Raw genomic sequence first — 72,089 nt, 5'->3', positions numbered from 1 at the left:
ATGTAATGAAAATTATAAAATTGGATCTGGACCACCCTATACATATTGTGACTGGGTGAGTTGCTGTAGACTTCAGCCATCCCTACATGGCCCAAACAACAACTGATCAAGAGCAGAGTCAACAGGAAGGTAAAGCATAAGCATATAACACAATGGGAAACCAGAATACTTTGGGTCTGACTATACAAATACAAGTGCATTTTCTGACACTATTGATAGGAACTTCTGTGTCTAAACTCATTTTTCCAAACTCGCTTCTTGATACCAGGTCTCCCGTTCAGGTGAACCATTCCTCTTCCTTTAATGCCCGAGCCTGGTTTGTTCTTCTTGACATTCCATTCTGGGTGCCATAATGCCTGCAGTTTAAAGTGCAAATACTTAATATATCTGCATAAAAACAGATTCTTCTATAACAGGATGGGTACATTGCAAAATACATTAAAACTAATTATGGATCATTTCAAATGTTTTACTCTGATTTAATACATAATAATACTAATAATATGATGAGGATTATTAACGATAATGAAGGTTTTTAGGCAGACATGCTGCTGACAGAATTAAGGGTGGTGCTAGTGAATTTGTTTGATTCTTGGGAGGTACACTGATGTTGCTATTCATCACGCCTAACAATACCATGCAGTCATCAAACCGTGACACAGACCTCAAAGCATTATCTCGAAATGCAGTTTGTCTTTTAACACTGTAAACTCTCTATACCATGCTTTAAAGTGGCAATTACCATTAACACACACACACAACAAGTTAAGGCATCGGAGCCCAGGTATTATATGCATTTCTTAATTCTCGTACCCTAAATAAATGAAAGAAAGCAATAATGTGTTTTACATGGAACTAACTGAATGGTAACATGACAATTTATTAAAAGTCATAATTAGCACTTAAAATGGAATCCATCCACCCGACTATTTTCTAATTTTTCATAGACATGGGTAGCCTATCCAAGCAACATCAAGTGAAAGACAAGAATGAAACCTAGAATGGATAGTAGGGACCCCCTTGGAAATGACATCAGGTCACCTGTTTGTTATCTTTCTGATATTCCTGTCACACGGAATGCCTGTCCATCTCGATCCTGTTGTCTCTCTCTGATGTTGCTCATTCCTTCTGCTTCCTAGGTCGTTAAAATGGAACAAGCTTGTATTCAATAGAGAGTTGAAGGGGCTTCCATAAATTCAGTCATATGTTAAGTTACCCAGTTCTTCACAATGGGAAGAGAATAAAATCCAAGTCAGTGTCCAAATGCATTTTTGTCATTTGTAACACCTCCTCCTGTGTTGTAAATAGGGGATAAAAAGCATACTTGTGAGCCATCAGGATGAGAACTTACAAAGTGTAATAATAATGCTTCCACTTCATATAGACATTTGCTTCTGTGAATTAATTTTCAGTTCTAAAACAATACAAAACAGTTTTTGGTAAGTGCAACACTCCTAGTGATGGAGTCTAAGCTGGTAAAAATAATGTTCAAGAATAACAATCTGGGGGGCATAGTGTAATATAATGAAACAGGACACAGATCTTGAGTCAGTTTTGTGAGGAAACGTCTGCTCCTTTTTGGCTCTGTCTTTAACCCCCAAAATCGTAAATCATTAAAAGTATTTTCCATCCATTTTCTACTGTAAACCCAATTCATAAAATTTGAATCCCCCCCCAGGAGAATCAGGTGGAAACTGACACCAAATTGGGAAGCAGGAGGCACGTGCACATACATACATACTGTACACACACACACACACACACACACACACACAAACCCCAACTCATTCATTCTATGGCAACAATTTAAGCTATATCCACATTACTAAGGCATTTTTAAAAGAAAATGATCTCCTTACACACTACTGTGTTCTCATCATTCTCTCTGTCCACATTAAAAATGAATACAATGTAGACTTTTGCTTACTCTGGACATATGTGCATAATTGGAAAAATCTTTGAATGGATGTTAATGCACTCGGCCATGTGATTTACCGCAAAACCTTAGCAAATGTCAAAGTATTTGGCTTTTGCACATGTACGCAGCATTCATACTGTACAAAACACAATTTAGATGCATACAGGTAAGCAACACAGCAACAAGCATGGAAACAATCTCTTCTATGCTCGCCATCTACTGAGTTGGAATATGTTTTTTTTTCTCTTTGGTGAAGGTAACCACTCAGAAAATGAGATGCTGTAATGAAGGATCCAATCAGGGCAGTGTTACATAATAAACACAAACCAATCAGAGCATGATTAGACTCTGTGTTTTCAAACATTTGTGTTTTTACTTGTCCACAATGTAGCACTGAGCTGGTATTTTCAGAAGCATACGCTCAGGATGGTGATCTCAAAAGTCTCAGTTTTCAAAGATTAGTAGCACAAAGTTAGTTTGTATGCAAGGTGAAAGCAGAGACTGGTGTCTGTGTTTTTAAATGAAAACGAAGTAGTGTGGACATAGCCTTAGATTCATCAATTAACTTATTGTATTGTAAGGTTAATTTGAGAAGTGGTACACTTATTGACCAGTAGAGGGTGTTACCCTCACAGCAAGAGGTCTTACATGACCCTGGAGGTCATAATATTAACCCTATCACAGGGATTGAGTTTCCCCAGACCTCTGTGGTGGGGTTAACATGCAGGAATTTCTGGTACTGCTGTGGGGTTGGGGAAGGTGAGGGGGGGCATCCTACCCGTACAACACCAGAGATCGATGTCAGTCAGGACCCTAGGGTACACGGAAGGTGGTTGAGGCCCAGTATAAAAGGGCCTTGCTTCCTTTGCTCATTAGCTTAGAGGGAGGCAGCTGGTGATAAGAGCTCAGCAGGATAGAGAGAGGGAGGAGATCCAAGTAATGAAGGTGAGCAGGGGAAACGTGGTAACATAGGAGCCACGGGCTACTATTGTTTAGTTAGGCCCTAGTAGAATAAGTGTTTATTATTTTTTATAGTTTCCCAGTATCTCTTATTGAGGCTTCGTTATTAACCCGATTGTTTTATTTTGTCATTTTGAACTCCTGGATTGGTATTTGAGCACCCTGAGAGAAACGCATTGAGACATGAGAAAAAGGTATACACTTACTAGATGGTGACTGGGCTGGGGTTTAAACTTAGGACTCTGCAGCCATAAGGCAACAGCATGAACCTCTCCCATGCCACATATCAAATATTAACAAATATCATACAAAGGAATAATCAAGCATATCTGTAATACATAAATAAGAGATTCACAAAAATCCAATTTCAGTATTAATATCCTCAGCTACCAGCACTCTTTCAGTTTCCAGACTTTATTTGAGTTTTCTAGCAACACATTTGTCCAGACACTGTGTAAAGTTTTCATACTAAGTTTTATAAAGCAAGGCAGTACAGTGGCACAGAGGTGAGTACCAATGCATCTCTGCTCCAAGGATCTGGGTTCAATGTCCAGCCTGATCAATACGAATATGAAGTTTTCACATTCTCTGTATGTGTATGGAGGGTTTCTCTGGGTACTCCGGTTTCCTCCCACCTCCCAAAGATGTGCAACTTGGACTAACTGGTGAAATAAACTGACTCTGTATACACAAGGGTGCATGTATGTCCCATATTGGAAGGCTCCTGGTCTTGCAGCTGTTGATTAGGGGACAGAAGATGGAAAAACAGAATCAGAACATGAATGGATAGAAGAATGATCTCCAATGAATTTTGCCCAGTGCGTCATTTTTTAAAATTACTTTAACATTAATGCATGCCCGGACCTAAATAACTAATTTCAATTTAATGCTTATTTTAAACCATACAGAATGGCATTGTTGTTACAGTTCTTCATCAAGTTGTACAGAAAGTGAAAATTCACCAATTAAATTAATCAAAAAAGTGGTTAAAATGCGAAGCACCGAAACTGTGATTTTGTTTAAAATGTCAGTGATTTTACAGCTTAATTCAGTTTTCAGAAGGATGTCTAAAGGCTACGTGGATACCTGGTTCAGATCCGCTATGGGTTTAACCTGCTCTTACTACCAACTTTAAAACTGTTAATACATAGCGAAGGCGGTATGAGACAGTGGTGACTCTGAAAGGCACCATATGTAAAAAAGATCATAACACTTCCAGCTGAAGCTCCAGCCCTCTGCAACCCTGAAGTGGATTAAGCAGGTTTAAGAATGTCAAGTTATGTTTCAATTGATAGTGTAAAATTTAAACTTCTTGCAGCTGGAAAGCTTTTTGTTATTGGAGCTAAAACAACCTGTAAGGGATATTACATCCTAGAATGAAATGAAAAAAGAGATAAAGATTTCAGGGCCCTTGAAAAGAAAATCCTCTCATCTTTCACACTACCATATGTGGAACGCAGAAAGCAGTTTAGCACTTGCATGACAATTTTCAAAGATCAGAGTCGGCGCTAGAAAATGAAGAAGAGCTTGGTTTGGAAACCTATTTTCTGCAGCGGCCAGGATTTGGAACTTAGAATAATTCTGCTATTCAAAGACAGTCTAATGTGGCTCAGTTAGGGATGCAGCCTGTATGTAAATATTTAATTTCATTTGGTTACAGGGGGCAGGCAGTTAAGAAAATAAGGGCACTCAATTAACAGTGACATGTTTTAAAGCTGCCTGTATCTAGGGTATAATTTACTTAAATATAATCTCAAATAGTTAAAAAGAAGTAGGCTTTTGACAGTCCTTATAGCCCTTAGGGCATTTAAATTTATGGCTACACTTTACTCATTACACTAGGGACTAATCAGCCTTAAACAAACCTATAATTCCAGAGCTTCTCAAGTCGGCGAGAAGCCCATTCTTATTATTTAGCTTCATCCCTTGACAGTCAGAGCCACCCACACATATTCCACTAAGTGACCTCGCGGCGTAATAATACAGTACTTATCTCTTAGAAACAGATTTATAACGACAAGACACTTGCTCAGTGCTGCTGGCAGAGTGACAGCATAAACAGATCACCTGCCCAGGAGCCTCCGTGAAAGCCGGGAGCCCAGCTGTCCTGCGAACATGTCATCCTCAGCTGACCCCTAGGAATGCCTCTGATCTCCCAGCTGACACCAGCAGGGTCTGACTGTCAGCGCCCCACAGATGCCCAATCTCAGCGGAGGTGTCGCTTGTGCCTCACACCTGTGCTTGTACAGGTGTCCGCTGCTGTTGCCTTCCCAAGTGTCTCAAAGACGCCGTTTGCGATCTTCTTTACATAGCTGAAACAGTCTTTTGAACAGCTGTACCTGCTCACATGCCAGTCTTAATAGGTTTTACAAGATGTGCGAGACCCTCATCGGTCCATATAAGCCAAGTGGCCAACCGAAAATGATTTACTTCCTTGCTGTGCCATGTAAAGCAACTGGGATGTCAAAAACGTCTGCTTCAGGATGTCATTAACAATCGGTCTTTCTTTCTTTCTTTCTTTCTTTCTTTCTTTCTTTCTTTCTTTCTTTCTTTCTTTCTTTCACCCAGCGTCAGTGGAATGAAATACTTTCAAATGTTCTATTGTACAAGCAAGAATTTGGAAAAGTAGTTTATATATACAGTATTCTGTTCTATTGTATTTTACAGTAACTGTCCCTGTGATGGAATTGTTGCTTCTCTGTCCAAGCCTGTTTCCTGAATTGTCCCCATTGCTGCCACAATAAGCTCTGGCCACCGATGACTCTCAATAGGAATAAATAGGTTTTCAAATATATTATATTATATTATATTATATTATATTATATTATATTATATTATATTATATTATATTATGTCTGTTTTTCTTGTGTAATACATAGCATAGCATAGTTAATATGATAGCAGATATAGGAACAGAGAAATTTAGAGAATACTAATTACATACTTATGAAGTAGAGTAATAATTTTAAACTCTCAACTAACTAATTGCGCAGGAACAAGTCAGACATGTGAACTAATAAAAAAGCAATATGTGATAGACAGAGCCTATTCTCATTTCTTAAAAACATTGGGAATGTATTTAGATTAAATAACCAAATACAGAAGTCAGTAATTAAAAATTCAAACGAAAGATGTTGTTAAGCTTTTGAGTAGGTAAATAATATAAAGCAAATGTACAGTATGCTTTGGTACATAAAGAATTATTAAAACATGTGAATATATTACAATTTTTAGAACAATTTAGGAAGATGTTTTTTTCTGTGATAAAATTTGATAGTAATAGTCAATTAATAGAATTTTTAGTCAGTGAGTCAGACAGTGAATCAATCAGGGACATGTAGCTTTATATTATATTATATTATATTATATTATATTATATTATATTATGGTCCTACGAAAGATTGTTCTTGTCTTGAGCGTGATGTTGCCATGAATAAGCAGAATAGAGAATATTCTGTTATATTAACTTAGATGTTATTGGCTTTCTTAAAGAGTTTTTCTACATTGCTTATTACATTTAAAATTTGCAGAAACAATCATCAGCAAACATTAACATGTGCATATGTTTGTTTTTCTTCCTGGATTAAAGCATTATTTATAATTCAGATACCATATGATGTGCTGATGTAAGTTCTTTGTCATTTTCTACCTTCAGAACTGCTTACATTTTCCAACCACTCCAATCTATCATCATCGTCTTTCATGGCTTTTCACTTTTGCTTCCATTTTTTCTCAAAAATCAATGTCAGTTATTCAAATCAAATTATTTGTTTTTATTGTGCTACTGAGTCTCTTAAAGTAATTGTTAAGTGTTGCTGAGTAAAGGGATGAATGGAGATACTTCACTAAAAAAACGTCCCTGTAGTGTGAGCAGAATCCAGAAGCAAGCAGTTCATCTGAGGAGATGTGCTGAAGAGAGAGGAGTCCGACATAAGTAGACCCCTATTGTACGGCTGTACTGAGCAGTGAGCAGTGAGCAGACCAAGGGACCTGAATGCTCAGTTTAGCCACTGTTGTGGCCTTAAAGCACCCTGCTTAACCTGTCCGTTCTTTGTTGCCCATGCCATGACACAAGCTTTGGCCATTGTGATAACCATAATAAGCCATCAATGCCCGACGACTGCAATAAATAAACAATTTTCATCCAGGCAGAAGCTGTAGGTCCAGTCCTTGCATTGCCTTTCTACTTTCGAACAAGTGAAGAAACAGCCCTCTGGGTGTCCTGATTAACAAGAAGTGTATGTCATCAATGCCACTTGAGTGTAATAAATATTTCATAGTGTTCCTGCAGCATTGCTTGAGCAACCTCCTGTTTTTGTAAACTCGTTTGGATCAGTTTGCAGCAAAGTCTTGGGCCCAGAGCTATCTGTTACACACGCAGAGATCAAAGCCACTGGTGTTGGCAGGCGTTTCATAAACAGGGGGCTGTGTTATTCAACCAGCTGTAGGACAGGAAGTACCGAGGTTTCTATTGACCAGGTTCTGAAAGATTTATAGGTTGTGCATGTCATTAGCTTGTGAATGATTGATGTCTGGGTTTGGATTTCAAGAAAGGAGAGGAAGATGAGCTTTTTTTTACCACTTTTATATAGGGGGTTCCTGCAGCTAGGGAGCCAGGGCTGGCTTTTCTTTAGAATGCATATATGGGCCCATGTTTCATTTCTCACAACATACTGGCTTTAGGATGGAAGCAATAATATTTTTCAAGACTCATATCCTTTTTGATTTGCTTTCCCCTACTCCTGTCTGTAAAAGGAGCTCTCTGCTGCTCCTGCTGCTGCATAGTCTTTGTTCATTCACAGGCCGCAGGTAACAGCAATATGGGTGGCCTTCCTTGTCCTGTGCTGCCACTGCCGTCTGACTCCCACAGAAAAGGGACCACCCTGTGCTCAGATTAGATGATAATTCACTTACTCTTACTCTGCCATTGATTCCTGCTTCAAAAGCAGTACTGTATGGCTAATAAACAGGCAATGCAAGTGCACAAAGACCACAATGAAAGCTTCTGAGTATCCACAATTAAAAGCCTGCCAAATACACACTCACTCAGTTGTGCGCACACACACGCACACACACACACACACACACACACACACACACACACACACACACACACACACACTATTTGTGGTACATTCCCCTGGCTCTTTTGATTCAATGCTGATTCCACACAACATTATTAAGTGTATAGTGTGTGTTTACTTCTGAGGCACCTGTAAAACAGCGCTAATTAATTTCATTCTATAATTCAGGGACCACTAACAACAAACAAAAGTGTTTTTTGACCATTATGTTTTTAAATCCATTCAGTCATCCAATTGCATATGCCATTTTTGTCCATATTGGCCTTTAGGGTAGCCACAGTCTGTCCCAGTAACAGTGGGAATAAGATGGTGTACACACAAACATACACAAGGACTGTAGACATTGCAATTATTATAAAGTACCTATCTATCTATCTATCTATCTATCTATCTATCTATCTATCTATCTATCTATCTATCTATCTATCTATCTATCTATCTATCTATTATATAGTGCATTTCCTTTCTTCATATTGTATATAGTATCTATCTATCTATCTATCTATCTATCTATCTATCTATCTATCTATCTATCTATCTATCTATCTATCTATCTATCTATTATATAGTGCCTTTCATATTTACCTATCTATCTATCTATCTATCTATCTATCTATCTATCTATCTATCTATCTATCTATCTATCTATCCAAAAAGTTGCTAACATTTTGATTTATAAGCAACTATTATCATTCTGCATGTTATAAAATGTATTATAAACGTTTTAATAGCATACTAAACTAAGAAAAATGTCATTAGCATATTTCAAGACTCAATTATTTAATGATAATGTATTATTGTTAATAGCATATATAGCGTAAGTGTTTATACACATTTAATATTTGGTTTATAATGTATGCCTAAACTATAATATGACCAAGCAGTTTTATTTAAGATTAGGTGTTATATAGCCTAATTTATGCATTGTAATGTAATTTTTAAAGCCCATAAAATACATTTAAAATACAAGTGCAAAAATCCCCACAATACAGAATGTCCAAACATTGCCTTGTTTGCACTGACATTATAACATTAGCAGGTCTAACTGCTCTTTTTTATTTAAATGGCATACCCCCAACCATACAATATACACATACAGCGTTCCCCAACAAGATGTTTTGGAAACAGACTGTAAACCTTTATTTCAAGCTGGAATTATTCATTGCAACTTGTAACTTACGAATCTCACACCGGTCCTGATGCTGGATGGCAGCAGCGATCCCAAAGTTTACTGTGAAGTGTTAAATGTATTTATACATATATATATGGTGTATCTCTTCATCCATTCACCTTGAAAGCCTGATTATTCCAATAAAGACTGGCTGGAAGTCCGAGCCTATCCTGGCATCATAATGCACAGGGCAAAAACCAACTCTCAGTCATACGCTTGGCCACACTCATGTACACCAGGCCAGCTCAGAGTCAGCAGTTAACCAAGCTGGTATGCTGGAACATCAAATATAAAAACCAGGAGGACATGAAAACTACACAAAGACAATGAACAACTTTAAACACATTATCTCACAGTTTCACTATACTATATATAGTGTCTTATGTACTTTCCCACAAAAATACAAAAGAGCCTTCCTTAATCCCACCTTCTTCTCTTGCTCATACAATATCTTTGATCCTTCCTCCTGCAAATTGAAAACATATCCACTGTTATATTGCCAAAATAGACAGCACAATGATTAGCAAACAGTCATCACTCTTTTACTCAACTCAGTAGCTACAAATTAAAAAAAAAGCATTGTCATCACAAGGTAAGCAAGAATGGCAATAAAACATAGCTGACCAATGAGCACAAAGAGGTTTGCAGCCCAAACTGAGAACCACTTCTGAAGAAACCCCAAGAAGTAAATTCTGGAGCTAATACTTGGGTTATTTTCACCTAGGACTCCCCCCAATGGCTTCAGATGTCCCTGCAATGCTGGACCTCTACCTTAAAGGGGTAGGCAATGTTCCCTTACAGGGTGCCATGTATAAAATAATGCCCCCCCTCTCCTCCCATTTATCTGTTGTACTGGGAAATAACTACTAAAATCATCAATGGTCCTTCCATTTTTATAAAAATCATATATAAATCATATGAATAATCAGTACCACTATATTCTTTTAGTGGGCAATTTATAGCTGGACGTAAAGGCATCTGCAACTATGACCCTTACCAGTTCTTCATTCCTATCAGTTTGATCCAATTCAAAGTTGTGCGCATCTGTAATCCATTTCAACATCACTGGACGTATGGAAGGAAAAAATAATGAACACAGTACCAGACTGTTACAGGGCCCAGTCACACATACCTCCACATTCTTAGCCAGTTTGGAATCACCAGTTAACCATATCTGTTCATTTCTGAATCCCAGTTACCTACCTTGACTCGGTTCCTATACAATTGATATGGAAATGTGATAATCTGGTTCATTGTTCCAGGTGCAGGAATAAACACAAATGGGATCAGCAAAAAGAGTTAGGGTAGCAGGCTAGTAAGCTTGTTTAATTCAGGCATTATTTGAAAAGGCAGAAAATACATAGGTCCAAAACCCTGGCTTTTGCAATGATCAAAATAAAGATTTCTCAGACGAGAAGTTTGCTCTGAGACAGAGCTCCATATCTCTCAGACCCGGGTCCAATAATAAGCACTTACTTCCAATGGCTAGCAAGGTTTTATAGAAGGCTCACAGAAGTGGGTGAATTTTCCTGGGCGCTCAAGGGAGTGAGGTCAGTGATCGATAGAAAAGGAGAAGATGCTAGCAAAAGCAGACCCTCTCTTTTTGGCTAGAACTGCTTATCTGCTTAGAGCCTTGAAAATTTCCCCTTAGCATTCTCTAAGCATGCCTTGAGGACAAAAAAAAGTAATGAAAAGGACTGGGGAACAATGGGCTACATATATATGAATACAATTGAGATAATGTAGTTCATTATTTCAGGCAGATGATATATATAGAGGTGGGTGTGGAGGCGGGGTTTTGGTGAAGTCATGTGATTTCTGTTAGTCTGAGGTCTTCCTGGCTAAGAGTAAAAGTGAAAGTTTATTTGAGCTGTGGTTCACCCTTCACTGCGTCCCTTTTAGCCTGGATCTTGGAAGAGACAGATTTTGCTTGTGTTTTTGACAATATGTGTGTATTAATACATATACAGGGTGTCCATAAAGTCCGTGTGCAATTTAAAATAGTTGTAACTTTGTAAGTATATGTGATAGAAAGAATTTGTAAAAAGGATTAGAAAGCCTGCGGTGGGTTGGCACCCTGCCTGGGGTTTGTTTCCTACCTTGCGCCCGGTGTTGGCTGGGATTGGCTCCTGCAGACCCCTGTGACCCTGTAGTTAGGATATAGCAGGTTGGATAATGGATGGATGGATGAGAAGGTTTGATGTATGTTTTTTTTGTCTTTAGAAGTTTTATTTTTGCCATATTTGGGGAACTGAAAATCCACATGAGCCTATTGAACAGAATTGAGATTCTCCCAAAGTTAATGTGTGGTGTGTTTTCGGAAAAAAATCTAGTCATAGGGCCATTCTTTTTTGAAGGGCATGTTGTTAATGGTGATATCTGTTTAGAAATACTGCAAATGTACTTTATTCCTCAACTTGAACAATTAGGACTGATGGAGAATACAGTGTTTCAACAAGATGGTGCTCCTTGTCATTTTGCTTTGCATGTTAGACTGTTTCGACATGAGAAATTCCCTAACAGATGGATTGGAAGAGGTGGACCATATTCTTGGCCTCCACATTCGCCAGATTTGACTCCACTGGATTTCTTTTTATGGGAACATGTGAAAACTAATGTTTATTCAACCAAACCTTGATCTTTAGAAGACTTGCAAGCTAGGATAACTGATGTGATTGCTGGTATTACTGAAAATCAGCTTGAAAATGTTTTCTGAGAACTACAGAATCGTATAACCCTTTGTATTAGTAATGATGGTGGACATGTGGAAAATTTAACAAGAACAATAAAAAATGTAAGTGACTCTTCTTTCTATTCCTTTTCACAGATTCTTTCTGTCACATACTGTATATTTACAAAGTTACAACTATTTTAAATTGCACATGGACTTTAAGGACACCTATATATATATATATATATATATATATATATATATATATATATATATATATAGTGTGACAGATAGGGAGCGCTATCATCCCCTTGAACCCTCAGACTATACGCCAGACACCAGATAAAAGTCCAGAAGTTATTAATACTATAATGTGCACAAAGCACCCTCCTCTCCACAATACTCATGCAATTAAACAAATCCACAATAACAATAATCCTCCAACTCTCCCAGACGTGTTGCCACCCTTCCACCCTGAACAGCTCAACTCTGGGATCTCCCACAGTCCTTTATAGAGTCCGTGACCCGGAAGTGTTTCTGAACCTGCAGTCCATGTGACTTCGGGTCAGATGAAAACTCCTCTTCTTCAACCAGGAAGCATGTCATTTCCTTTGTTCATGTGACTCGGACGCACTTCCGGGTTGTAGGGAAAACCTTCGTTGTTCCTCCCTGCAGCGCCTTCTAGCGGCCCCCGTGGTATCCAGCAGGGCTGTGGATAAAAACTCCATGGTCCATAATTCCCTGCTGGCATTTGTGGCACCTCCATTTTTCCCATAAGAAATAATGGGAAAATGATTAATCTGTTCCCATGAAAAAAATTCCTATTGGTTTTGGCATATTATACATTGATGGAGTTGTATAAAATAATTTAAACACTGCTTAATACTAAAATACATAAATACAAAAGCAATTAGATAAAATAAATGAAAATTTAGCCTCACTTTACTTTTTAATAACGTCTTTGTTTTTCACAATCGTAGATACCGTCGTTCTCGGCAAACGGTATGCAACAGCCATGTCCCGGATACACATGTCACCTTCAAACTTTTCAACAATCAATTCAAATTTACGTGAAAAAACACAAAATCACGTTGTGACGATGCCGGTTTGCTGTATGCTCCCATCTGCTGCCGGGGAGCCCTTGAACCCTACACCGTCGGTAATGTGCCTCACTGCTAAGCTCATAACAACAAAGCAAGGGGATGGTGAAAAAGTGCAAAGTGCTTTTATTAAAACAATCAACAAAACAAGGCGTTCAAATTAAAGTGCGGTCTCCAAAGTCCCAATAAATAATTCATAAAATCAGAAGTGAAACGTGGAGTTTAAAAACAATAGAAAAAAGTCTTCTTAAAAACAACAAGGTTAAAATACAGCAGGAAGTGTTCTTTAAAATAAAAAAAAAGAAGAAGAAGCCCGGTGCCTTTTTACCTGGCGGCCCCCCTGCTTTCCAACAGGAGAGTCGCCCTACTTGCAGCTGACCTTCACTCTGCCTACTTCAGTTACTTCATGTGCTCTCTCTCTCTCAACCTCCCGTCCATTCTTTCTTTTTCCTCCCCTTCTAGCCGACTCGGCCTCTATTTATCAAGATAAGCAGCCCCAGAAACAATCACGAATGCAGATGGTCTCTCACCTGTGCTCTTAGGTGAGAAACGCCCACATCGCGCATCACCCTGAGAACCGCTTCAGCCACAAAACCACCACACCCCCCACCAGGCCACAAGCGCGGTGATTATTTATTTTAAAACTGGGCTTTGACAGGAGCTGTGGACCCACTATACCACACACGTGAAAATTCACAGAGAGTTATAGCACGGGTTGTTCACTGAATGCTAGCAACTGGCGAGCTGACGCTCGTGGGCAGTCGTGACTTTGTCTCGAGAGAGAGGTAAACAAGAATAGCGCGCGGTGTTCTAGCACGCGAGTCGTATTCCAAACAAAGGTCGTATACCAAGCAAAATTTTTCATGTCTAAACAGGATGTATACCAAGTTGGACTTATTCCAAAGCAGACATATACCGAGGTACCACTGTATATATATGCAAACATACATACATACATATTACATTATTATATACAGTCCCAGCACCCCCAAACTCCAAACAGAACCTCTCAGACACAGACATGGGATCGACACATGAAGATTTATTGAACAGAATACCTCTAACAGATTTCTATTAACACAACACAGTACAGCAATATAATTTTTCCTCTTTTCTCTCCTCCTCTCCTCCCTGGTGAGTGTTATCCTGCTCTTCTCCCAACTCTGATTTCCTCAGATTTTACCCAGGAGTACTTGCAGTGCCACAACAGTATCCACTGGAAGCACTTCTCGGTCAGGCGGAACCCCCATTAAGTTGGGACTGTTAAACCCTGAAGCACCCCGTGGTAGCACCCTTGAGGCCCAACATGGCTGACCAATAAAACTACAGTTCCCAACCTGCATTGCAGGTATCCTTACAGGTACCATAATCCAGTTACGCTGCCGTCTAGTGGAGTAAATAACCCAGGTAGATTGCCTTCGACTGTACCTCCATTGTACTGGGCTCCTGGCCAGTAAAAGATCATTAATCAAGTCACTCCAACATATCCACTTCTGTCCATCTCCTGGCTACGGCACCCTGCCTATTTGTTGGGCCAGCCTCCCAGCCTGGTATGGAACCTTGAACCAACTCAGCTGGGTTGGCAACCCACGTAAGCCATCCATTACAATACATTTACATATACATATACAGTAGATACAGTATATAAGATGTGTGGGTGTGTGTATGTTTATAGTAAAATGCAAAAGTCTTAGACACCCTAGATTTTTTGTTCACATTTTGTTTTAGATGTTTATTTTTTTTGCAAATTACTATATCAGTAGAGAGAATCATATTCCAGTTTAACAAATATTCATTTTCCAAAATATCAAATGTAAAAGAGAGTTTTATTTGTGTTTTGTTAAACATAATAGTATATTACGTATTATTCCAGTTTTCAGATTCTTTTGTAGGTCTCAAGCCTAGTGCCTGATAAACCAATAACATACTTTAATGAGTTGATTGAACCAAACTGATGAACCGAAACAGAAATGCGTGGGAATTAAATCACACTGGGCAAAGGACAACCAAACTAAAAGGTGAGGGTATTTCAGATGGGAAAGTTTAACTATCAGTTTAAGAGTGCACATAGGAACAAGGCACAAGGTTGTCATCCTACATCTACAAGGTCTCTCGCAGGCAGGAGATGCTGCCCAAGCTCTTCTAAAGAAAAACAATAAAACAGATAAGGCTGAGGACTGGAAACACACATAAGTGGAGCAGGTGAAAGACACATTAAACTGAGGTTTCTTCAAAATCAAACTCAGAGAAACCATTGAAACCAAAGTACACCCCTCTATGGTTCACAGAAGTCTTGTTGGAAGTAATCTTCATGGAAGAGCTGCTTTCAAAATTCCATTCCTCTCCAAAGTAGAAACAAAAGCAAGAGATTCAGCTACTCACAAAAATTCAAGGATTAGGGGGCTGTATCATGGCAGAAAAACTGTAATTTTTGGCAGAAACAGGAGGTGGGTTGTCTCTAGAACTGAAAAGCACTATATATGGATCAATGCTTATCTTGACAGCAGGGGCCACAGGTTTATCAATCAATCAATCAATCAATCAACCAACTAACTGGTCACTCAGTCTGCCTGTCTGTAGTAGTTCAGTGAATCAATCCATTTTTGCTTTATATATAACCTTTCCTAGTGATCTGCATTACAAATCACATTACTCTGCCAAAAACATATTTCCACTACTGTGCAAGATAAAAAAAAAAAGCCTTGTATAAAATGTAAACAGCAGATTACAATACAGCAATGTCAGTCTGTGCTCATTCTTGCTTCTTTTGTTTACTTTGAGTTTCCCAAATTTGCAAGTCATTTTTGACTTGGAGCACATTCTTACAACAAAATAAAAGATGGAGCTGTTTTGATTCACTCTGTCTGGTTTTTGTCTTTCTGACTCTGCCAGTTGTCTGGTACAGAGGTGAAGACGTCTTATTAAACTTACAAGAGGACGTCAATATGGTAAATATGGTAACCATTCTCAATAGTGTAAAAATAAAAAGCTCACACATATATCTCCCCTACTGTAGATATGCATTTGAAGCATATTGCATAAAGCATCACACATAATTTCATGTTTCTGGATATTCTAGGCAAGTATTGTGTTAAAACCCTGAAATAACCCCTTTAAGACTAAAATAAAAGTCATTCTAGTGTTAAAGATTCTTCTTGTGCTTTGTACTCTTAGGAAAAAAAAAAAAACTGGCAGGGTTTGAAATAGACTACATAGCAGTCGTACAGCAGGCCCTGTCTGAGTCCTACAGGGAATTCTCAGGACTCAAATATCTATTCAGACAGACAAGCTTGGATTGGAAGTCTTTTGTGTGCCTACATAGTAATTAGGCAAGGGAATTTCACTAGCACTTTTGAGGATGTGCAAACATAACAGATGGACGTTAAGAAACAAAAAAAGATGGAAAATTTACATTTACCACAATCTTCTGTTATTTTAAAAAAACATAATCCAGTTCACTACATCTATCAAACAATATTTGTGGCTTTTTGGAGTTGTGTATAGTCTGCTGAGGCAAGCCTGAGCCCCAGTGTTGCATTTATGGGCCACCTAGATGTGTTAGTGTTACTGCAGTTGTGTAAGACACCCTCACAGAGCCTGTAACAATATGGCCAGGATTGAAAGAGCTGAAAAAGGACATTTAGCCTCCATTATCTATCTATCTATCTATCTATCTATCTATCTATCTATCTATCTATCTATCTATCTATCTATCTATCTATCTATTGTATATTGCCTTTCATATTTATCTATCTAGTATATAGTGCCTTTCATATCTATCTATCTATCTATCTATCTATCTATCTATCTATCTATTATATAGTGCCTTTCATATCTATCTATTTAGTACTGTATGGCTGGAAATAAAAGGTTAATCTTTTTGTCATTACGTTTCCCTTGTGTTTGTTTGAATGGTTCTCAAGGAACAGAATTAAGAATTTGATGGGTGTGGCAGTGTTGAAATTAACTTGTGAGGGTCTCCTTGATTGCCTGATATTTTGGATTTGGGATGCCTGATTTCCTCTAACATTTTGGCATGAATGCTGAGTAGGCCTCTCTGTAATTAACAGTGGCCATGTGCAATCCCTTTATTTCCAGTCCCTTTCAGTTAAGCAACTAAAATAATTAAAAATAATAAAAATAAAAATATTTAAATGAGGGCGGCATGGTGGCACAGTGGGTAGTAATGCTGCCTCACAGTTAGGAGACCTGGGTTCGATTCCCGGGTCCTCCCTGCGTGGAGTTTGCATGTTCTCCCCGTATCTGCGTAGGTTTCCTCCGGGTACTCCGGTTTCTCCTCCCACAGTCCAAAGACATGCAGGTTAGGTGGACTGGCGATTCTACATTGTCCCTAGTGTGTGCTTAGTGTGTGGGAGTGTGTGTGTGTTTGTCCTGTGGTGGGCTGGCGCCCTGCCCGGGGTTTGTTTCCTGCCTTGCGCTCTGTGTTGGCTGCGATTGGCTCCAGCAGACCCCCGTGACCCTGCAATAGTATATAGTGGGTTGGAAAATGACTGACTGACTGACTAATTGAATGAATTAATAATATAAACAACAGTCCCAGTCAACAAGCACCCTGCCCTTAGAGACTCCTAAGGTTGAATATGTGGGGTACAATACGGGTGGTGAGATAGGAAAGAGGTTACGATAAAATACAAGTTAATTAATTACTTATTATTTTCTACTGCATTTTGCTGTACTGGTTATGGTAGTACAGTGGTTGGCAAAGTTGTACATGTTTCCCATGTCTGCTGAGGTTTTTTTTTTTTACTTCCACATCTCAAAGACCTAAGACCCTTAAATACCCCTGAATAAATGAGTTTGGGTGAGTGCATTAATGAGCCCTGCGATGGACTGATGCCTCATACAGGGATGGTTCATGTCTCGATTGTGATTTTAGCTGTTAGGCTAAGACTCCCATTGTCATGAACCACCCCTGAGCCCAAAAGACATGACAACAAAACAGAAACAACGAAAAGACTTTTTTATTAATTAAAATAATGAGTTCAATGAAAGGAAATCATGAAGGGTAAAAGTACAAAATAAACAGAAAGAAAAATCCTGGCTGCCCCAATGGGCCTAATTATACAGGACATGAAGCCCTGTTGTCTAGCGGGGTGTCTGATACAGTTTCTCCTCTACAAGTAACACGTAAAACCCTCCTCTTCCTCATCTTCTCTAGTAAGACCCTGGCTTTTCTTCTTTCCTCCCACCAGTTGGATTCTTGTCATGTCTTGGCACACTATTCACTCGTTTACTAAAGAAGTGTTTATTCCCCAGCCAAGGACAACTTCTTGGTTCAGGAATGACCTTTAAAAATAAATAATAATAATAATAATAATACATTTTATTTTTATAGTGCCTTTCCTATGCACAAAGTGCTTCACAGGAATTCAAAACATCAGATTAACAAGACTGGATGCCAAATTATATCAGCATAAAATACTAAATAAGAAAAAATACAAAAAACACAAAGCTATGAATTAGAATAAATATAAACCAGAATAAAATACAAAAATACAAATACTACAAGAAAGTCCTCAAAAAACGCAAATCATCCTGAGCATTTGTACTGAGAGAAAGCCTCAGAATGTCAGGATAAGAGAAGTACTTTCCTGAACAAATGAGTTTTAAGGTGACTTTGAAAAGCTATTTGAGTGCGATAGAACTGAAGTCTCTGTCGCCCGTACAGAACAAGTTAGTTTGGGGCACAACGTGATGGCCAGAATTGGTGGGCCTTAGTTGACAAACAGGAGCATAGTGATTGAGAAGGTCACTGATGAATTATGGTGGAAGGTCATTTAAAGCTTTATATGTTAGTAGTAGAATTTTATATTCAGTCCTGTCCAGTCAAGTAGCCAGCGAAGGTGGAGCAGGATGGAAGTTATGTGCTCGTTGTTCTGGGTCTGTGTAAGGACTCTTGCAGCAGATTTTTGAACCAAATGGAGCTATGACAAATGATTGGAGCTTTAGTGCCAATTAGTCTGGCTTGAGTTTTGTTGCAGTGTAATTTTAAAGAATTATGTTCCATCCAGGTGGCAAGTTGTGAGCTGAGAAAACTCTGAAGCGCTTCCACTTTTAACACTGAGATAGACCTGAGTTTCATCATAAAAATGATAACCCAGTCTAAAATTATGAATAATAAGGCCAAGGAGAAACATGTACATACAGAACAGCAGACTGCTGAGTACAGAGCATTGAAGAACCTCTTGTGTGACTGACACTGAGTTGGACCTGCTGTTGCCATGACTAACAGAGTTGGTCAGATAGGACTTAAACCACTGGAGATAAATGCCAGAGATACCCCAATTGTTCTCCATTTTAGACAATAGAATGTCTTTTTTGACAATATCAAATACTGCACTAAGAATTAATAATGCTAACTTGCCCAGAGTCTGCTGCCATTAGCACATCTTTATTTAACTGAACCAAAGCAGTTTCATAGCTGTGCTGGCTCCGCCAGCTTATTACAACTGAAATAAGTAGTGAATTGGGAAACCACAACACGCTCAAGAACTTCTGGAGCCATCCTCCAAGAACTCCTCTACCTGCCCACAGTGCTCATGCAGTTTTTAGTTCCAGTACACATTTAAAAGTAGTTTAAAAATGTCTGGACAAGGTGGACATCTTTTCAATTAGTTATAGATGCCCTGATTCTGCTGCTCTGGACTTCTCATTTTACCATAAACTTTAGTGGCAATATTTTAGCCACTGTTCTGACTTTCTGTTGCTGGGAATGTGGTTTCTAACATGACATCTATATAAATTATCTATGTATGATATAATTATTAGATAAAAACACCTATTTATAGACTTATTTAAAGAGCCCAGACTGGCAACACTGGATATAATGCACCACAGATAAGCAATTAATTAATGGGCCGATATTGATGGGCTCCATTTATACTAATTAGATCTGAACCACTTGGTTTACTATCTGTTGAAAGTAATCTGTGTACTTATTATGTATTTAGTAACTTGTATTGTATTATACCTGTGAACTCAATGGAGAGTGCTATACAAAAAGATACAAAAACCATCCTAAGAGGGGATATCAGTCCACACTGAGACACCCACACTGGCACACAATTTGCAATCAGATTATTCTAAGGCACATGCTTCTAATCATATTTATATCGTGGAATGCTTTCATCTAGTGGACCCTTCTCCAAAAGCCCTTCACAAGTACGGACCTGTAGTTTACTTGTTACCTTCTTTTTCTTTGTGACCACTAAAGGTTATCTGACTGATTGACAGTCACACAGCCATTCACTAGTGACGACTGTACCAGCAGCCTTCTGGTTTATATTCTAGTGCCTTAGCCATTAGGTCAAACTGAAGTATTTTATTTGAAACTAGCAACTTTCCGCGCGCTATGCTGCGCGTTGAATGACCACAGTTGAAGGACTCCCTGTTTAAATGCGGCTGACAGTCGTGAACTGGGTCCTTCATCGCACCACATTTATGTCTGTGAGTGGTGAGTGTCAGTTTGAGAGCGTTCACTCGGAGTTTCTTGCGAGACCGTACGTTTCTGTATATTACGGTTGTTTTGCAATCGTAAGGACCTGTCGTCGGGTGTCTCATTGGCACGTTTTTGCCTCTTTCATTGGCGATCACGGCGTAATGTGTCCTCTCTCTCTGTAGGAGTTTGTCTATTACGGTTGTTTTGCAATCGTAAGGACCTCTCGTCGGGTGTCTCATTGGCACGCTGTTGCCTATTTCTTTCGCGATCACGGCGTAATCTGTCTTCTCTATCTGTAGGGGTTTCAGTTGCCTTTCGTTGTGCGGCAGAGACGCGTCATTGAGCTAATCTGTGTGAATGCTGAGTGTCCGTTTCTTGCGAGCGACTGTCACGCCTTTGCCTCTTTGCTTCGTGATCACTCTGTAATGTGTCCTCTCTCGCAGCAGCAGGTTTAGTTGCGTTTCGTTTCGGCATTGTTCCGTAAGGTCTCCTCCATACAAGTGCACATGGGTAGCTGAAGACGCAAAGGCATAGTGGGCATAGTGAAACACACGAATTGGTGACCAGGGGAACCATCCGACTCACACTCGGGGCTCGAAATACTCAAGTGCCCATGTTATTTATAATTAATTTTTTTTTTGTTATGAACTTCCCCAAAAGAGTTGATCACTGTAAATAGTTAATAAATAGTATATCAACAATATAATCTGTTGTAGTACGGGCGTTAATTAGCATCACAACTCATAACCTGCATACACCACGTGTTTGGCTGTAACGCCAGAAGCGCGGTGGACGCTGTAAGAGTAGGTTGTGGTTTCTGTTTCTTTCGTGATTTTTTTATTTAATTTTATTGATTATTTAATAGGCAGAGAGGAGAAGACGTTAATGTGACGCTCTGTCTATTTCTTTACTTTTGTTTTGAAAAGATTTTCGGGAATAGGAAAAATAAAAGCAAAGGGGAAACAACGGAGGGGGGTAAGCAGGAATTCTGCGAAAGGACGGACTGGGGCTTTTCTACGGGCGGCTATACAGCCAAAAGGAACGCGGACACGGACACCGCGCTGGGCTTTTATTATATGGATTAAACTAATTAACTATCTAATGTGGTGCGATTGATACTGAAAATCAAACACAAAAAAGGAATAACTAAAAATGAAACAAATGCTGGTCTAAATATACTTATGATTACTGCAGGCTTTTTATTTGACATTTTATTAGTAATGTATAAATATTATGTTCACTTCTTTTACGGGATAATACAGTTTTATAATTGATGTGCTTCTGAAACCTGATATGTTTATTCAAGCACTGATTCTGAAAATGTTTAGATATCCACAACACACATTTAAAAACTGAATCTATGTCAACAAAAAAGCTGAAGTAGCTGAAGACAATCCTGGCAATCCTAGGTAAAAGGCAAGGAACCAACTCTCAGTAGTTATGCCAGTCCATCACAGGGCAACTTCACACATGCTGTGCCAGTTTAGAGTCGCCAAGTAAGTCAACTCTGTGTCATCAGTGACTGGATTAGACACTGATCCTTGGTGTCTGAAGCTGGTGAAGAGCAGCAACAACCAATGGACCTCAATCCAAAAGCATCCAGGTCTCCATTCTGCGAGGCAGCAGCACTTCCACTGCACAACCGTGCAGCCCTTTAACATACATTTTACATGACAATTCCAGAAATGAACACATTTCTACAAAACAATATAATCAGTATATACACATTACAAAGTGAAAATTAGAAAATGGAATGGTGGTATTATTCACAGATATTTTGTATCTTTGAAATGCACCTGCACCATTCTGATTCTCAATTTTTAACTTGAAATTTTTAACTTTTATAATGGAAAAATCTCTTACAATTTATTAAGGTAGTATATAACTGGGGACAAACAAAAGTTTCTATTTTCAGTTTTTGTCCACATTATCCCACCATTTTAACTCACAAAAATGAAGACTTTTGAAAACACTCTCCACTCTGAAAACACCATCTGAACATTGCAATGTGGATGGATGAAAACTCAGAGTTTTAAATAAACAGACTCTAATTACACTCTCATTTGTTTATGCATATTATGTAGCCCTCCCCTGATTGGATCCTGCTCTTTTCAATGCTTCAATGCTTCATTCCTTGATTGGTCATCTTTGTGGTAGAAAAGCATATTCCAACATAGCAGACATAGAACAGTTGCTTTTGTGGCACTTGCTGTGTTGCTTATCTGTATGCATCTAAATTGCATTTTGTACACTTTGATTGTTGCAGACATACGTAAAAGGCAAATGATTTACCAATCAAAACCGTTTTGGGATAAATTCTGTCCCTTCAATGATTTTCCCACCGATGTGCACATGTTCAGTGTTGCTAAAGTCTATGTCATGTGTATTTTTGGTTGTTTTGGTTGTTTGTGGACGTAGACACTTTTGTAAATGACATGTGAAAACACTAGTATGGGTGGAGATTGATTTAATTTATAAAAGCAGTGTGGATGTGGCTTAAATATTAGATGAGGTCTCATGTCCCATGTTAGACTGATTGTCAACACTAAATTGACTTGGTATAAGTGAGTATAAGTAGGTAAGAACACTCTGTGCAATGCGGTGCCCACGTCCAAGTGTGAAATTATGCCTCATGCTCAAAGATACCAGAATAGACTTAGGCTTAGTTCTGACCAAAACTGATCTTCACTTCCTTTTCTTCACTCACTTTATAAGCTGGGCCCTTCATGAGCATGGCCAACTTGGCTGTGCTTGAGATGTGGTTGGCAACATTATTATCCAAAACATTCCTAATAATATGATTCATATCAAGAGATGACTGTGGTGGGCTGATGCCCTGCCCAGGGTTTGTTTCCTGCCTTGTGCCCTGTGTTGGCTGGGATTGGCTCCAGCAGACCCCCGTGACCCTTTAGTTAAGATATAGTGGGTTGGATAATGGATGGATGGATGGATATTAAGAGATGAAGAGACATTGTTTAGAAAAAAGAACTCAATTTTCCTCATCCATGTCACCTGTCTGGTGTGGCCTGGAGCTCTGGATGGTGTATAGACTGATGGGTAAATGATGCTTAGTTGCAGAATGGAGCACCTGCAGCAGAGGAAAATCTCAATGTGTTTTGGAGATGCTGCATCACATTTATCGTTTTTGGATTAACACGTATCTTGTGGACCCTTTTGGGATGTCAGTTTATTGCGTGGAATATCGTTGTTTGTTGACTATGTGGATCAAGTGTCATTGTGGTTGAGTTGGCAGACTAGAAGCAAGATCACTATTTCATGCTAGGCATTCTATAATAATTTGATTGGGGAAGTCTGTCCTTCTTAGGAACTGTTCAGTCTTGTCCCGTCCATTAAAATCTCTTCTGTTAGGACTTGACGTCTTGGACTGTTTATCAGAGTTTAGAGAGTGTTATATTTGTACACTTTTATTGATGTTGATTTGCACAGTTGGAAACAGTGTTAATAGTATTCCATTACTCAATACATATGTTAGTCTTTTACCCTGTTTGTTCATTGTTTCTGAAGGGTGGCTGTATAGACTGGACTGGGCTGGATGTTGGCCTGGCATGATTTATAAAATAAATCAATAATGGTGAACTGTTGAGATAATCTGAGCAGACTTAGTACCAGGAGTGCAGCACTGTATCCTTCTAAGAGATGAAGACTTGTGGATTGGTGAATTGAAGCAAAGAATGGACTGGTACAATACTACTGCTGGGACAGGCTCAGAGGTTTAATGCAGAAAAAAACAAGTTAATAAAATAAATCAAGACAAGTAATTATGCTAGTGAGCTGCGGCTGCTCAATTTCTGTCATAAATGAACTTGTAATTGAAAGTTGGAGAGACCCTATTTGGTTGATGTTTATTTTTAAATATACTAGTCCAGGAATAATTTTAGCCCAAGTAGAGAGATATTCCATGGTATGACCTGGACGGGCAACTCTGCCCTCAATTTATGAAACCTAAAAGAAATGGCATGCTCAAGTTATATGATTACTTCAGCATTTTTAGCTGTATTTGGGTTGTCTTTTTTTAAATTTACGCTTGTAATGTGTTTACTTTTTGGTGTCTTTTCCCTCCAAAGGTATTCTCCCTGTTTCTATTATATTGAGCTTTATTAAGTAGCAACACACAACGTTTCTCCAGTATTTACATTTGTCAGGAAAGCTTTAGGGTATATCGACATATTCCTTAAAATAAGGTTTGACATAAACAATCAATACTATAGGTAAGCACCTGCGTAACGCTTTACACTGATGTGGCCATAATAAATATTTTCAGTATTCTGGGTGGGAAAATAGGAGCAAACACACAAATGAGGTTAGAAATAATGCATTATGTACGGTTAAGTGTAAAATCATTTATATAAAATGTTGAAGAGGAAGTGCCATCAGAAACTGCTCTTTAGTGCCTTTTGAAATGTGCATCATACTCCTAGAGGGAAGATAAAAAAGGAGAAGGTTACTTGCTGCTGCTAGTCTGACTTCGCCCTGACAGCGCCTTCGTAGTAGCAACATCAGCCTTGTCTTTTAACTAACACAGAAGTTCATGCAAGAGGGTCCTTGCGCCTGACATCTTGACACAGTTAGCACTTTGACAAATAGCTAGAGTTTTCACCTCATGTCATCCCCACTGCCTCTGCTGTGACTTTGCCAGTAAATCTGTACACTTAGTGAATCAGAGTTGTGACAGACCACTGTCAGCCTGGCCTGCTGATTGAGGTCTCTATGGGTGGCTTGTTTGAACACAAAAAGACTTGAGGATTCCTCCTCATTTATTTTCTTTTGAAGGTTCCTCCCTCCGAGTTCAGTAGCATGTCAGCTGTGCTGCATTTGAGCAGTTTCAGACTTATTATTGTGGCAGAACGATGAGACAGATGGAAAAGAAGAGCTATACAAAAATATCAAGAAGTGATTAGAACTTGTGGAAATTACCCTGAAATGTTTTGTCTGTGTTGTGTATAGTACTGCATGTAAAGCTGAACGCTCCATATTACCAATTGTATTTGTTAAATACTTCTTCAAAATAAAAGCACCAATGAAGCAATTACGTGAATCGTTCAGTCGGACTTGGTCCATTAAGAGTGCATGCTGGTGAATGTGTTTTGGATCCTGCCTTGCACATGTAGTTACTGGAAGAGCCTTGGGTCACTGATGACTCTGAGTAGGTCAAAGTGGAAGACTAATTTGTAGAACTGTAGTGAGCAAACTCTGCAAAGGGTTTCAGGTGTTCACATTGACACAGTAGTGATAAGATATGTGGTCTGTTGCTCTTGACACAGATTTGGAATCCTTATGACCCTGAGCAGGGCAAGGTGGGAACCAATTGCTATTTTTTCAGAAATACAATTACTAGCATTTCAGGAGTTGGATTATCACAGTTTTCTAATCCTCCAGGAAACCAATTAATTTGCAAACAAAATGCCCAAAGGCAGAAGCTCAGTCAATGCACCAAGAGGTATATTTTTTCCAGGGACGCTGGCGACTGGAGTTTTTATTGTCCTCGCCTCTGTTGTCAACTGTCTATATCTGGACCATAACATCAATGGATATACTGTGTATTGTCAAAATCCATTTGAATTTGAATTTGAATTTGCTAGTTTTACTATGGGTTTAAACTAATCTGTAGTTTCATGTCCATCCATCCATCCATTATCCAACCCGCTATATCCTAACTACAGGGTCATAGGGGTCTGCTGGAGCCAATCCTAGCCAACACAGGGCACAAGGCAGGAAACAAACCCTGGGCAGGGCGTGCACACACACACACACACACACCAAGCACACATTAGGGACAATTTAGAATCGCCAATGAACCTAACCTGCATGGTTTTGGACTGTGGGAGGAAACCCATGCAGACACGGGGAGAACATGCAAACTCCATGCAGGGAGGACCCGGGAAGCGAATCTGGGTCTTCTAACTGCAAAGCAGCAGTTTCATGTACTGTATGTAAATGAATGTTATTTTTAAAAATTTCAATTTGTCTTTTATCTGAAAATTTTTTACTGTTATGAATTACTTCCATTTAAGAACTCCAGTTCTTAAATCCTTACACTGGCTCCCGGTTAAATTTAGGGCAAATTTCAAAATCCTCCTTTTAACATATAAAGCATTAAATGGCCAAGGTCCGGCTTACTTGTCTGAACTTATCATGACTTACAAATCTTAGCGCACATTAAGATCTCAAGATGCCGGTCTGCTTAGGATTCCAAGGATTAATAAAATAACAGTGGGAGGTCGAGCTTTTAGTTACAGGGCCCCTAAACGGTGGAATGGTCTGCCTGCTACAATAAGAGATGCCCCTTCGGTCCCAGCCTTTAAATCTCGGCTGAAGACTCACTACTTCAGTTTAGCATATCCTGACTTGAGCTGCTGTACTGTACAGACTGCATCTCTGTTGTTAGTCATTAGCACTAAAACATAAGTAACATGATTGTTATAATTTGTTACTAACCCTCACCTATTCTGTTTCTCTTCTCGGTACTGAAATGTGGCACTCAGTGCCACGGCCCACCTGCCAAGTTGTTTGCCTGCCTGTGGTAAAGTCATCCCTGATGGAGGATCACAGGAATCATGGGAAAAAGGGGTCCTTATATTGGATTGGCTGGCCGAGCAACGTTTCAGCCGTGGACTGGCCAAATGAGGAGGCAGCTTGATGGATGAGGTCTCCAGGACTCTAAAAATATCCAAATCTTATTATGTGATATCATCTACTGTTAAATTCTGCTCCGTACTTTTAAAATCTTTATTCTTATGCTGTATTAAGGATTTGTTCTGTTTTGTGTATTGTATTGTGTTGTATTGACCCCCTTCTTTTGACACCTGCTGCACGCCCAACCACCCTGGAAAGGGGTCTCTCTTTGAACTGCCTTTCCCAAGGTTTCTTCCATTTTTCCCTACAAGTTTTTTTTTTTGGGAGTTTTTCCTTGTCTTCTCAGAGAGTCAAGGCTGGGGGGCTGTCAAGAGGCAGGGCCTGTTAAAGCCCATTGCAGCACTTCCTGTGTGATTTTGGGCTATACAAAAATAAACTGTATTGTATTGTATTGTATTTAAATGGAAGTTTGGTGATGGAGTCAAAAATTTGCTATCAGGTCAAGCTCAGATCCTACGATGTTCAAAACATTAAGAAAAGTTGATTACAGTGTGGTGCCTGTGTTTAATGACTTGAAATGACAATTTCTGTCAGAAAATTATGTCTTTTTGGGTTGTGTAGAATTCCTACATCCTAGATGTCTGCCCTGAATGCAGAGAACTATGCAGAACAATAACCTGAAAAAATCGACCCATCTTCTTCAAACACCATATCTGCCTTGTTACAGGAAGGCTTTTTTTCTAGTTTGGTTCAGTATGAGCAAAGTTCAACTATAACATCCATAGAAAAAGTTGAAATTAAATGAGATTTTTGCAGTCTAGTCTGTTTAGCCATGGGACAAGGTCTATTGATAAAGTGTAATTTATATGGAGAGGTACTGTATTGAACATTCCTTACTGATTGTTTTCAGTTTTGTGTTTACTAGTTAATTAATTGGCCTATATTCAGATGTATTTCTTATTAATATTTTACTGTAAAATTTCATCTGTGACGTTAGCATGGCCATTTTTGTTGGCAATGACATTATTGCTAGTCACATATATCGTTACCATCGTTACATTTGATGTCATTGATGATTCTCAAAATTTAAAACCTTTGTTAATGATTGTTATATGGGGGAAGGATACTCAGTTATCCAGGGATCTTGATTTGCTTTTTTTTATTTATGTGTCATGTTTTTTGTTTTGATGATTGGCCTTCTTCCCAGTTTTCACTTTTGGCCATCTATTCAACTATCCTTTTGTTTTGCCCTTAAAATACATCTTAATTTCAAAGGAAACTTCCCAAAACAATTTATTACCATTGCAGTGCTCTGAGTCTGAACTCAGTGAAGAAAGCTATGCAAAAATAAAAATCGAAATAAAAATTGAACTGAGACATAAAATATGGCAAATAGAAACCAAGCGTTGTCATATGTATATTCTATAATATGCTAATGAGGATGCATCTATCACCGGTCATCAACATCCATCCATTATCCAACCCGCTACATCCTAACTACAGGGTCATGGCGGTCTGCTGGAGCCAATCCCAGGGCGCAAGGCAGGAAACAAACCCCGGGCAGGGCACCTGCCCACTGCAGGGCATGCACACATACACACACACACGGGACAATTTAGAATCGCCAATGTACCTAACCTGCGTGTCTTTGGACTGTGGGAGGAAACTGGAGTACCCAGAGGAAACCCACGCAGACACGGGGAGAATATGCAAACTAAACGCAGGGAGGACCCGGGAAGCAAACCCGGGTCTCCTAACTGCGAGGCAACAGCGCTACCCACTGTGCCACCATGCTGCCCCGGTCATCAATATGTTAAAAAAAAAAAGATTGAAGGACATGTTCTACTCTGAAAGCAGAAGAAATTGAATTTCTTTGGTATTGAAAAAAGGAGGCCATGTGTGGAACTTGTCCAGGAGTTGACATGCATCAGTAAAGTTTATCCAGCAGAATTTGTTCAGTTAAACAGTAAAATGTGGGCTTGAGGACAACTTGTTGAAATTTTGGGGAAGGACATTCAAGATGGAAGCCATGGAGTGTAATATTTGATCAGTGTTGTGTGTGTTTGGGTCAGGTTTTGTGGTTTCTATATCTGGAGATTTCATTTGTGACCAGAGATTTCCCTTTAGTTCATGTTTTATAGGTATTGAGTTTTGTTGCATTGTCAATTTTTTTTAATTTTATTTTTTATTGTGGCATGGTGGCACAGTGGTAGCATTGAGCATGGAGTTTTCTCTCTCTGTGTAGGTTTCCTCCAAGTGGTCAAGTTTCCTTCCACTGTCCAAAGACATGCAAGTTAGGTGAATTAGCTGGTCATGTGGTGACTTGTTTTATGTCTCATTATTGTTTGGCTGCTCATTAAGGAAAAAGAAGCAACTAAGGGGTCTGAGTCACGTCAATTAAAACTAATGCAAAATAAGTTAATCAGCAGCAAAAATGGCTCACTAATTAAAGAAGATGGTTAGAATAAAATCCTGCAGCCACTGTGCCCAACCAGGACTGGAGTTCGACACCCCTGAGATGTGGGAGACTTTTGTTAGAAGGGGAGTCAAGAAATCCACTACCAATGTTCTTCAGTGAAGGGTTTGATGTAGTGACTCAGACACCTCTAAGACACTTAACAAGATATGTTCATGTCTTTTGGAAAACAGAAAACAGAAAGTAAGGAGCAGGATAATCCTCTAAAGCAAGGATAATGGCAAAGCAGACTGAAACATAAGATATTAGCCAAGCCACTGGGGTTCAAAAACTGGAATTCAGATGAATTTAATAAAGTGCTATATCATGAAAGAAGCCCACTTAAATAATGAGATAAACTAGTATTGAACAAGCTTCAGTAAATGGTTGAATTACAACCATTGGCAGACAACCAAAATCAAGAAGCGTGATGGTAACAGTGCAGCAATGGCCATGTAGACAATACATCCATCAATTCCTTTTCTGAACTCTCTTTATCCAAATTCACTGTTGCAGGAAGATGAGTCAACAGAGCAAGAAAGTAATTTAATTAATGTTTGGTCAGGCAGCTTGTTTTTTGGAGTTATTTTCTGAGCTTTCCAATTTATTATCTTCCCACATCCCAAAGACATGCACTATACGTTAACTAACACAGCACGAGGGCATGATAGAGTGTGTATATGAGTGTGTACTATGATGGACTGCTATTCCAGTCCTGTATTGGTGTCTGGATTGTTTTCACATTCTAGAAAAATTTTAATAGTCAATAACTGTTTCCCTGGAGTGGAGGAAGTGAAATAGTTGGATGCTGCTGAGGTCACTTCCGGGAGCCACAAGTCCCGCCCGCCTGTTCCCACCAATATTTAACTGATGTAGCCACCGGTGATTTGGCGTTCATATTTGGCCTGTCCTTAGAATGACATGGAGCTCTGTGCTTCTAAAGCTTTTTTCTTACTGTTTTTTCAAACATTGGCAAGATGACAATCTTTTTTAGGCATAATTGTGTTACTTACTTCAATTACTGCATTTATAAACTAAATGAGGACCAGGACCCCAACAATTCTTGCATTGTCTTTTGTTTGCTTTCAAAATATATAAAGTGCATTCAGGCCCTGTTACAGCCTTGTGCTAAAATTGTTTAAATTCAGCTTTTCTGACATTAAATACCACAGATTACACAAGAATTATAAAGCAAAAAACAAGATCAAAACCTTTTTGCAAATTTGTTAAAAATGAAAGAAACTGAAATATCCCATTGACACAAGTACTGAGACCCTTTTTCCAGTACTTAGTTAAAGCCCCTGAGTCAGCAATTCCAGCCTGGAGTCTTCTTCACTTTGACACCACAAGCTTCACACACATGGATTTGTGGTTTTCTGTCATTCTTCTATGTACATCTTGTCAAGCTCTGCCAGGTTAGATGAAGTCTGTCAGTGGACAGCTTGTTTCAGGTATCTCCAGATTTGGTTCAAACCTGGGCTTTGGCTGGGCCACTCAAAGACAGTCACTGAGTTTCCCCTAATCACTCCTCTGTTGTCTTTGCTTTGTGGTTAACATCTTTGTCCTGTTGGAAGGTGAACCTTCGGATTAGGCTTTCATTAACGTCCTTAGCATTAGACCTGAGTGTCACTCAAGCTGTAAAAACAGTGCTAACAGCGTTAGTCCCGAGCGTCACTGGGGTAACTGTATAAACACATCTAGCGTAAGCGTTAAACTCAAGGATTGGCTGTAAATGTACCAACAACGTTAGTGCCAAGCGTTGTTCTGGAAACGATAATGGCATGTCTTATGAAAGCGACAGGCCCGAGTGTTACCCAGGCAACACTGCAGACATGTGTTGTCCTAGCCTCATAATGGCATGTCGTAAGAAACGATTTCAGCAGCCCAGGTGTTGTACGCTCTTGACAGTGATACGAGCAGTGATGACGAAGTGAATCTGTCTTCAGGGAGTGAAATTGAAATGGACAGTGAAATCAAAAATAATTCCGATGAGTCTGAAAATGACATTTGTGTGAGTCGCACACATGCAGTGGGCTGTTCAAAAGTTGATCAATCTGGAAAGAAAATTCGCAAAGAATCATGCTACTGTGACGTTGAATTGTGTATTTCACCATGCTTCAAGATGTACTACACAAACAACACATTTTGATGGTATATATGGTATTATTATTATTATTTGTATCATTATTGTACTTTCTACACTTCTGACTTTGTACTTTTAGTGTTTTACATGTTTTACAGTAGAAGGATCAGATTTAAATAGCAAATTATTTTTCAAGATAAATAACGCAATGCTTCTTGCATGTCTTTTGAGAAGAAAATGTAATGCTAAAGAGATTAAGGAAGGTTTCTCTTGACCCTGATCAGTCTCCCAGTCCCTGCAGCTGAAAAGCAACCCCACAGCATGATGCTGCACCCAATATGCTTCACTGTTGGACTGGTATTGTGCAGATGAAGAGCGGTGCCTGTTTTCCTCTACACATGATGCTTAGAACTGAGGCTTAACAGTTCAAACGTGATTTAATCAGATCTGAAATCTTGTTTCTCATAGCTTGAGAGTCCTTTAGATGCCTTTTTTGCAAACTCCCAATGGGTTTTCTTGCCTCTTTTGCAGAGGTGAGGCTTCTATCTGGTCACTCTGTCATAAAGCCAAGAATACTGCAGTGATAGATGCCCTTTTGAAAGTGTCTTTCATCTCTGCACAGGTGTCTCTGGAGCTCATCCACAATGAACATTGGTTTCTTAGTCACCACTATTACCACTGCCCTTCTCCCATAATCACTCAGTTTGGACATGCAGTCAGCTCGGGTTGCAGTTGTTCCAAACTTCTTCCATTTAAAAATAATGAAGGCCGCTTTGCTTTTGGGAACCTTCAGTGTTTCAGAAAAGTTTTTGTAGCCGTCCTCAGATCTGTGCCTTGTACAATCCTGTGTCTAAGGACTGCTGGCAATTCCTTGAACCTCATGGTTTGATTTTTGTTCTGATATACATTGCCATCTGTGGACTTCTTATAGATACGTAGGTGTTTGCCTTAACTAGGCCCGTCAATTGAAATGACAACAGGTGGACTCTAAACAAGGTGTAGAAACGTCTCAATGATGACCAATAAAATGGGATGTATTTGAGACAGATTCACAGCGTCACAGCAAAAGTTGTAAATAAGTTTGTCAATATGACATTTATGTCTCTTATTTTTAATAAATCTGCAGCACTTTGAGTGGTGCTTGATGAGGGGAAAAATAATGTAAACAATTTTAGCAAAAGGGTGCACCAAAACAAAATGTGAAAAAGTGAAGAGGTTAGAATACTTTCTGAATGCACTTTAAATATAAATATTCTGATATATATGTAAAGTCATTCTTGAATATATAAACTCAAAAACAGAATATATAAAGTCATTCCTGAATGTATAAAATTAAGCAATTTCTGTATTCAGATTTTGACTTTATAGATTTAGGAATGACTTTATATATTCAGAAAGTCAATATATTTTCCTGTTTGACACCCAAATATATATATATATATATATATATATATATATATATATATATATATATATATATATATATATATATACAGTATTAGTATATATCTATACTAATAAAAGGCAAAGCCCTCACTGACTCACTGACTCATCACTAATTCTCCAACTTCCCGTGTAGGTAGAAGGCTGAAATTTGGCAGGCTCATTCCTTACAGCTTACTTACAAAAGTTGGGCAGGTTTCATTTCGAAATTCTACGCCTAATGGTCATAACTGGAAGGTATTTTTCTCCATTTACTATAATGGAGATGAGCTCGAAAGCCGTGGGGGGCAGAGTTTCGTGTGACATCATCACGCCTCCTAAGTAATCACGTGAACTGACTGTCAACGCAGTGCGTAGAAAACCAGGAAGAGCTCCAAAAAGCGCTGAAGAAAACATGCATTATATAATTGAGAAGGCAGCGAAACAATAAGAAGCGAGCGAGTGACATATACTACCATATTCATGAGTGCTGCTACTTCGGAAAGAAAGCACGGTGTAAACCTAAACTTTAAATTAAGTTCATAGACAGGCTGCCGCTGGCGTTTGTCATGCCCACGGGTAATGCAGGATACAAGTTTAATGAGAGGACGCAGGATATAAACGAGAGTTTTGATCACTTTGTAACTAAGTTAAAATTGCACGTGAAGGGGTGTGCTTATGCAAATTCCGAGAGACTGTGTTTGTGGGGGATTGACAGTTAAGGCGGGTGGGGGAGTCACGTCATCATCTCCCTCCCATTTACCTAATTTCGCTCTGAGCTGAGCTCAGCTAACGCCGTCTTCCGAAGCAACTTCGTCAGACTGCCACCAAATACTCACAGAAAAATCCACAAGTTAATACACACGCTGTCTCTAGAGTTTCTACACACTGAATCCTCCAGGCACTACTTACAAAAGGTTACATTGACAATTGTGTTACGTTATTTTTAAAATCTTTCCTTTTCTTAGCACAAGCACAGCTGAGAAGCTTCGATGCATGTGCTCCATAACGCGTTAAAAATAATGCATTTAATCACACTTTGCATTACAAGCAAAGGGGAACTTCTGTCAATGCATGATTTCCTGGTACACCGATTACTTTGATCAGCACATCCCTATTCATTTTACCCTCGCACCACCTTGGCTTGAGAAGAAGTATGAAAAAATATGAGGTTAACACAGAAAAACAGATCACCAATTCAAGCTTTATGAATAATCGAATTGCCATCAATAATTGTTTTGGTAAAGCCATACTCCGTTTAATCCTCCTTCCATTTCATAATTTTTCCGCCACTAGCCATGATTAAGAATGGTCAAAAAGTAAGAGCGAAGCGACGGTGACTTATTTAGGCAGGCATATATATGACAGCAACACTCATGACAATGTCAATCATGTTACATTATTTTTAAAATGTTTCCTTTTCTTTTTCATAACTTCTTTAACACACGACATCGCTGCGAAGCGCGGGTATTTTGCTATATATTGTCACACACGTGCGAGTAGGAGGCAGTCAAAGAGCCTAAAGGTGAGTGAAGTCTCGCGAGACAAGGGTTTATCACGTGGTACTTACCTGAATCTCTTTCTATCTACAGAAAACCGGAAGAAAAATAAAACACTTTCCAATTTCAAATCCAAAATGGCCGCGATGACGCCACTTCCGGTTCCAGTCTGATGACGTCACTTCCGGTTCCACACTCGATTACTCTGGTCTACTCTTGGTGACGTTGGTTCCATGGTCCCGCCTCCAATCGTCACTTCCTGACAACCATTTCCTTTCCCATCATCCCATCTGTTATAAAAACGCCATCTTGTTGCAGTCATGTATTCACTTTGTACTGAAAAGTCATTTTGAATCAACTTTTTCATTCTCTGTCTGGACGACAATATATGGGGACATACCCCAAACCTTTTTCTAGTTTGAAAAGACTCTTGATTTATTACAATTGGCGAGTCGGCAAGGATATTGTTCATCATGAGCGAAGAACAGGACCTCAATACGGTACTTCACACCATCATGGGAGATCTCCAAACATTGAAGATACAGATGGGAGAAACCAGGACTCAACTGGCAGAGTCCGAGGCTCGTTCTCGTGCTGCACGGCGGCGAGGTGGTTCGGCCACAGCCAATCCAGTTAACTCCTTTGACTGAAGAAGATGACATCGAGTCTTACTTTTTGATTTTTGAGCGCACGCTAAGCGAACGCGTGGTCAAGTCGGAGTGGGCATACCTACTGGCTCCCTATTTGAAGGAACGCGCAGAGGGCTTATTACGATTTAACCGAGGAGCAGGCGCCAATTATGAAGCTCTGAAAACGGAGGTGTTCAAGCGCCACGGCGTTTCAGCAGAACAACAGGCGAGAGTGGAGGGAGTGGCAATTCGATCCAGAAAGGCCGCTAAGAACTCAGGGCTTTGAAGCTTGGGGTAAGGTGTGTCGCTGGCTACGGCCCGATATAAATTCCTCCCACAAAATGGCTGAGCTCCTGGCATGCGAAACCTTCGTGAATGCCCTCCCTGACCACATCGCCCAACAAATAAGAAAGCACACGATCGAGGATATGGACACCCTAATACAAATAGCAGAGCGTCATTGGGCAGCCTATAAATCGGGGCGATCGGAACGGTCTTCTCGCCGAACCCAACAGATACGTGGAGCAGTCCTTGAGCCCCCCCGACAAACTCCCGAACCTGCCGTCCGTAGAAGGGACAGACTAGCCGGTCCCCCTCGCTGTTTCAAGTGCGGGGAGATTGGACATCTGTCCCCGAGCTGTGCCTACGAGCCTATGGATTGCTCGATAGTGAAGGGAGAAAGGTACTGTGCCGCAGTGAATAACCCTCTGTCTCTTCCATATACAGGTGCAGTTATAATAAATGGTAGAAAGGTAAGGGCAATGTTTGATTCCGGGAGTAACATTTCCATTGTTGCTGCCCGTTACGTATTACCGCGACAGTGGACTAAGGGAAAACTAGTCTAAAATGTATTCATGGGGATATTAAATATTACAGAACTGCCAGGTGTGTAATATCGCTAGAACATAAAATAACCAGTATGGCTATGGCAGTGTTACCCGATCCCCCTTTTCCAGTCATTTTAGGAAGAGATTGGAATAACATCAACAGCGGTAAGAACGTAACTGCATCTAAAAAGAATTTAGGCTTAGTAATGGAGAATAATGCTCCGACTGCCTCCACGCCGTGTCCCTCAGTAGCACGGATCCATACGGGTACCCAGTGCGAAAATTTTGATGTCCCATCGTCCTCTGCGGGAACTGATACAGTCGACGCCGAAGACGTAGAGGCGATAGCCCCTCCCATTGAACTCGAAAGAGACCCTATTCAAAACTTAGCAACTCAATTTCGGTTAACCCCATCATCATTCAAAAGAGAACAATGGAATGATGATTCATTAAAAAATGCTAGAAATGCAATAGTATCTACCGATGGTTATACAAACCTAGATCCCATGCCACCGATGCCGTTCTTTGTAATTAAAATGAATTATTATATAGAGTGGCAGAACACGAGGGTGAAGTGCGGGCTTTGCTGTTAATTCCACGACGCGTTTCGCGAAACGTATGTGAATTAGCACATGCCCACCTTCTAGGAGCCCATCTAGGCTCCGAAAAAACTTTGGAGAGAATAAAACTCAGATTTTTTTGGCCGGGAGTTAATGAGGAGGTCAGGCGATTTTGCGCTTCATGTCCGAGTGTCAACTTCGCCAGATACCCAGACGGTCTAAAGCTCCTCTTATTCCCCTTCCCTTGTTGACATCCCGCTTGAACGAGTAGGTATAGATCTCGTTGGTCCATTAGAACCCTCGTTAAAAGGTTTTAAATATATTTTAGTTCTAGTAGATTATGCCACTCGCTTTCCAGAGGCTGTTCCTTTGCGCTCAGCTAATTCAAAAATATCGCACGGGAATTAGTAGGGATATTCGCGCGTGTTGGGATCCCCAAAGAGGTCTTAACAGATCAAGGGACTCCTTTCACTTCAGAAACGTTCAGGGAAGTGGCCAAATTACTCAGGATAAAACATCTAAAAACATCAGTTTATCATCCTCAAACTGATGGACTGGTTGAACGTTTTAATCAGACGTTAAAACAGATGTTACGCAAGGTAGTTAGCGAGGACGGGAGAAACTGGGATCAGTTGCTTCCCCTCGTTTTGTTTGCCTACAGGGAAGTCCCTCAAACCTCAACAGGGTTTTCTCCTTTGAATTATTATATGGAAGACAACCCAGGGGGATTTTGGACATGTTAAAAGAAGGTTGGGAGGAGGAGGTACTCCCTACCTCAAATATTCTTGAATATATCGCGCAGTTACGCGATAGGCTAGAGAAAATCCGACCTATCCTAAAAGATAATTTAGAAAAGCACAAGCAGCACAGTCACGTTATTATAATAGAAACACCACCATTCGGAATTTGTCCCGGTGATCGTGTTATGGTATTAGTCCCAACCTCCCATTATAAATTATTAGCTCATTGGCAAGGACCTTATGAAATTAAAGAAAGAAGGTCTCGTCGACTATTTAGTTAAACAACCTAATCGTCGACCGAGTGAAAGAGTATATCATATTAACTTGCTGAAACCGTGGAAGGAAAGGGAGCCTGATCCCTCCTCCGGACAGCCTAGTTCACTTTTTATGTCCTGTGCCAAACTTAATTTTGGTCCCGATTTGACACCCGAACAGAGACAAGATCTCGAAAAGCTATCTTGTCTGTACCTGAGGTGGTGGACGAATTACCTGGACGTACTGCGTTGATTGCACATGATATTATTACGGACCCTGGAGTGATTGTCAGGGAGAGACCTTACAGACTCCCGGAGGCAAAGAAAGCGGAAGTGGAGTTGGAAATTAGGCGAATGCTGGATTTAGGGGTTATCAAGAAAGCTATAGCCCTTGGTCTAGTCCAATTGTTCTAGTTTCTAAACCCGATGGGTCTTGGAGGTTCTGTAATGACTTCCGACGACTCAATCAGGTCTCTAAATTTGATGCGTATCCGATGCCGCGAGTAGATGACCTGCTCGATCGGCTAGGAAACGCCAATTCTAACTACCCTTGACATGACAAAAGGGTATTGGCAAATTCCTTAACGGATTCTGCAAAAGAAAAACGCTTAGCACTCCCAGTGGACATTGGCAGTATAGGGTCCTTCCATTTGGTTTGCACGGCGCCAGCTACTTTCCAGCGCCTGGTAGACACACTGCTACGGCCCCACAATTCCTTTTGTGCGCCTACCTAGATGACGTTGTCATCTATTCCAGCACATGGAAGGATCATGTACGGCAGGTGAAAACGGTGCTTTCCACACTGGCAGCAGCAGGGCTGCGTATTAATCCAAAGAAATGTTTCTTTGGATTGAAAGAAGCCAAATATTTGGGCTACCTAGTGGGGGGAGGTGTCGTGAAGCCACAATGTCTTAAAATTGATGCCATCATTAATTGGCCCCGTCCGATAAATAAGCGGCAAGTACAAGCATTTTTGGGATTAGCTGGATACTATCGCGCTTTGTACCTCATTTCTCAGAAATTGCTACGCCCTTATCCAATTTGACAAAGAAGCGAGCACCTGTTAAAGTGGTATGGGATGATAAAGTAGATAAAGCATTTGGTGACTTAAAATTGGCCCTTACGTCAGCACCTGTATTAAAATCTCCTGATTTTTCTCTTCCTTTTGTTCTCCAGACCGATGCATCGCCACAGGATTGGGTGCCGTGTTGAGCCAATGTATCGACGGTGCTGAACACCCCATTATGTATCTGAGCCGGAAACTGCTGGACCGGGAGATGAAGTATGCTGCGGTGGAGCGTGAGGCTCTGGCGATTAAGTGGGCTATTACATCATTAAGGTACTACCTATTGGGGCGAGAGTTCACTCTGATAACGGATCATGCCGCTTTACAGTGGATGTCCCTTCATCGGGAGTCAAATCCTCGTGTCACTAGGTGGTTTTTGGATCTTCAACCATACCGTTTTAGCGTTACTTATCGTAGGGGTTCCTTACAGGCCAACGCAGATGCTCTCTCCCGGGTCCACGACCTCTCGGTGCAGATCGCCCGACCGGATGGGTCTGGGCTGAGGGGGGGGTCATGTCACACACGTGCAGTAGGAGGCAGTCAAAGAGCCTAAAGGTGAGTGAAATCTCGCGAGACAAGGGTTTATCACGTGGTACTTACCTGAATCTCTTTCTATCTACAGAAAACCGGAAGAAAAATAAAACACTTTCCAATTTCAAATCCAAAATGGCCGCGATGACGTCACTTCCGGTTCCAGTCTGATGACGTCACTTCCGGTTCCACACTCGATTGCTCTGGTCTACTCTTGGTGACGTTGGTTCCATGGTCCCGCCTCCAATCGTCACTTCCTGACAACCATTTCCTTTCCCATCATCCCATCTGTTATAAAAACGCCATCTTGTTGCAGTCATGTATTCACTTTGTACTGAAAAGTCATTTTGAATCAACTTTTTCATTCTCTGTCTGGACGACAATATATGGGGACATTCCCCAAACCTTTTTCTAGTTTGAAAAGACTCTTGATTTATTACAATATATATATATCACAGCGACACTCATATCAATGACAAAACAATTACATTAACAATCATGTTACGTTATTTTTAAAATTTTTCCTTTTCTTTTTCATACCTTCTTTAACACACTACTTCTCCTCTGCGAAGCGCGGGTATTCTGCTACTATATATATATATATATATATATATATACAGTGGAACCTCGGTTTTGCAAGACGAGCAAAAAAGTTAAAATTTTTAATAACTTTTGACTTGATAAACGAGCGATGTCTTGCAATACGAGTAGTATGGATACACTTTGCCAGCTGAGCGTCATGTGATCACAACTGAGCTGATGGTTCTTCTCTCTTTCTCCTTATCTCGCTCGCTCGCCCAGCGTCTCTCTCTCTCTCTCCTTATCTCGCTTGCTCGCCCAGCACGTCTCTCTCACTCTCTCTCTCTCCTTATCTCGCACGCTCGCTCGCCTGTCTCTCTCTCTCTCTCTATCTCCCTCCCTCTCCCTCTCCTTATCTCGCTCGCCCGTCCCTCTCTCTCTCTCTGGCAATCGTCTCCTATTCTCCGTCTGTGTGCCTCACTCATATAGTTAACATCCATACGAGCGTATACTGTTTACTACAGCATTGTGACTGTGTGTGTGCACTGTGAAGTGCGAGTCCCTATATTGCTCCCCAAAACACGAAGCTGAGTCTCAGTACTTTAACACCAGCTTTATTCAGCTTGAAACAGCAACAGCGCTGTTATTTATTGTAGTGGAATCTTTATAATGTTCCTTGTATGACCCATTGACGACAGGCGCTTATAGCATGTCTACGATCTTTTTGGATGCGCTTATACGGCGAATTGCTACAGCACTGGGAGACTGCGATTGCTTTGGGACGCTCTTCCGCGTGTCATCCCGTTGGGTGGAATCCCACATGAGTTTAGAAACTCACACCAGCCATGATTCTTTTTAAAGGTAATGTGCAAGTTAATTTGTATTATGTATTTTACTTTATATTTTGTATTAATCATTTTTATATGAATAGTTTTGGGTTGTGGAACGAATCATCTGAGTTTCCATTATTTCTTATGGGGAAATTCGCTTTGATATACGAGTGCTTTGGATTGCGAGCACGTTTCCGGAATGAATTATGCTCGCAAACCGATGTTCCGAGGTATATATATATATATATATATATATATATATTCTGCCTCTTCCACAGACCACCAGAAGGAAAGCAGAGCTAAGACTCCACCCACTTCCATTGCTACATCAAGCCCTCATGCAGACCCCATTTCCATCTAAGATCCCACCCCTCTTGTCCTGGGCCTATAAAACCCGAGCACTCCACTCTCCAAATCAGTCATTGTATTGGCCCAGTTTGTTGTGACTACTTATTTTTTTATTTGATTTGATTGCTGGCAAGAATATACAGGGTGGAACTACCAAACCTTTATTGTTCTCATTGTTTCTTCCACAATACATATATATATATATATATGTATATATATATATATATTCATTTGATGTTAGTGTATATATATTGTGGCAGGGGCTGGGGGCCAGACCCAGCCAGGATGCCTGGATGCTTATATGTCCCCTCGGCCACGAGGGGGTAACCACCCTGGATAAGGAAGGGACCACGGGGAATGAGCCAGGAGGCTCGTGGAGCCTGGGAAACCTGCACTTCCGCCACACCCGGGCAGGTGGAGGAGGAACCTTCCAGGGACGCCCGGAGTACTTCCGGGTGCTAGTGCAGCACTGCCGCCACACCAGGAAGTGTCGCCGGAAAGTCATTAACAAGCAGCTGGAGCACATCCAGGTGAATATAAAAGGGGCCGCCTTCCTACAGTCGGGGAACTAGAGTCAGGAGCTGGAGGTGGACGAAGCTCCAGTGAGGAGAAGAAAGGTGGCCCACAGCCATTGAAAGACCAGAGTAAGGGTGTTGTGGTGTTGGAGGCATTGTGTGAGTGCAGGACTTGTGACTTGAGGGACATGAGTTTAATAAAATGTGTTTGTTTTAAGAACTGCCAGTTTCTGTCTGGTTGTATCCGGGCTGCACATCTCATTTTATATATATATATATATATATATATATATATATATATTCAAAGTTTTGATTTTGAACTGTTGGAGTGATATGTCTATGTCTGTGTTTCAATCAGTGGACATGATCACACAAAAATAAATCACTTAATCTGAATACAACTTAGTACAGTTATTAGCACTGTAAAATGGCAGACTATTGATTTTGAGGAACATTGCTTCAGTAGATTTGACTCTACAGAGTTAATCATTATCGTTTTTTTTTTCCCTAAGATTTGTATACCTAATGTAGCCTAAATATAATAATGTCAGCAAAACATGATTCTTCTCTGGTATTCTCCATAACAAAATGCTGACCTGCAACATTTATTGCACAATATTTATTTTTTTGGAAGATGGATTGCATAGAGGCATGCAGTTGCAGGACCCTGAAACAGAATTCTGATCTGGTTAGTGCCTAAACAGAGACTGCACATTCCTGTCATGGCTGTGTTCATATTGTTTGGCTACATCCAAAAGAGTGCACGTTATGTGAATTGGTGACTGTAACTTGGTATGATGACAGATTTCCAGTATTGGTTCAGGCTGTACACCTAAAGCTGCCAAGGCTGATCTCTGGTTTTCTACAAGTCTGTAATAGATAAATTAGATGGATAGTTGGCTTCATGGAAATGTGAACACCTCTTTTGGAGCTGTAAATCAAATGCAGGGAAGAGAGGATCTTTGAGTCAGACATTATCAAGTGTCCTAGTGGAGCCTCGACAAGTGTCCACCTCCTATGGGTGATTATTGGGTTACATTCTAGGGTGGAACTTCCCATCAGGATAGAACTTCCCATCACCTTCAGCGTAGTTTCCATTAGCTTCAGCCGCATACTCCGCCACATATGACTAATGGCAATCTGGAGAGTCCCAGGGAGATGGAGTCTAATGTCAGCTAAGATTTGTCAGCTCTCAAGTATAGATTATTTTATATTTCCTGAACTTTGCAGCCGAGAGAGCGCCGAGCTTGATTGTTAAATCTATTCCACAATCTCCCCCAGGCCGCCAAGTGCCACATACATTAAATAACCCACTTAATACAGGAGCTCATTCTGACTGCTTGACTATTTTGTTTTTAATTTTTCACTTTCAAGCCGTCGCACCTCCCCCAACTTGCCATATCTCTTCACGCTGTTCAAATGAAATGGAATCAAAGGAAAAAAATTATCCTCATTGGATTTTGTTAAAATATTTATAGGTTAGGGATGACTGGCTAAATTGAATATCTATGCTGATCTCTCTTGCATGTTTAACTTCTGCTTAGGAAAATATGTTTCCTAGGTGACAACCTTTTATGTACCAGGCTGACTTCATTGAAATGCAAAGAGATAAAAATATGTCACACTGCATGACCGTCCTATTCTTGTGAGGCAGCACGATTATTCAAATGATAATTGACCCTTACCTGTAGACAGCTCAAATCCTGTAGTCAATCATTTCATTTGATGTTAAAATATGTAAAAATACAATTATGCCATTTACATTACAAATCATTTGTGAATGTCAAATACTCGAGGAAAGCGGCTGAAACAAAAAAAGGCAAATGCGAAAGAAACACAGTCAATTACTCGATGAAGTCTCTTTAATTATTAAAACAAACTGTTAAAGTGCAAATTACATGTACTACGCTTTTCAATGTAGACGTATGGGAAGGCTGACTTTTTCCTTTTTTTTTTTTTTAAATATAAATGCGTTATAAAGCTTCTTGCCAGTTTGTTCCATTTTGCCATTTAAAATGAAAGATGACAGCCGTAGAAGAGAGAAAAATAAAAATGGCAATGTTATGAAGTAAGGCACCGTTAAAAAATGGCATGCTGGTCTATTTTATTCTGCTGTAAATCAGTAAAAATAACGATGCCGACTAAAAAATTCTTTACTCTGAAGGCAAAATGCAGTGGAGTGTTTGGAAGGGGGGGGGGTCTTCATCGTTTTATTAGGCCGACAGGGTAATGGCTCAAAGTTTTAAAAGATACATGCTACAGATTTATCTCTCATTTTCTCGTAAAGCGTTTTGTGATGATATTCACTTTAAAGGATGATTAATCATATGATTTTATATGTATTTAGTATATCAGTGTTGAACTACATGGCTGTATAAAGTAATCTGTGAGAATGCTGCCAATTAAATGAAGATTAATTGGCCCACCCCAGAGTGAATTGCTCTTTAATTTAAAATGTACTTTTATTTTATATGTCCATTGCAAGGTACTGTACATCCATTCATTTACTTTCTAACTCTCTTATCAAGTTCACACTGGCAAACTGAAGTAGACCATGTAAGCTGTGTCAGCACATTGGCGGGCACACTCATGCATATAACCCATACTGTTTTATACTGGGCAGTCTGGAGTTACCACTGTAATTACAAAGCAAAGACACTGAGAAGTTTTGGGGCACCTGTAGGCAAACCCCATATAACTGGAGTTTCAAAAAAACAATAAAATAAAACGCAGGTAAAGCGTTAAGTTGCATCTTTTCAGATTTTAGTCTGGATATGACTACCAAAGATGACAGTTCTACCGGTGCGTGTTCAGGCAGTCCAGATACCAATTCTTGTTCTATTTTTTTTGTTTTCAGAAGATCAGATTATTAGTAATTTCATTTTCAAGAAAACTGCACAACCGTTTTTGGAACATTATTGGAATGAAAGGGGTTATCCTAGTAGAGTTGGTGGTGATTTTTGAACAATATGTCAGTACAGGGGTTGCATTTTACCACGGCAGTAAAAGGAGGAGAAACATTCTTGACCAAAGCTTTAGATTTATAAAGCAGGATCAGAGTCCCCATATTTAGGTTTCAAATTACCTGTCTGTGTAAATGCCAATCCTCAGCTATGGTTATGAACTCTGTTCAGTGACTGAAGGAATGAGGCTGCACGATGTCCAATTCTAACTATGCGGCTTTGTTGCATAAGACGAATCTGAGATATCGGAAAGTGACTTGATTACTGGAGAGTGAAACAGGTTTGATTTGCATGCAGTTTTGCAGAACTGACGCTAAAATTTGCTTCACTGGTGACTTTGCAAATATGCAATGTAAAACTCACTAAAAGGTTTTTGGGTTTAAAGGCTTTATTCGTGGGGGCCAAGGAAGACTGCTACTTAAAGCCACATTCACACCATTGTGTTTACTTGTTTTCTTCCCTACAGCTACATAAACAACATAGTCCATAGCATATTATTAATTTTTCTTTAATATAAAATGATTTGTATTTTCCACCATGCACATTACAGTGTGCTCTCCACAGGAAAACAAACTACATGGAAAGCCCCCTGCCATTACCTAGCAACTGTCTCATCCTAGGCCGAGGGTAGGCACACTTTCCTGTGATTTTAATTTTTTTCTAGAGATCTTTAATTAAATACTAAATGGCAGGCAGGTGCATGTGGAATTAATGTATGAAAATGTTTCAAGACTGGAGCTAAATACCTTTCTTTTTGTGTTAATGGCAGGATTTTCACTGGAATCAATACACAATTCATTTCCCCTTTTTTTTTTTGCGATGTGAAGCATTGAATTTTGCTGTGAATTCAATTTCACGTGAATTTTTTCACTCATCACTATTCATAGTTTTCGGAAGTTGACTCTGATTCTTGGCTTTTGGCTGTAAAATTCCACAGAATCGACACAATCAATAGTGATTCTGGTTATCTTTATTCCAGCAGCCATACCCCTTTAAGTTATGAGATGCTTTAGGCCTTAGCTTCTTACGCATTCTAATAGCCACACAGAGTGGTGGCATGAGCTCTTTTTCATCTAAGAATGGTACCGTAAGTAGCTCCTGGCTTTGTATGTCATAGCAATATAATGGACATATATTTTGTAATTTCTGTTAGTATTAATTGGTATTGTTGTTCATGTACTCTTGTGCACAATTGTATTTTAAATGTTGTAAGTTGACTTGCATAAAGACACCAGCCAGATAAGTAAATGTAATCAAGCTTGGCTCACTATTGTCATAAGATAAGCTTGGACATGAATTGTCCATTCAAGTCAACATAGCCTGTATAAAAACTTTCAGGTAAGTTAGCTCCTTTATTATTAATAACATTCATAAAAGCTAGAGAAAATAAAATTTTACCGCAAATTTTATGTCAAACATTAATGACTGTTTTTCACAAAAAATAAGGACTTACTACAATGTGCATCATGCAGACCAGTTTCACTACTGAACAATGATTTTAACATAGCCTGTTACTTCCAAATCCCATTGTGTAGAGATTTACACGTTCCCTTTGTCACACACATGCACTTGAGAGGCACCTTAAGGGGCTCTGGCACGGTTTCCTAATGCCTCTCGTCTTCCTCCCGCTGTGGAATGGATGACTGACAGCCATTACACCTATGACATCACTTCCTAAGTCGCCCCTTCCTGCCTGGAAGCCATATGACTAGCAGTTCAGCCATCTTTGAGTTAGTTCTGTTTTGAAGTTGGGTCTGAAAAGACATCTCTGCAATTCATTGCATGCTTATTTGTTTTCTACAAATCTTCAGTTTCAGGTTGTGACTTCTTTTATATTGATGTTTCTTTCAATATTTGGTTATTCATTCCATGTTTCAGGTGTTCTCTGTGGGCAAAAACACACCTTTTTATTGCCCACTAGCTGTTTCCTGTGGCTCTGCCAGCATAGTAGTGAAACGGGGCAAAGTTTAAAAATCAATAAACAAACAGGTATCGCTAGCTAAGCGGAGGCAAGGTCCACTCCAAAAAGTGGTGAGAGATTCGAACGGAGGTTGGAGCGTAAGTGAGGAGGGCCTCCTTCCCTCAGCCCGCAGCCTCTCTCTCGAATTAGGACGAATAAATCGATACCGCAAGTGAACTATGATACTAAGCGTGATGACAGAAGTCGCAAAATCAACCAGAATGTTCGAGCAAATTCTAGAAAAAACCTGATCTAAATCCGTTAAGTAGTTCTCTCGTGAAAAGCAGACAGACATACATACAGACAGACAGACTATATATATAGAGATGTGAACTGGCTTTGGGCTCTCTGATTTTCTCTCACAATCCCACGTTCTATAGTTTACTTAAACTGGTGACTCCACATTGGCCTGGAGTGAGGGTGTGTGAATGTGTTCTCCAATAGCATCCAGGCTTGGTTTCTGCCTTGTGCCAAACCTTATAGTGTATTAAGGGGATGCATAAAATAAATGGCTTCATGTATATTTTGAAGATTTTAGCTTGCTGCTTTAAAAGGGCCTCTATTCGAAAGGCAATATATAAGGTTAAAGATTAAGTGCACTGGTGCTGTGGTTGCCACTTCTACATCACAACTCCTGGCCTGATGGAGAATATGCACATTCTCTTTGTGACTTAGGGTAATTGTGCTTTCGCCATGTGACAGTAGTAGAACCGTCACCAGGTCTTTTGTCTGTGTGGGGAGCCGGAAGGATCAGCAGCAGCTGCTATTTAGCAAAATATAATACAATAAAGAGTTGCCAGGTGCAGTGCTGGAAGATTAACAACATTAAATGAATCTCCATAAGACACTTAATGTTAGTGCCTCATTCCAGTAAATATCAATTTTTTGATTTTATATAATGCCTTCACTTACTGGCTTGGCAGAGTCCTCTCCATAAGCGAACTAGTCATGTTAGTGGTCAGTTGACTGACAGTTTTCATTCTATGCGTGCGTGGCTGCGTACTCCCTTTATGCTGCTAAAAGCCGGCAAGCAGCTGATTTCACAACAGTCCAGAGGAACAAAACAGGAAAGGGGGAAAGCAGTCACAGTGTGGGGATAGTAGTAGTTTTACTCCACGTGTTCATGTATTTTATGTCTTCTTGTTGCTTAACAGTTTAGATGTAATCCCCGTGGATGGGTGAGATAGATGTAAGATAGTATATGTGTAGGAATAAAGTGAGGATAGGGGTTGGACCCCACCTCTTCCTGAATGGTGGCAGCCCATTGCCTTTAGGCGAGTGGGTAGGAAATACTTAAAAGGCCTCAGTGCCATTAGTAGGGAAGTGAATGTTGAGGATAGATGTCACTGTTGTGCGTATTGCAAAGGTTAATTTTTTCTCCATGCTGTAGGTTGTCTTAAAGGTGTTTTTTCAACCTTTTAAGTCAGGGAGTCTCCTAGATTTCGGGGACAGCTTCAGCACTTGGGGAGAGAGGTTTTGGCTGCTACAGAGCCATTGGACCAATTATTCAATCTTTTCCTTTCTACCATTTTTTTCGGCAGCTTTGATTATGTGCATTTTATGAGCCCTTGCCTATAATTACTATGCATGAATGTTTCAGTAATTTATTGAATTTGTCCTGTTTGTTGGATGCAACTACAGTATTTTGTTTTGCTTGATTGTTACATTTTATTTTTTTGGATTGTTTATTCCTTTTTTTTTGTGCAGATTTTTGTCCGTTATCTTATCCACAAATACTGGTTTATGATTTTTCCTGCAATAGACATTGGTAACTTTGATTTCGAAAGACTTTGTACTTTCTCTGGGTTTTGGGGTACCTTGAGTGCCATCTGGCTATGAACTACTAATGGACACTGACAAAATTAATTCAGATCTACAGTCCAAAATACCAACAGATATTAGCAGTACAGACTTTATGAACTTCTCAGCATCACAGTACAAACCGCATACTAGCTTAGCAGACCCTGCCTCACATTGCATTCAGCACTATAGTAATTTTAATCCTGTAACTGAGCAGGAACTTTTAACTTTAATTTCTAAAATGAAACCCGCTATTTGTTCTCTAGTTGCATTGGATGTTCTTGCAGAGCCTATTCTAAACATTATCAATAGTTCATTATTGCATGGCACATTACCTGATGCACTAAAAGTGTCAGTCATTAAACCTTTACTTAAAAAGTCAGACCTAAACCCACACATACTAAATAATTATAGGCCTATTTCAAATTTACCCTTACTCTCTAAAATACTATAAAAAGTAGTCGCCAATCAGCTTCAGTCACACCTTATGCATTACAATTTATTTGAGAAATTCCAGTCTGGTTTCCGTACTGGTCATAGTACAGAAACGGCACCAACACGGGTTGTAAACGACATCCTGATATCCTCTGATGAAGGAAACTCCACTGTAATTATGTTGTTAGACTTAAGCGCAGCATTTGACACCACTGACCATTCTATTTTACTGCACAGGCTAGAAAATGATGTTGGGCTTACAGGCCCCGTGCTCGCTTGGTTTAGTTCTTATTTATCAAATTGATTTCAATATGTACAGCAATGTGCTGACAGTACTCCATCATTATACACAGAACTGGAATATGGTGTCCCGCAGGGCTCAGTACTGGGTCCTTTACTGTTTTCACTTTACATGCTTCCACGTGGCGTGGATCTATCATTAGGAAACATAATGTTTATTTTTACTCGTATGCAGATGACACCCAGTTATACCTTTCTTTTAGATCAAATGAAGTTTCTCCGATGTTGGCTTGAATTAGTTGTGTTAGTGAATTAAAGGAGTGGATGGCTGAGAACTACTCGTCTTTAAACACAGATAAAACAGAGATGTTAATTGTTGGAGGGAATGACGCTGATCACAACAATATTCTGTCATCATTTAACTCAGTTGGAATCACCATTAATTTTACTGAATCAGTCCACAATCTAGGAGTTATCTTTGACTCTAGCACAGTGTTTCCCAAACTCGGTCCTGGTGAACCCCTGTGGCTGCAGGTTTTTGTTCCAACCAGATTCTGTTTTTAATTGGACTCATGGGCTAATTAAGTGAACTGATATTTCCCAAGTTCTGTGTTTAGGGAACAATATAGAAATTAGAAAACTAAGTTTGCTAAAAAAAAATATATATTAAAATGTACCAAGCAGTTATATAGGAATAATGTATTATTTTTTTCTTTTTAACAGTATTTTCAACTTGATTTTCATTCTACTTCTCTAGGTCTTCTAATTGTTTAATTAATCAAATTTTTACTAATTAGTGGGTCTGACTCTAAAGTAGTTGCAGCCTTTGATTATTCAGTGTTGTTTACCTGAGTGTCTGATCTGCTTGTTTTAAATTGTCATTAATAAGATACAACAAAGGGGGAAAACTGCACAGAGAAAGGGCAAAGTATAATGAAATCAACAAAAGAGAGTTAAGTATTATAGCAAAAGCAGAAATGTTTCTAAATATCTTATAAATGTAAAAGTCATGCTGCTAAGCTTTTCTAAATGTCAAATAAAAGAAAAAAAAATACCAGCTAATTAAATGAGATCAGTGCTATCAGGTGTTCTCACTGATTAGGAATCTGGTTGGAACAAAAACCTGCAGCCGCAGGGGTCCACCAGGACCGAGATTGGGAAACACTGCTCTAGCATGTCATTTAAAACACATATTTGTCCAAATCATCCATTTTCTAACCCGCTGAATCCAAATACAGGGTCACGGGGGTCTGCTGGAGCCAATCCCAGCCAACACAGGGCACAGGAACCAATCCTGGGCAGGGTGCCAACCCACCGCAGGACACACACAAACACCAATTTACTAGGGAATTCAGAATCCACCTAACCTGCATGTCTTTGGATTGTGGGAGGAAACCCACACAGACACGGGGAGAACATGCAAACTCCACGCAGGGAGGACCCGGGAAGCGAACCCGGGTCTCCTAACTGCGAGGCAGCAGCGCTACCACTGCGCCACCGTGCCATGTCCAAATCATGTTTTTTTCATCTTAAAAATATTGGGAAATTAAGGCACTTTCTAAATAAGTGGGATTCTGAGAAATTAATTCATGTATTTATTTCTAGTAGGATTGACTACTGCAATGTGGTGTTCACTGGATGTTCAAACTGTTCTTTATACAGCCTCCAGTTAATTCAAAATGCTGCTACAAGAATTATTACAAGAACAAGAAAGTATGAACATATAACTCCAGTTCTTAAAACCTTACACTGGCTCCCGGTTAAGTTTAGGGCAGATTTTAAAATCCTCTTTTAAACATATAAAGCATTAAATGGCCAAGGTCCGGCTTACTTGTCTGAACTTATCATGACTTACAAACCAGAGCGCACATTAAGGTCTCAAGATGCCGGTCTGCTTATGGTTCTAAGGATTAATAAAATAACAGTGGGAGGTCGAGCTTTTACTTACAGGGCCCCTAAACTGTGGAATGGTCTGCCTGCTACTATAAGAGATGCCCCTTCGGTCTCAGCTTTTAAATCCCGGCTGAAGACTCACTACTTCAGTTTAGCATATCCTGACTAGAGCTGCTGTACTGTACAGACTGTATCTCTGTTCTTAGTCATTAGCACTAAAACATAAGTAACATGATAGTTATAATTTGCTACTAACCCTCACCTATTCTGTTTCTCTTCTCGGTACTGAAATGTGGCACTCAGTGCCATGGCCCACCTGCCAAGTTTTTGTCTACCTAAGGTAAAGTCATCCCTGGTGGAGGATTGCAGATATCATAGGGAAGAGAGGGTCCTTTCATCAGATTGGTTGGCCAAGCAATGTTTCAGCTGTGGAATGGCCAAATGGAGGAGACAGCTTGATGGCTGAGGTCTCCAGGACTCTAAACAAATCCAAATCATATTATGTGATATAATCTATTGTTAAAGTCTGATCTGTACTTGTAAAATTTTTATTTTTATACTGTATTGAGGATTTGTTCTGTTCTGTGTATTGTATTGACACCCACTGCATGCCCAACCTACCCTGACCCCAAACCTACCTCTTTGAACTACCTTTGCCAAGGTTTCTTATACAAGGGTTTTTTTGGGAGTTTTTCCTTGTCTTCTTAGAGAGTCAAGGCTTGGGGGCTGTCAAGAGGCAGGGTCTGTTAAAGCCCATTGCGGCACCTCTTGTGTGATTTTGGGCTATACAGAAATAAATTGTATTGTATTGTATTGTATCGTGACACTCCAATTACTCGAATTTTAGTCAAGTGTGTGCTCAGTGATTGACTTGTGTCACATTATGAGCTGTTTTTTGCAGTACGCCTGACACGTCTAAAAGTGGCTTTTGTTCTTGTAAACTTTAAATGAAAAAATCAGGCTTATAACTTATAAGTTTTAACAGAATGAATGAATGATTTGGACAGATATTCTTATGAGCGGTCTGTCTCTCAAAGAAAAAAGCTTAACACTGTGATTTGTGCTGGCATCTCTGACCATTATTGTTTTGCTTCTGGTATGCTTTTCTTGCATCTTGGGCTGCCTCACACATCCAGCGTCCTGCCCCTAGCCATTGTCTGTGAGGAGTCACAATGTTCTTCCTGTCTGCATGTAGTTTCCTTTGGGTTACCTAATTTCCCTCACTCATCTCAAAGACATGTGTGGAAGTTAACTGACATGTCTCTCTGTTAAATAAGCTGTGACCAAGGGTGGATGGCAAGATGCTGCAAAACCTCCTGGGCAGCAGATGGCAGCACATGGCCACTATCTAGGGAAACAAAGGAACTGGTCAATAATAAAGGGGGAAATGGCAAGAAGTTGGAACTCTTACATTGAACTGCCAGTGTTAGGCAGAGTAGCATTTCCAAACTGGCGTGATGTGCGCTGCTATGGATTGGCACCTGATATAGACTTGATTTCTGACATTCTCAGCCCTTCTGCAATCCTAAAGTGAATGAAGCAGATTTCAGACTGTTTTGTTCTTCACACCAATGCTGTTTAACATGACATGCAATAAGAGGTCAGATAGGAATAAATCATCTTGCATTTTTACTTTTATAAGTCAAAGACACAGTTTATTGTAAAATAACTTCTAATAAAAGCATGAATTTGGCCTGCTTTATAACTCTCTGGATACAATTCTATGCCCACATGTTCTTATAAATCCCGGCCACAGACACGCAAACATATGCACCCACACCCTGCCCAGAATCTTGGACTTGTCTCAGTTCACACACCAAAAATGGCAATAAACCTGTGGTGGCAGTAAAAATTCTTCATTCTTGGCAATCATAAAGACGCCAGATTTAAGCCTATTTTTATATCATTCAGAAATTATGTCTAATTATATTGGTGGGTTCTAATTTGAGAATATGAATGTGCGTTGATGTTAAGTTAAATAAATAAATTAATAAGTAAAAGGAGAGCACGACTGAACTGATTTCACAGGAAACAGTTTGCTTTTATGTAATTAAAATCGAGACACAGCAGATTCAGACCAGTTAAAGGTAATCGTCTAAGAAGCCTTTAATTATAAGAAGACACGGGTAACGAATTTTAATCACAACGAAATAAATGCCAAGGTTTGTTCTTTTGTAAACAAGCAATATGTGGAAATGTCGTACTGATTACGCTGGTGTGCATATCTATTAAGGACTAATTGTAAAGGTCTCTTAATGAAAGAATCTCCCTGCTTTTCCTCTTCTGTGTCGGTTTGTTTAAAGTCTGCACCAGCTCTATTATTAGGACTATTTAATTATGAAAATGGCAGCCGTGGAGAATTTTGAACACACTTCTTCCCTTGATCATTAGTTACAGGGCAAAAATGAAACACTTTCAACAATGAAGGGTTCATATTTCAAGCTTATAGCTGCTAAAAGGCTATACTCAGAAAATCAATTTTATTAAAGTCCTCTCAGCACTAAAGGGACTTCTATGCAACTAAGCAATTTTAGAAATATGTCCAGAGGCTGTGACCATTTTGATTCATGTGTTATAGTAAGGCTGCCGTCTGACGGTGGACGGCACGATTCCTGGAGTCGGGTCAGCTGTGATTTCTGATGACCTGCCGCTTACTCTTTTTCCTTGTTACTTGGTAACCTTTTGATTATACTTTTTTGTTTTATTTTTTGGTTAAATGCCTAAGCGGGTTTTCTAAGAGGGAGGCCTCTTGGCTGATAAAGCAAAAGCGATGTAAAGGCCAAGCCTGCTTGTCCTCTGCTTAACATTAAATTAAAAAAATGCTTGCCATTTTGCCTTTTTTTGTTCTCCCAAATGAACAGGAGTGCCCTTTTTTAGGGCCATCTTCACTTTCCCTAGTGAGTGTCATTACCTTTAATGTAGAGATGACGTGCCATCTCATTACAAAAGACATAATTACATCAGTCCATCTGTTTTATCAACCACTGGTATTGCGATTCTTTAATAAACCCAAACTGGGGTCCACGCAAATATGGGGAGAACATGCCCACTTCACAAGGATGGTGTTGTAGCATATGCACCCACCCATATTAGTCCTGCTTGTATTAGTAGCTATTTAGGCTATGTCAGACAGGCTTTCCATCCATCCATCCATTTCTTGAATCTGCTTTTTCTGTCATTAGATTGTGAGGAGTCTGGCTATCCTAAGTGCAAACAGGGCACCGGATTGCACTCTCTCACAATTTAACCTAATATGCTGAACTTTGAATGCACAGAAAAAAATGGCATGAACATACACAGAGTGTGCACCAAACATTCTCTATGCTAAATATGCTAAATGTGGAGCTGTACAGAATAAACTACTAACCTCTGTGCCACTATACTCTCCCCAGTATATGACTTCATTCATGTTGCTGAACCCACCTTTTTTCAAGGTTGTAAGGAGCTGGAACCAATCTTGGCAAAATGGAGCTCAATGTCAGAACTAAATCTAAACAACTGGATTTTTACAAAAGAATGCAAAGTTATATCCATTTCCAAATTCTACGTAAATGTTTTTTACTGTCTCCAGGTGCCAGGGCCTATTCCAGCAGCATAACACACAAAGCAGGTACCACTTCTGGATTGGGCACCAGTCCAGCAAAGGGCACAAACCCAACTGACTTAACGCTGGACCAATCTTCTAACCTTCACTTATGTTGGAGTTTTGGGAGGAAATCAGTGTCTAGAAAACCATAGGAGGAATACGCTAATTTCACACAGACAGTGTCATACCCTGGGACTGAAGCCTGGGCCCTGGAGCTCTGGAGCAGCAGCAGCAGTGCTATCAGTAGCACTAATCATTGGTTATCCATCCATCCATTTTCTAACCCGCTGAATCCAAATATCCGGTCACGGGGGTCTGCCGGAGCCAATCCCAGCCAACACAGGGCAGGAACCAACCCTGGGCAGGGTGCCAACCCACCACAGGACACACACCCGGGCCAATTCAGAATCGCCAACCCACCTAACCTGCATGTCTTTGGATTGTGGGAGGAAACCGGAGCGCCCGGAGGAAACCCACGCAGACACAGGGAGAACATGCAAACTCCACGCAGGGAGGACCCGGGAAGCGAACCCGGGTCTCCTAACTGAGAGGCAGCAGCGCTACCACTGCGCCACCGTGACACCCCATCATTGGTTATTTTAACTTTAAAATTTTATAACATATATTACAACACGGAAAAGGTGAGAAGTCAACCATCTCTTAATAGTGGTTGGCTGAAAGATCTAGAGAAAAAAAGATAACAAGGACAGAGGTGACTAAACAATTAGCCGTCCAGACAATTCAATATATTTACATACAGCGTATTTCCATTACTACACACACAGCACCATACAGAATGCAAATACGGTATAGACCAGTAGTTCTTAAACTCAATCCTGGGGGCCCCAGTTGCTGCAGGTTTTGTTACAGCCAGTTTCAAAAAGCAGTTATTCATTTAACCTCTAATTCAGTGGTTCTTAATCTTTTCTTTCGTGACCCAATTGTGCCATATTTGTGTCTCCTAGACCCAGAATCATTGGCAACAGACATCCCTCCTCCATGAAGAATTTCTGCTGACAGTCATTGTGTATCAGCTCTTTCCCATTGATTGCAATTGCAAATCACCGCTCTGCATGACCCAAAATCAGACAACACTCAACCTTAAGTGAGTTGCAACCCACAGCTTAAGAACCAATGCTCTAACTGATTTTATTTAATTTTCTGAACTATTTTTCTTTTCTTGTTCTAAATTCAGACATTTACAAATATTTATATTTTTGCTATAGCTTTAAATGCTTAACACTCTTGTGGTGTTTTCCTATTAATTTTCCTTTTCCTGTGTAGTTTGCTTTCTTATTTGTATTCTAATAATGATAATTAATGACAAATCGGACAGGCACCCAGGCATACGACTCTGAATGCGGAAAGACTCCTACAGCATGAGACCCACTGACATGCACTTTAGTAAATAGTGACTTAAATAACAAGAATTCCTGGAAAAGCAGAATGGAAAACATGAAGATGCAAATGCTTGGTAAATTCTAATAAATATTTATCAAATTTAGTTTTGTAACTTCTACATTGACCCCAATACATAGACCTGGAGAAATAACAGCTTCCTTACACTGCAAAAAATGCATATGCAAAAACTAGACAAAAAAACTTTAAATGAGAGTTGTTTTGCTTTTATTTAGCAAAAAAATCTGCCAATGGGGTAAGCAAAATTTACTTGACAAGATTTCTCAAAACATGCTAAATAATTGTAAATACAAGTTTTTTGACAAGTCAATAATTCTTACAATAAGGAAAAAAAGATTTAACATCATGATATAAGTACTTTTCACTTGCTTAGATTTCATTTTTTGCAGTGTATAATTAGGAGTCCAATTAAAAAAAGAAGATGACTGGAATAAAAACCTACAGCCATGCCATCCCTAGGACTGAGAACCCAGGATAAATGGAAAACACTCAACAGGTAACAAAGCATAAAAAATATCCAATATGAACTTTAACTGAGCATTAAACAAACATAGACACTTATAAAATCATATTATTTGAATTGAGTAGCGTCATAATGCAACTAAGATATAACTCAGGACTGCCAAAAGCTCGAACCTCGTCAGGTATATTAGGCAGAAATCTGTCCTGGACAGGGCAAAAGCCCATCACATGACCCTCTTGTGCTCATACACATACAAGGCCCAATTAGAAATGCGAAATAGCACACAAGTCTTTTGGAGGAGATCCATCTCACATTCACAGAGAACCTGCAGCTCAACACAAACCCATTGGATGCATACAGCAGCAGTGCTAATGATTGCACGACCCTGTAATAAAATAGAAGAAAACCAAAATGCGCTTGGCCAAATGGTCATCTGATCCTTCTCTGGTTATACCAGCAATGCATCATATCACATCTCTATGACAAGATACAATGAAGGTCTGATGTAGGGCTCATCATGAGTAACACATCTCATTCCAATGCCAGGAGAGTTAAACTGATCAAAATGACAGTGACTGCAAATTCTCCCACCAAACACCAAATGAAAGGAAGATGAAGTAGATTTACTAACAGCCAGTCAGGAGAATTAGTACAGATGTTAAAGGTCAAGATGAACAGTTCCAGCTGTGCCTCTAGCAAGCATTCACTAAGCTAAAATAAGAAATCACCAGCCTTGGTTTAAACACTGCAACTAAAGAAGCTTTGCTGATAATGTTAGTCAGATCAGTCCAGAGTTTCAAGTCTCTACAGCCAATTGCTCTTCATCCACTGGTAGTTTAATTTATTATTGAAATTTTAAGCAGGCTTGCATTTGAGATGTTCTATCTTAGTAATAAGTGATACACCGGCTGATTCTTCTTCCTGTATGGATTTTGAGAGAACATTTTACTTGTATGCTAAAAATGATTGAAAAATTTGCCAACACGTTTAAACATAAAACACAAAACATACTTGCGAAAGGAAAAGGGAAATGTAATTTATTGTCATTGTATTAGTGTCTTCAAGGTAATACATTTGTGTATGTTCAAGTGTGTGAACTATGTGCAGTAAGTGGCTCTTTAAGAAAACTACCCAGAGTGCTGTGTGGCTTAACCTGATTTGGAAGTCAATACAAACATGTAGTGAGGACAAGAAGACGCCACGTCTTGTGCTGTGTTTGCTGGGCAGCGGCAGCATAAGCAACCGAGAGAGGGAAGGAATGAAGCTGTATTTTTAGAGAGGTGAACACCTGCAGTTGAATCTATTTAAGCAGCAGAACATTAACACGTGTTTCAGTAGATAAGAGGCATGTCTGTGTTAATTATATCAGTCAATGCATCTGTTAGAGATTTGTTAAGTCTAAAACGTAAATACAGATACATTATACTGATATTTTGCAAAATCATCAGAATTTCCAGGTATACCATGTGTGGTGGATGGCTGGGGGTGATACCCAGCTGGGACGCCCAGGAGGACCGGAGGAGGGCTTGCGCCTCCTCCAGACCACGAGGGGGCGACCGCCCTGGTTGCACTGGGGACCACGGGTGCAGAGTTTGGAAGCTCAACCTTGTAGGGGCCCGTGGTCACCGCCAGGGGACGCCCCGGTGCCTGAAGAGACCTGGACCTCAGCACTTCCGCCACACCAGGAAGTGCTGGGGGGAAGAAGACTGGGGACACCCGGAGGGCTTCCTGGAGCACAGCCGACACTTCCGCCACACAGGGGAGTGTCCGCGGAGGAGTGTCAGAGAGCAGCTGGAGCCCATCCGGGTTGGTATAAAAGGGGCCACCTCCCTTCATTCGGGGTCGAGTCGGGTGGAAGAGGACTGGAGCCCAGAGAGAGAGGAGTGGAGGAGGCCAGAAGGAAGGCACTGGAGAGTGAGGCCTGGACTTTGGGGGATCGGTGCTGGAGGTACTGGGCTGTGCACTTGAACTGTAAATATTTTATATAATAAACGTGTGTGTTGGGTGACATAACGATGTCCGTCTGTCTGTGTCCGGACCACGTTTCCACACATGATATAAAATTTAGTCCTGCTCGTTCCGGAGTAAAGACATCAAGGAGTCCCAAATGGTAAGTAAAGGTGGTTTAACCATTTACCACTTTATATATCAAAAAGGAGGATTTTTTAAAATTGACTTTAAATTTAACTGGGAGCCACACAAGTAATTTAAGAACAGGAGCTCTTACTTACGCTTGTCTCCTTGGATTGTGATATCTCCAAATTGCAGGTTAGGTTGATTAGAGTGTATGACTGAGAATGTTCTGTCTAAAGTTAGCTTAACTTTTTTCGCCAGTTTTCCAGCTTCCTTTAACCCTGTGTTCAGAAAATGGAAAGGGAGATATGATTAAATATGATACAGGATATACAATCAAATACCAACTGCCAGGAGGGAACCACCTCTGTGACTTCAGTGGCAAAGGGAGCCCATTGTGAAAACTGCAAACACTTTATCTGGTTAAAACGCAGAACAGGCCATAATTACTGTGTTTCCAAGCCATTTATTTATTTGTATTGCGAGTCTGAGGTGAAACATTTAGTATGCTGGTGTGCAGCAATGAATCATAAATGAGAAAGTACACAAGTCCAGGCTGATGATATTGTAGCTGAGCCCAGATGGTCTGTTGTCTTTACACCTGCCACCATAAATAAGTGTTGCTGTTAACACTTGGAGGTAAATCTATTATGGACAGTGTGAGTGAACCCTGTAATGAACTGTTGCACAGTCTAGAGCTGATTCCTATCTTGAACCTGAAGCTGTCAAGAGAGGCTACAGCCTTGTGTGGCCCGGAACTAAACAAGTAGAGATAGTTTACTCATGTTTTTGTCTTACTGATTGCTGTTTATTCCTTCAGTTCCTTCTTCTAATTCTGAAGGCCCTCAGGCTGCTTTGAATATGAAATGAGATTTTCAGGTTGGAGGTCAAGCAGCATTCTAATGTTGATTGATTGACTGCACCTAAAACTTGATTCTCTGTCTAACCTCTGATGTGTGTCAGCTTTGGTTGCAGGTAAAGTGGTAGAGCAGTAATTAGCAGACAATGCATCAATTTGGAACCATCTGAGGAAACAAAAAATGATCCTTCGGTTCAGAAATAAGGTCCATCCAAAACTGCTGACTTCAGCCCATTGATTTTGTATGTGCACAGAGTCAAGAATCAGAGCCGTCCATAATAAGCATAGGATTACTTGGTTTAATACAATGACAAATTTGGCAGGAGCTCCTGTCTTTGCACCTCTGCCTTGTTCAAAGAAAGGCTAGTCTGTGTAAGAGAAGGTATTATGGACACAAAATCATTAAAGGGCACCCTTTTGTAAGTGAATAATACTCTCTTTATTGAGAAATGTCAAAAACGATTCGTTTTCAGAGAGTCTTGTCTGAAGGATTTATCAGCTGCCCATGATGAAAAGTGTGGAGGGGGTTAAGGGCAAGGGGTTGAAGGCGTTAAAGGGTCTTTCTCTTTATTATTTAAATATTGGTCTGCAGATAATCCATTCCATGACCACTGATAACCCAGGAATATGAAAGCACACATTAGAAATGTTAACAAGCACATCCACGGCTACGTTGGCATCCTGTCTCTGCCTTCTGTGTCAAACCTATTTTGTGAGACTGAAGAACACGAATAAAGATCAATGTGTTATCTAATGCAGCACCACAAGGTCTAAAAAGCAAACCAATAAAACCTATGGATTTCAATACTGCCACAGCAGCTGTTTACTTCTTCATGCCACATTGAAGACATGGTGACTTTGCATTTGGTAAAGAAGCGGCAGGTTGTCTTTACAATGTGAAGACCACTGAAATGTTTAGCTTTGTAATGAAAAGTATTTCAATTTTCAACAAAGCACAACTGAACACAATTTTCATTCATTTTCTGACCTCCTCATCCAAATTAGTGTCACATGGAGCCAGCGTCTATCCCAACAGCATTGAATGCATGGCGGGAACCTACCGCAAATAAGACACTGGTCTACTGGCGTGCCCACTAATGCACTCAACTAATTGGGACTAATAGAAAAGGGGGAAGTGGTAGGAAATCATGGATTACTTGGATAAAAACCACAGCAGACAAAAGGTAACTATGATAACTCCAGATAAGAAGTGACTGTCGTGCTTTGACATTTATTTTTATTTTATTTATAGTCTATCAGCAAGACATCTTTTGAATGTTTATGAGGCTAGGAATTCAGTACATTTGTTTATTTTTTATTGAGTGATGTTTTTAACATTCCTGAAAATAAAATGCATTCTTCCATGGTGCAATTTTGTTTGTAGTTTACAGGCCCGAGCAGAGGGAGTGCAGCCGGTACATCGCTCCGAGGTCTATGATGCTCAAGGGGCCCATGAAGCCCAATGCGTCCCTAATTTTTATTATAATTTGAAAATTTCTTTATTTAATTTTTATTGTATTTTTTAAAATTTTGCAAGTCCGTTTAGTTTCAAAATTAGTAGAATTGGTAAGACTCAGTATTGAGTCTGTTCTAGCAAAACTGATTAATTTTGATTATGTAATTAAGAGTTTCACCAGGAAAAAGGCCAGGAAAGCACCTTTGTTCAGCAGACAATAAATGCTATTATAAACATCTTTTACTATTATAAATATATTACTTTATTATTACATTTATACCTATACATACTTATCTAAATGTATCAATGTAATCTACGATTGTTAGAAATAAATTATAATATTCACACATACATGTGTATAGAATTTTGTATAAGGGCCCACACACCTTCTGTGCACCAGGATTTTCTCTTGGCGGCCCTGGTAGTTTATGCTTTTTGCTAGTGTCAACAGCTTTTATGTTACACTTTTATGAAAAGGAGTCTTAAACATGAGAAAATGGGAGTGAGGCCCCCAGATGAAGCCATATATAAGTAGTCCTGGACCTGGAACCAGAAGAGGCTCACATAGTTCAGCTCAGTCCTAACTTTAAGACTAGGCTTCAGTCTGACAAGGCCCCAAAACTGGATTAAAGTTCAAAATATCAGATTTAATATTCCAAAAAGCCTCACCAGAGAAAGTAACAGAGCAAAACTCCACCTTGAAACCAATATGGCAGCAATGATCCTTTGTAAATGAAAAACAAAAAGTTTATTTATAAAGAAAAAAAAAACAGAAGAGCAAAAAGGATTTACCAAAAAAGAGATAGGGGAGTCACCATACTTCATCCAGAAACCCAAAAGTAACAAAAATAATTAAAGAACCAGCAAAAAGCAAAGAAATGGAAATATTTATAAAACGTCTGTAACGTCAATGAAAATGCTGTCTAAGCTCCTTTCCTCTACACTTTATATAGCCAGATGGAGGGCTCGGGAGTAGTGACGTCAGGGTGGACCCATCTCTTGGGGAACTTCACACATGCACACACAACATTAGAGCATTAAAAAACAGTACATAACTACAAACATATCAGAAATTACATAAATATGAAAAATAATATTTAAAAAATATGATGATCAGATGTTAGGACAGCTTAGCTATTACCTAAACAGATGAGTTTAATGAACTGAATGGCCACCTCTCGTTATGGCTCCTCTTGTTATGTATAATTAACACAAATAACAATAAAACATAATGTATACAAAGATTCAGGCTGTATATAACAATCACCAGGTCAATTACATGTTCACGTTTGTAGATATTGAAGGTAAAATAGTAGAGTTCATTAATTTCTCTCTTCTGTAGCTATGAATTATTTTCCATTTTCAATTGTAATTTAGTTTCTCCTTCTGGCATAGGTTACTCAAAGTGTTTAATGGCTTCTGACTTTTCTCACTTCACTTGTTTCTCTTCAATTGGTTTTGGTTTAACATTTTTGACTAGTTTGAAAGATTTTTTGTCTCCCTGGTATTGACCTTGGCATGTTTTTGCCATCTCCTGATTTGAATGTCACCTTGTGCAGTCAGTACAGGGACATGGGAGCTGTGACTCAACAGTGCTATCCACTGCATCACTGTTAACATTAATAATAATAATATCTCTATATATAATCTTCATTTGGATCTTGATCTTTGTTTGTCCACGAATGAATTAGAAGAAGAAGCACTAGATGGCAGTAGAGAGACAGCTAAAACATAGGCATTGCATTAAGAATCTCCTCCAGGCATATACTACTGAAGACTGTAGTACGCCAGTCACACCTCAAAACGCAGACATTCCAACTAAACAAATTGTTGTGCTTTAAATTATAACTAAAGAGATCGTCATTTAGATCTTGATCTTTTTTAGTCCACAAATTCCACGCATGCGTAGACCACCTTCCAGTTTAGTACATTGTTGTTACTCACGGATGCCAAAAATGTGCTGGAATAACGAAAGGGGTGGTGGACAGTGTTACGCTGGTTAGCTCCTGAGGCCTGGTTAGAGAATGAGATTGCCGAAGGTAAAAGGTACGTGTCTACGTAATATATGAATGAAAGAAAGACAGTGGGTAAAATGAATGACAACGTGACAGCACGTTCCGGAAATTATTATTGTTACGTTGTAGCCAGCGAGTCCTGCGCGTCTCACAGTTGTACCGTGGCTTGCTCACATTTCAGTGAAGTGATCTCTATTTATGCTTTAAAGAGCCTGGATACCTATGTGTCCCCCTTTTATAACCATTGTTCCGTGTATATTGCCTTACTCTTTGGATTGCCACAAAGCAACCTGCGAGATTGGAGAAAGGTTGAGAAGACATCGTGTGAGGAAACGACAGCGCCGTGAAAACGAGACGGACTGTGAACGGACAGAAGCAAAAATGCTCCTACACAACCACATAATTACGATTCCGACAGTTATTCCGAGTAGGCCGTTCCTATCGAATCAATATCCAAGGGTTTTCTTTTGTAATTTTGTTTCCCTTATAAAAAATCATAATGCTGTGCGACGAAGGGCCCAGTTCTCGACTGGCAGCCGCGTTTAAACAGGGAGCACTTCACAGACAACTTTAACACACGCAACATAGTTGGGCGCACATGGCTAGTATAAATATATTTACTGATATAATTGGTTACATTTCTTTTGGTTTTCCAATTGGAGAACAGTCCAGTGACTTACTCAGGGTCACACAGTGTCAGTAGCAGGATTTGAACCCACAAACTCATGGTTTGAGGTCCAAAGCTTTGACCAGTATACCACACTTGTGACTTAAGAAGAAGACAAAACAGAACCAAAGCTGAGCCTAATGAACAAAAAGTACTAGCTGTGACTCAGGAAGAACATGGAGAACAATCAAGGAATAAACCAGTGCATAGATAATTCTACTGAGACCTACACAGACCATTCATCGACAAAAAAGTGCCCAGAACATGGCCACACGTGTCAGGGCTGAAAGGAATGAGAAAGAGTGAGAGTCTAACAAACTGCAGGACCTGAATTCAGCTCTCAATTACACAAGAAGAACATCTTGAATGAACAGGTTGACAGCAAATGTAAGATGTCCAGCAAGAAAATGTCTGTCACAAACAGTAGTCACTGGTTTTACAATGACTCAAGCAGAGTACATCTACAAACACAACAGGATGGCCAACTACATCCACTAGACAATGTTAATGGTTGATATATTTACACAAATAAGAAGGTTAAGAATACTGAAGACTTTGACATTACATGGATGTGCTCATCCAGACTGACCAAAACATTATGACCAACGATCCAGACATCATACTTCTCAGTTTGAAAAAGGCTATCTGTCTATTGACTGATATTACCATTCCGGATGTCATAAACATCATGTTGAAGAAAGTAGAAAAACTCATCCAGTACTAGAACTTTGAGATTAAGATCAGTAGTATGTGGAGTAGTTAATCAAAGCAGTGCCAATAGCTACAGGAGCACTTCAGACTCCAAACAAGAGATGCAAAAAGAAACTTGAGTTTTACCCAGCTCATCAATGAGCCAGTGAAGTGCAGAAAATGAAATCAATGAGAATAACACAAAGCCACAGAAAGATATCAAACATGATCTCTGAGTTCTGTTCTCATTAGAAGTGAACCTGCTCAAAACACTGGAACAAAGGTTGAGAAATAAAAGAATGTTATATTAGAAAAATACTCTAAGCCCATACCCTAGAGGCCCAGAATGACATAAAGTGGATGCGAAAATATTATGTTATAAATCATCATCATCATTATCATAGAGCAATACAGGGCACAATGCAGGAACCATGAAAAGGGTTCTACTCCCTCATGCCTCACTCCACTCAAAGTCTTGATTGTGTATGTGTGTGCCAAAATGACCAAGAGGACACCCTGGAGGTGACAAAGCGGTCAAGTCTTGTGCAGAAATCATAATTCAGAAAAAGGTTTGTGTGATGCATTGTTAAAATTATACTCAACTCTCTGTTAAGGAACTAAGTCACTCAGGGGCCTTTGGGGGTCTTAATCCAGCCTTGCGCCTATATTCATTCACATGGAATAATCAACCTAGCTTGTATATGTCTGAGTTATAGGAGTAAACCATAGTACAATAATAATAATAATAATAATAATAATAATAATAATAATAATAATAATAAAAACACTGTCACTCACACATGTCAATCAAAATAACAAATATCTTTAGGGTGGAGTGGCACAGTGGCGCAGTGGGTAGTGCTGCTGCCTCGCAGTTAGGAGACCTGCGTTTGCTTCCCGGGTCCTCCCTGTGTGGAGTTTGCATGTTCTCCCCATGTCTGCGTGGGTTTCCTCCAGGAGCTTCAGTTTCCTCCCACAGTCCAAAGACATGCAGGTTAGGTGGATTGGCGATTCTAAATTGCTGCCCTGGGATTGGCTCCAGCGTGACCCTGTGTTCAGATTCAACAGGTTGGGAAATGGATGGATCTTTAGGGTGTTGGAGATAATTAAAGTGCAATAACATCAAAAATTATAATAATAATAATAGTGTTTCTGTTTTGTTCTTGGCTCTGCCAAGACACACAACCCTAAAACAGGTTTAATAATAAATGGATGGATGAAGACGATGATGATAACGATGATTATTGTTATTACCATTATATTTCGTGAATATATTGCAGAGTAATAAGATGAAGACTCCAAGGTGTTGACCTTTATATCTTGGCAGGCAGCGGCAAAATAACATTTACAGTGCAGATGTTTTATATCCGGAATTTGTAAGCAGCTTATTAAGAAAGTGCTAATAGCTCTTGCTTGTTTTCATCTACTGGCTCATCGTAAAGACAACATTCAGTCACCATTGATTTTCACTACTGCTTCCTAAAACTGCTTTTCCAGCATTTAATCTGTGACACTTAATATTGACCCTTTACTCCTATCCTTTTGATCTACAAGCCCACTAATTTTTTACTCTTCTGTCTATACTTAACTGCTTTGCTGCTGGGATTGCATTGTTTTTATCTTGTAATCTCCTTAATTGCTCTGTAAAGCTCCATGTGATTGTGTTTGCAACTAAAAGGGTATGCAAAATAAAGATTGATTGATTAATTAATATAAGTCCATTCAGCATGTCTCTAGTAGGCCCTAAGATGTTATAGCTCAGAATGTACTGACTGATAAAAGTTTGGTTGAAATTGACACTAGTGTGCAAAATAAAAAAGATAAATAATCTTTATTTTAATTATATCCTGTGTATTTTCAATTATTTCCTGGACTGGCTTTTTCCATTACTGGACCATGAGAGCCTGGAGCCATCAGGCTTCAGATTGGAACAAACACTGGCTGGGGTCAAAGAGGATACTCAGATGCAAACCATTCATTAATTCATCAATTTTTTATTTAAACTATTATTTTTTAACCCCCTCCCTCCCCTACTACCCCCCAGCTGTAGCGATCACCACTCCGGGCATGGCACCAGTCCACCATTCACATCCCACGATAACTGAAAATGATCTAGTTTTGTGATGTTACCGAGCAAAGTTTTACAGTATGTGTTTGTTCTGTAGGAATATCCTACATAATCAGTGCTTTCTGCCACTATAAAATTAGCAATATTCAGTTCTAGTTCAAGCCTGTACACTTCTTGCATCCACATGGCCTTTTTCACATCTTTACAGACAAAACTGGTGTGATGCCTGGGTGCGTAAAGCCGACCAACCCCAACAAAGACAGGCCAGACACTAATTCTAATCCACACAGCACACAATTTATTTACAGTCGAGGAGCGCTTTTCTCTGCTCCCCAGAGTACAACACAGTACACAAGGCAAGCACAGTCTTTTCACCATCACCTTCAGTCCCCCCTGCAGGCTTTCTCCTCTTCCTCTCAACCCTGGCCAATGACTTCTGGCGACTGGCCCTAGGTGCCCAATGAGCTTCTTCCAGCAGCACTTCCGGGTGTGGCGAAAGTGCTGCCAAACAGGGCCCTGCAAACGTCCAGGTGCCCCTGGCGATGGCCACGGGGCTGCCCTCTGTAGGTCTTGGGGAGAAAAGGCCTTGAAAATACTGTCTCCCCTGGTCCTTCCATAGTCGGAACATCACCACCACAATGGCCTGGTGTTCCATCCCCGCCTGATTTAATGGAAAAAATGCTGTTCTTTGCCATTATGCTTAAAGTATTACTTCAGACAATAATTGTATTTTTCATATTACTTTCCCCATGTAGTTGTAGTGATGGTAAAAAAAAAACCATTTTTTATGACATGTTTTCATGCAGAACTGAGATAATAAAGCTTCCAATGTAATGGCCGTCTATGGTGTCCAACCATGAACAACAGGAAAAGTAATCAACAACACCCATGAAAAATCTCATGTCACTCATATCACATAATCCACATGACGAGCCACCCAGTTGTATGTTAACAACATTCCAAAAGCATATATTTTTACTAAAATATTGTTAAATAAATAACTTCCGGGAAGAGAAATTTCAAGCACAAATTCAATTTTTTAGATGTAATATTATGTAACATTTTTACAAGCATATAAACTGTCACTGACCAAACAGGGTAACCTAATCTTTTGCACCGTTCTGTATTTGAATATCTTTTAAACAGATATAATCAAAAATGAGTGTACAAACCAACTTTCTTTCTTTACAATTGATAAACATTATTTTTGACACTATCAGTGACCAAGCACTGTGCTCTGAGAGATTGTAATAATAGTTTCCCAAAAAAATGGCATATCACTTAAATGGTAAAGAGACTAAAGTCAAATATGGATCAAGCTAACTGCTCGGTGATGCCAATAACAGACACCTGATCAGAAAATCAGTTTCTGCCTAAAATCACAGCACCAGCCTGCAGGACAAATGTCACCAGACATTCCAAATTATGAACAGCGCCCTATCCAGCATCTAAGACAACCCATCTGGATTACCAGGGGCATTTGACAAATATTAAATCCATTAGGTCTAAACAATGTTTCAAAGAGCTTATAAGTGAATACAAAAATCAATTATCCACTAACTTATTGACACCCTGTCAATAATTCATCACTTGCACATTTGTTACTGTATAGCATCAGTGGAAATCCATACTAGCTAAGGTACAATAAATGACATTGCAGTTTGGAGTTTGGACACCACACTTATAAACAGTTTAGAAAATGCTTCCTAAGAAGCTACTCACTTCTGCAAGAGGGAATTTCTTAGTTCATTTCTCAACCTACTGTCAGGCACTATCTTAAGGAACATGGTCTTTGATTTCTCCAATGCCTTTCACAATATCAAGTCTCTTCACTGCAGACTAAGCTCAGGATGATACAGATACATCCTTCCACAATGTCCTGGATTGTAGATCAATTAAGAAAAGCCAAACTGTGTGGCTCCAGGAGTCTATGCAGGTGATAGCGGTCAGCTGTTTTTTTGTCTCCTCATGTGCTTCAAGTACAACTTAAATTTATTTCAACCACTAGGAGATCCCACTGAGCCTCAAAACGCACTAATGGCCAACACAGTTTTGGGTTTAAATAAAAGATATTTACTAAACCAAACCACCTTTCCAGCAATCACTTTGCAAAGATCAATAAACTATACAGAATTCAAATCAATTTCTTCTTCCTTCCATCCTCCAAGAATGTTGCCCAAACCCTCCTGACTCCGACTCCCCAACGTGAGGCGGTGAGCTCCTTTTCAAACTGGACCTGGGAATGCTTGCAGTGACACAATGTGCCATCTTGGAAGCACTTCCAGGTCATATGGAAAGCAGTGCCCACTACTGGCACCGTGGGACCACAAACAGTTGCACTTCCAAACTCCAACACCCAAACACACCTGGGATGCCAAAAGAGGACCACTGCCACCTGCTATCTGAGGGATGGAACTGCTCCCAGCTTCTGCTGGTCCAATAATTATATTGTTCCATTCAGCCAGCTTGTCTGTCTTTCCATTGTGGCTTCCTGTCCTGACAAGAAATTATCCTCATCCCAGCCATGATGCTCATCTGTTTTTTGGGCACTTACAATATATAGCCTATCTCTCTCTCTATTATATAAAAAAATCCTCTCTATTATATAAAAAAATCCTGGGAGGAGACAGGACTTTTTAGCCTTGGATGAGACGTGACTTTTTCAGAGAGATACTTTCAAGTCCCACGAGACGAGACTTTGTGCCAAGAGATTTAACCATGCCTGGGGCCTGAAATAAAAGACAAAGTGTAGATGACAAAGTAGAACGTCATAAAGAGGTTCAAAAACGGCGTGATACACATGCAGAGCAGGTTAGAGATAATGAAAGTAATAAAATTTGAAAGTCTCCAAAAAGTAATAGTAAACATCACATTAACGCAAACAAAAAGAAATTAGTACTCAGTGAAGTAACAGTACAGCGAAAAGAGATCAAATATATTGTTCGGATTTAAACTGTATACAATGTATACAAGGTGCATTTCAAAAATAACACAAAGCACAACAGTCTTCAAATACAGATGTCACACATGTGCACCTGGGGACCACAGTACAGGGTTCAAGGAGGTAAGCAGTACCTCCCTGGAGCAAAAGGGGGTGTTGACACTAACAGTATCTTCTCTTTTCCCTGTAGTATTGAATAGCCAACCAAGATGTGAAGAAGGTCCCACCCCTTCTAGTACAGATGCCATAAACCCTGCTTCTCCCAAAGGTAGTGTCAGATCTTGCACTGACAATCGAGAAGGACAGCTTAAGGCTGTTTTTGTTTTTTTGATATTCCTGAATGGCAGCAATTTTTGTTCTGTTTATTAAGAGGGGTGACCGGGCTACCACCCTAACACTTGTTCAGTGTAAGCTGGTTTGTTTTTCCCAGTCACACATATTACAATTTAAAGCTAAAGTGAAGGACAACTGAGTAGTACGATGAAGTAAATAAACAGCCCCAGAAACTTTATGGTGGATAAGTGATGTGGTAACAGAAGAATCAAATAAGAATATTACCACAGTCCAGGAGATTGAAATGAGAGAGAGAAGGGGTTAGTAAGAGAAGTTACCAGTGCCACATTATGCTAAAATGATGCACATATATCATTCTCTCTTCTGTAGGCAATGATCAAAAGTACTCATAAGACACATTCATCTATCTATCTATCTATCTATCTATCTATCTATCTATCTATCTATCTATCTATCTATCTATCTATCTATCTATCTAGTACTGTATGGCTGGAAATTAAAAGTCCATCCTTTTGTCATTACTTTTTCCCTGTGTTTGTTTGAGTGGTTCTCAAGGAACAAAATTAAGAATTTGATGGGTGTGGCGGTGTGGAAATGGACTTTTGAGGGTCTCCTTGATTGCCTGATATTTTGCCAATGTTGTACTTTTACTGAATGAATCTTATATTGGTGTAATAATACAGGTAGAATGCAGAAGGGGTCACTCTTGTACTGAAACGTTCATAGTCAGAATAACACCAAAGAGCCCAAAAGGTTGCAAAAATTGTTATTTTACTGAATACGTCATGCAATGGTGGGATAAATGCAGAGAGAATGGAGTAGTATGAAGGTATTAAAGATGAAGTACAAACATAAAAAAGAAAAGGAAATGAAAAGGAAAGCTGATCCTTCAGCCGCTCTGAGCCAGCCTTCACAAGTGTTAATCTCTGTCTACCAGATGGCTTGGCTCGCTCACTTGTCCACCCCCAAAGTAGCACCAAGCTCTCCTTTTCTCACCTCCCAAATCTGTCTCTCTTTCTCTTTCACTGTTGACCACGTTCCTTTCCTCTGGCCCGCTGAGTCTTCCTTTCAACATCCCAAATCTAAATTTACCGACTACTTTGCTGAGTGGATGATTTGCTTGTCCTTTTGCGGTTTGGAGACGCCAGCTACCAGGGCGAAGGACAGCCATACTTTTGCAACAGGGACATCAGACTTGAAGTCCCTATAGTATCTACTGATGCCCTTGTACTGTAGAACCTTTGCCCATTAAATGGCTTTGGACTCTGATATGGCCTCTTAGTTAACTGTTTCTTGGTGACCTAACTGCTACCTTTAATTTTTGAACCTGTGTGTTCCTCCACTGGAGTGATAGTGGTGCTCCCTTGCCAATTCACTAATCGACTGGGATACCTAGTCATATCTGCTCTAGATAGAGGTCAGGTTGCCTTGCCAAACATCCTTGGTTTCACTTGCTTATTTAGCCATCCTTATTCACAGATAATTACTTAGCTGAGGGTGAAGCATTGCTGACAGTCCATCATCACAGAGTACACTTTCATGCACATACACAGACAAACACACACACACTTTCTTAATCCTATGGGGCCAGTTTAGAGCTGCTATTTGAACTTAACATGTATATCTTTGGGATGTGGGAGGAAAACTAGAGTATCTGGAGAAAAACCCATGTAAAGACACAGAGAAGATCAAACACCACACAATGACCGAGCCAGGTATTCAAGCTTGAACATATTCGAATAAATGATCAAAGCATGAGAATACACAAGTCGGGGAGTGTGCTCTGCAATGGTCTGGCTCTCCATATATGTGGTTACATGGGATACACGGATGGACAGTAAAATGAACTTCATGTTTGTGAAACACAGAACTGAACTAAATGGGTACAGAAATTAGATATATACTGTAAATCAATACATACAAGTCTATAATTGTTCACATGCTTTCATCATCATAAAACAGATGGATAGATTATCTTCCAGCATCTATCTACGCTGCATTTGTTCAAATGGAAGACCACCCACCTCTTTTGGACTGTCTTTTAAAAATGAATGAATAAATCTGACTTTCTTTAGGCTGTGATGCCTGTGCTTTTTTCACTTTTGTTCTTATCTATATATTTGTTCCTTGCTAACTTCACTGTATGCATCTCTGTAGTTAATAACTGTTGGATTAATGTTGGATTATTATATCACCTTCTGTTTATAACAGTTTGTATAGGTGCTTGGTATGAAAGGCACTAAATGAAATAAAGATTAATTGAACAAAAAGAGGCAGTACTTGTTGCCATTTGCATGATTAGTTTGAGGCTTGTCCTGGGGCTGATGAAGCGACTTCTCTTTTTCCATTTAAAAGCTTCAATCTGCAAGAAGTGTGGGGTCCTTCTACCCTGCCTTTTAAACTGAAGCTGCTTGTTTGATCCCTGCCAGATTTGTTCCAAGAATTTGTGTTGTGTGCACCGTCAGCAAATGGTGGCTGTGACCTATAATGTGAGTTATCTGCAGCAGACGTGAGAATTAACTTTATTATGATGCTTGGCTCCGATTTGGCATGTGCACAGCTTGCAAAAGAAGGAAGGCATTCTGAAAGATTTTATCTATCCTGTTTCATAAATATGGTCTGCAAATGTGAATATTTCCCCCAGACATATTGCATGAAACAATGTGCATATGCGATATAAAAATTCTTTTCAACCACAGCTTTTTGACATATGATGGAAATATCAAGGCCACCCATCTACAGTAAAGTAGGGTCCTGGGGCGCCTTGGCTTTTATAATGGAGTAGAGAATTGTTCCCTAGATTTGAAACAGAAACAAAGACACACACTAAGACACAGTCACTAGAAAAAAAGTTCAGGGAAAAAGAAAGATGAGCTAACAAAATCACTATCGCTATCTATCTATCTATCTATCTATCTATCTATCTATCTATCTATCTATCTATCTATCTATCTATCTATCTATCTATCTATCTATCTATCTATCTATCTATCTATCATTGCAGAATTACACACAGCTCAGTATACAATAAG

Source organism: Polypterus senegalus, chromosome 9 (assembly GCF_016835505.1).
Source record: "Polypterus senegalus isolate Bchr_013 chromosome 9, ASM1683550v1, whole genome shotgun sequence".
NCBI classification, from domain to species: Eukaryota; Metazoa; Chordata; class Cladistia; order Polypteriformes; family Polypteridae; genus Polypterus; species Polypterus senegalus.
This window is presented reverse-complemented; position numbering follows the sequence as displayed.